Genomic DNA, 68,381 nt, shown 5'->3' on the forward strand with positions numbered 1-68,381 from the left:
TTTCCCAATCTTCCAGGGTTTGGTGAGACCACACATTTGCACAGGAAGAAGTCGAAGAGCCTGGGTTGGGATTTCAATTTTCTCCTCCAAAGCCAGCCAGACTTGGCAATCCTGTTTCCAACCTTGTGTTCCTTGGCACTCAATCTGGGAGGGGCCTAACCTGAGCCCTAGGCCGGAGGCTAAGGATTCCTACCTCTCTCCATCACCCCCCCCCCCACCTGCCAGCCAGCTGAGAATGTGGAGGCCAGGAGGGGCAGGTTCCCTCCCAGGGACCCCTTACCCATGGAAGAGCCTGGGCAAGACTGATAGAGAGGACACTGTGGCAGGCCACCCTTACCCCACCCCCAAAAGATCCACATACTGATACTTAGCGGGTGTGTGTAGCCGGAAGTTTTCCTATCCCTTCCTGCCCCTCTGGACAGGTTTCTCTCCTGCCCCCTCCAGTCCCTACAGCCACTTATAAAATAGTCATTTGTAGGCTCAATATTAATTATAATTCCTTGGCCGATGGCTCAGGCTATTACTGGCTAGCTCTTCCATTTAAATCAACCCATGTATAATAATCTATGTATTGCCGCGTCGCTTCATGGTATTATCTGTTCTCCTGTCATTTGCTGACTTCTCTGCTGGCCCCACCCTTCTTCACCTGTATTGGATTTCACCTGGATTCTTCGCCTCTGCTTGGATATCCCACCTAGCTATATTATGCCCTGCCATCGGCCAAGTATCTTTATTCATCAGCCAATAAAAGCAATATATTTGCAGTGGACAGAAGGGCATCGCAAATCAGCGGTGTTCCTCCCTAGACTGGAGAGGTGTGTGCTGTTACAGTTGCAGCTCACCAGATGTTGATCAGGGCGGAACAACAAGCCTCCTGACCCCAAGCCCTGAGGTACAGGAGGCATACTCCCCTGACCCTGTGCCTCTCGGAAGGATGTCACATGGTCAAGAGAGCTCTGAACATTGTCAGAGTCCTAGGTGAGCACCACAAATCACAGCTGGGCAGTGGGGGTGGCGGTGGTGACGCACACCTTTAATCCCAGCTCTTGGGAGGCAGAGGCGGGCAGATCTCTTGAGTTTGAAGCCAGCCTGGTCTATAGGGTGAGTTCCAGAACAGCCTGGGCTGCATAGATAAACCCAGTCTTGAAAAAACAGAGAAAAAAAGAGACTGAAATCTTTGGCTCTTAGCAGTCAACATCAGGGAGCAGGCAGACCAGGGCAAGCATAAGAGAACAGAAGAGGCGAAAGGGAGGTGGTAACCAGAGCTGCTGAGGGAAAGGGCCTGGGAGGGAGGTTTGGAGGCCCTCTGATGTGGGAATCTTCTGTTTTGTGCCAATTTCATTGGTTAAATAAAGAAACTGCCTTGGCCCTTTAATAGGACAGAAAATTAGGTAGGCAGAGTAAACAGAACAGAATGCTGGGAGAAAGAAGCCGAGTCAGGCAGTCGCCATGACTCTCCTCTCCGAGATGGATGCCCTTAGACTCGTCCCGGTAAGCCACACTCAAGTGGCAATACGGATATTAGAAATAGGCTAGATCAATATGTAAGAGCTAGCCAACAAGAGGTTATAACTATTGGGCCAGGCAGTGTTTAAATGAATACAATTTGTGTGTTGTTATTTCAGGTAAAGCTAGCCATGCGGATCCGTGTGGGAACGCAGCCCACCGCTCCACTTACTACAGCTTTCCCGCAGGGAGGGGCTGCCTTTTTGTCCTAGGAGAAACAGGAGTTTTAGAACTTGACCACTGTGCTCTGGCAGTAATAATCCAGGAGTGAGCCTGGAGTCTTACTGGGTACCACACTGGGTTGGTGGCCTCAGTTATTCCCCATCTTCCCTCTAGATTGGCAGCAACTGAGGGAGGACTCAGCAGAAGACTGTATTGGGGGGTCACCCTGGCTTTACTGGGCAGATGAAAAGGATGGGAATTGCTGAGAGATAACGCCATGCCCTATGCCCTGGCCAGAGGTTCCCCAGTTCTGCTCCAGTCCAGAAGTACAACCCTGTCACTAATCTCAATACTCTCTCTGATTGGATAGGCCTGACTTGGCATCAGCCACTGGGCCCATCACTGATGCCCAGGGGCCTGAACAGCACCCCCATTAGGTAACACTTAGGTTATTCCTTGCCCTGTGTCTACATGGATGACCATCCCTCAGCCCTATACCGAGGTTCTTCCTGGCAGACAGTGGGAATCAGTGGTTGAAGGGGATTTTATGGCAAACTTGGACCATGCCATGACCAACAAGGTGGCAGGGACTGGAGCTCTTCAAATATGGGTGCCCCCCCCAAATCTAGGACCTCAGGCAAATGCTGCTCTCTAAGCAGGGAAACCTTAGCACAGCGAGGAAGTGAACTGAACCTTGGCTAGAAGTGGACATTAAGCAGAGCTGGCAGCTGCGGTAGAGGAACCCCTGGGAGAAGGGGACACCAAAGCAGGAGGCAGTGACAAATGCATGGCTGGGCTCAAATCCCAACTTTGCTTCCTGGGAGCTGCTCACCATCAGTGAAACAGTGATGACGCAAGTCGGTAAGACAGAGGTTCTCAGCCTGTGGGTGGTGACCCATTGGGAGTCAAACGGCCCTTTCACAGGGATCACGTAAGACCATCCAAAAGCACCAATATTTGCATTACAGTTCATAACAGTAGTAAAATTACATTATGAAGTAGCAATGCAAATAATTCTACAATAGGGGTCACCACAACACGAACTGTATAAAAGGGTCGGAGTGTTAGGAAGGTTGAGAACCTCTGCTGTAAGATATCGAGTGGTCATCCTGACACTATATGGGAAGCAGATACAGACTTCTGCTTTGGTTTAGTTTTGAGAAGGGATCACTCCAAGCTGGCCCCCAGTTCTCAATCCTCCTGCCTCTGCCTCCCCTGTGCTGGGATTACAGGCATGCACCACCATGTCCTGCTCACACACAGAGTTTTTTTTAAATTTTTTTTAATATTTATGTATTACATGTACAGTGTTCTGCCTGCATGTATACCAGAAGAGGGCACCAGATCTCATTGTAGATGGTTGTGAACCACCATGTGATTGCTGGGAATTGAACTGAGGACCTCTGGAGGAACAGCCAGTGCTCTTAACCTCTGAGCCAGCTCTCCAGCCTCACACACAATATTTTAAGGCAAACCCAAGAGCTGGGAGACTGTGGTCAGGGCATAGTTTTGGTTTTGTCCTTAACAGTGTCTGTTCGTGGCAAACAGAATGTGGGAAGGCTGGTGGCCGGAAGTGAGAGCCAATAGTCATTATATCCGTGCAGACTTGGGGCTCCAAGGTTCCCAAGTATGACAGGGCAAATGTGGAAAGTGTGTAGCCTGAAATGTCTGATGGGTACTCAGAGACAGTGGGTCTTCCAGCAGGGCAGTTTGGTCTTACACGTGGAAGAACACATCCCTGGAGGTAAGGACAGTGACTGCCTTTAATGTCACAGACATTTGTGATTCCTGACAGGAGGAAGCCACTTTTTTCTCTTAGGACCGGTCTGTCCGTTCCCTGGGGCAGCTACAACTACACACATACACACATGCATATACATACATATATGCTCGCACACATACATACACAGTTACACGCACAAACACACTCACACACACATACACATATACACACATACACACTTACATACATACACATACACACTCACACATACACAGATACACACACATACACACTTACATACATACACACACACACACTTAAAAACAACAGCTTTTGTGGCTGGAGAGATAGTCCAACAGTTAAGAGTATTTGTTGCTGTTCCAGAGGACCCAGGTTCGATCCTCAGCACCCACATGGAGGCTCACAACCATCTATAGCTCCAGTTCCAGAGCATTCAGCTCCCTCTTCTGGTCTCTATGACACCAGGGCTACTAATGGTTTTTTTGTTTTGTTTTTTGAGACAGGGTTTCTCTTTGGTTTTGGAGCCTGTCCTGGAACTAGCTCTTGTAGACCAGGCTGGTCTCGAACTCACAGAGATCCGCCTGCCTCTGCCTCCCGAGTGCTGGGATTAAAGGCGTGCACCACCACCGCCCGGCTCAGGGCTACTAATGGTACACAGACACAGATGCAAAGTATTCATGCATGTAAGTTAAAAGATTAAAAATAGCCCTGCCTTATAAGGAGAGACCTTCGTTAGCTTCAGCTCCTGATGGCTTCAGGTATCCTTTGGCAGAGGCTCCCTTCAGTCCCAACCTCTGTGGCTGCACAGATGTCCATTGGTACAGTCACTTCCTTCTACCCTAAGGTGTCTGTGGCTCATGCAGGAACACTGGGTGGCCCAGCAGAGCTTGCATCAATGAAGTCCTTTGGGGCACGTTGGGTGACAGACATTCACAGGCCTCAGAGAGTCACTGGATGGGTATGTTGTGAGGGTCACTGTTCACCTGACCACAAGGGATCTTGAGCAGGGTTAGAATATGTAGTGGGGAAATCTCTCAATGTGGCCCGTGCTACTGTGTGTGTGTGTGTGTGTGTATGTGTGTGTATGTTTGTATGTGTGCGCATGCGTGCATGCGTGTGGAAGGTGGATAGTAGAAAGATGCACACTGGTGGCTCTGGACCCTTCTTGGAGGCTGACTGATAGAAAGTGGACATTGGCCGGGCATAGTGATGCAGGCCTGTATCTTAACCTTTGGGAGTTGGTTATTTAAGTGTTTGAGGCTAGCCTTGGTTATATAAGACCCTTTCTCAGAAAAACAAACCAGAAACAGCCAGTGAGATTGCTCAGCAGATAAGGGTGCTTGTTTTCCAAGCCTGACAAGCTGAATTTGATCCCTAGGACCCTACGTGGTGGGGGGAGGAGGAAGCAGACTCCCACACGCCATTTTCTGACCAGCACTGTGGCACATGCATACATTACTCCTACACACAAAATGAACAAGTGTTTCAGAGACAAGGTTTCTCCTAGAAGTTCTGACCATCCTGAAACTCACTCTGTAGACCAGGCTGGCCTCAAACTCAAAGATCTGCCTGTCTCTGCCTCCCAAGTACTGGAATTAAAGGTGTGTGCTGCCACCACCCAATTTTTTTGTTTTGTTTTTTTGACCTGTGGTTTCTCTGTATAACAGTCCTGGCTAGCTGTCCTGTAACTTGCTTGGTAGACCAGGCTGGCCTCGAGCTCACAGAGATCTGCCCGCCTCTGCCTCTGCTTTCTGAGTGCTGGGATTAAACGTGTGTGCACCACCAACAACCATCTTGCTTTTTTTCTTTCTTTTTTGTTTTTGGTTTTTGGAGACAGGGTTTCTCTGTAGCTTTGGAGCCTGTCCTAGAACTAGCTCTTGTAGACCAGGCTGGCCTTGAACTCACAGAGATCTGGCCTGCCTCTGCCTCCCAAGTGTTGGGATTAAAGGCGTGAGTCACCACCGCCCAGCTCCATCTTGCTTTTTTAAAAGAAAGGATAAAAAGAGAAAGTAACAGTCACTTATGGGGATCTATGGTATTGTAGCCTTGGGTGGCAGCAGCTGCCACTCTGTTCCGAGCTCTTGCCACATCATCTGGCCAGTGGTGACCACGGATTCATGCTTTTTGCTCCGGCTGCCTCATCAGTCCCCTGGGTGGGTAGACCCCTGGCCTACACAGGAATCCTGTAACACGTGCTAACATACACACGTGCTAACATACACACGTGCTAACATACACACGTGCTAACACACACACGTGCTAACACACACACGTGCTAACATACACACGTGCCACAGATGACTCACAGGGGTGAGTTCTGAGAAAAATCAAATGCATGCCATTAGCATGGGAGCAAGCATCTGTACCCACCGAACTGAACCACCTCAGTGGCCCCATAACTGCTCAAGACACTGAGAAGTCCTATTTACTGGCCCAAGACAGCTCCTCTCCTATTTCAGGGTCCCACAGTGGCCCAGTTTCCTGTCAGAGAACACTGGCCAGAGCACTGACAGTGCCCGCCAGCACGGGTGACAGTCGGTCCTGAGCCTCAGCTGTGGTACTCAGGCAGTTTGAGTCTCCATCCAATGTGTGTAGGAATGGTTGTGCCTCATCAGGATAGTTCACCAGGCATTTCAAAACTGGCCAGTCCACACTTGCCAGTGGATTCAGCTTCCGTGGAACACCGACTGCCAAGAGCAGTCGAGAACCCTCTTCTGCAAGCTCCCACTGTGTCAGGACAACACAGAAGTCACATGTCTGCTCGCCAGGGGTAAGCTTCGGCAGTGGTTTGGATTGCTTTGTATAGCAACCGGAGGGGGAGCAATTTCAGCCATCAAGGCAAATATCAGGTGATGAAGGCGCTATATGCCCAGAGCAGGACGTCAGACATGTATTGTCATCACTGTGACATACAGAATAAACGCCTCATGCACACACCCCACCAAAACTCTACCAAAACCTTTAATATTTGAAAGACTTCACAACAGGTACACACACACACACTTCTGGAGATGCATAGAGGGCTATCCCATCAGGATCTTGTCCTCAGAAGTGGGTGCCTCCCATCCACACAGTGAGCTGCATGGGAGGCATTGCATCTCGGGAACCAAACAGGAAAACCCCAAAGGCAAGCAAGCAAACGGAAGAAAACCTTGCCGAGGGAAAAGGCCACAGGAGGAAGGCGGCTGTGGTTCTAGGAAAACCTCTTCTTTCATTGTATTATGATTCATTTGTAAAGAGGAAGTGGGTTCTGAGAAAAATACTTGAAATACTCTCTCAGGGGGAGAAGGCAGGTCTTCACCAGGAGGTCAACTTTCTGGGCAGCCATCTTGCCTCTGGTTCTGGTCTGGGTTTCCAGGGACTGCAGCTCCTTAGGTGTTAGGGCCGAGTGTTTGCTACCAAGGAAAGAGTCGCCTGTTAAAAATACAACACTGGGCTGGCGGGGAACTTGAGGTCCCTGTAAGGTCGCCTGTGGCCTCTAGGGTGAGTGCCCTCAGGCCTTGCCTCCTGCCTCTGGATAGATTAGGAACAAGCAGGGTTCCCAAAGACCAACCCCCGCCCCAAGACAGTATCTCATTATGTGGTCCTGGCTGGCAGGGAACTTACTATGTAGACCAGGCTGGCCTGGAAACACTGAAATCTACCTGCTTCTGCTGGGACTGAAAAACCAAGGCATGAGCCAGGCGGTGGTGGTGCATACCTTTATCCCAGCACTTGGGAGGCAGAGGCAGGTGGATTTCTGTGAGTTCAAGGACAGCCTGGTCTACAGAGTGAGTTCCAAGACAGACAGGGCTGTTACACAGAGAAACCATTATCTTGAAAAACCAAAAGGAAAAGAAAAAAAAAAAAGCATGTGTCCCACTTCCCATTACGCCCCAGCTGAGACCTTTGATCTTTGATCCAGCCTAGCATATCCCCTTTTTGGTGTGCAGAGGGAGCCGAGAAGCTGCCAAAAGTGGATGTGAGCCTGACGCCCACAGAGCAAGGGTAAAGATCAGTAAGACCCTTCAAGTGTGCACACGTACTGTTCCCGGGAGGCCTGACACGACAAACCCAGCTTACACAAGTGCTAAGTCCGTGCTCCAGGGGCTCCTAAAGTATGTGAGCCTCATCCTGGAGTCCCCCAAATATGACACTTAGCGTCACCTTTCTGTGTGCCCAGGCCCTGGGGCAGTTAAGGAGCATCTCCATTTTGGGGGGCAGACCAAGGCATGTCAGAAGGCATGTCCTCTGCTTTCTCCCATCCTTATGTGCAGACATTCCATGAACTGCCTGTGAACTTGGCAAGCTAATTCCTACTTCAGTGGCCAAGAGTCTTTTACCTCACTGCGAAGCCACCCTGTTTCCTCCAGGAGTCAAGTGACCCTAGGTATTAGGTGCAGGTGCGCCCAGCACTCAACTTCCTTTGGGGGCTCTAAATCAGAAAGGAAGTACCTCAAATCAGAAAAGAGGTGGGGCTGGGGCCCAGAGGAGAGAAACTGTCCCTCCATGCTACAAGTCTGGCAGGACCCCTCGGTGGGGCAGCTCAAGAAGGACAGGTACCTCTCAGACAGCCGCGTGTACTAGGATTGGCTGGACCATACATGATTCCTTCTAAAGCATGCTTGTTGTTAGGAAATAGAAGACCTGGTAGGCCTGATAGGCCCACAGCTAACAGGAGTAGAGCCTAGCATCTTTTGCCAATTGTTCAGCCCATTCTCTGTCCCTCTCCTGCCTATCCCACAGAACCAATCAGAAAAGGATGCCAGGCAGGAGACCATACCTTACTTAGAAACATCCAAAAAGAATGTCTGGGAAAGTATGTCTCCTCAGCCCCACTTCAACCCAAGTCCTGAAAGCATCCAGGTGGGGGAACCGGGTGGTACCTGACTGGCATAGTGACTGGGAGCCAGGAGAATGCTGGGATGGAGGAGGTGGGTGGGAAGTTTCCAGAAACTCACTATAGGGCAGGAAAAGACACGACTTCGCAGTCTCAGAAGACACAGTTCAAGCTGGCTCGATCTGCACGCATCTGCGAGCAAGTGGGTGTCTATGTGTGGGTGTGTGAATGTGTTCGGGGGTTGCGTCAGTCTTTAAGAATGACTGTGTGGTATGAGCACGAGTGTGTGCTGGGCAGGAGCTTCAGGAGGCTGGACTTTCTCCTGAGGATGAGGAAAGTCTTGTCCAGTCCTGAGGTATTGGGTGAACATAGGGAGAGTCCCTCAGTGTGCAGGGGCACCCTGAGCTCCAGTGTGTCCAGGGTTGTGGTGGATAACAGGTTGCTAGGTGGAGCATGGGACCATTTAGGCCTGGCTCTATCAGAATGCATGGTTTCCTCTATCTGAATCTTTGGCCCTCCCTCCTCCCTGAGAGATACCTCTTCAACCCTGGGATGTTGCTCCACACCCGCACAGCATTCTGGAGGACTCTGCTGCGGACATCCTGGAGGGTCACAGCCTCCACCTGTGGGAGAAGAGGGGACTGTGGGTCAGCGGGACACAGATGCAATCTCTTCCCCGTGGAGCACACGTCAATAGATCATCCAGGCGGGTCATGCTTCCTCTGCGGTGCCGCTCACAGAATGCCCATTTTTTCTTACACAACTACGAAGAACTAAAGCCTGAAGATCACTTGGATCAACTCTAGAAAAACACTTCACTGAAATGGGTTATGTTCTAGAATAAGGCAAGGTTCCAAAACACTGACTTCTGAAAAGACAGAAAATCTCTGGGCAGTGGTGGTAGACACACCTTTAATCCCAGCACACGGGATGCAGAGGCAGGCAGATCTCTGAGTTTGAGGCCAGCTTGGTCTAAGACAATATCATCATAGATGGGCTTTCATAAATCTCTCTCTCTCTCTCTCTCTCTCTCTCTCTCTCTCTCTCTCTCTCTCTCTCTCTCTCTCTCGGGGTTGGAGCAGGCAAGACAGAGTTTCACTATGTAGCCTTGGCTGCCCTGGCACTTACTGTGTAGACCAGCCAGGCCTCCAGTTCACAGAGATCCTCCTCTTTTGCTAGGATTAAAAGCAAAAGCATGTGCCACTGTACCCAGCTTATATTTTGTTGTTGCTTTTTAAAACTTTCCCACACAATACAATTTCATAGAATTCTTTTCACCATGTAAAATTTTTCTATGAACCAGATTCAACACAGAAACAAAAACCTGAGAAGGAGCCCACAAAAGAGAAAACCACAGACCAAACACCTTTTGCACTTGTCAACTCAAAAGAGTCTACATATAACACTTTCTGCATGCTTTAGCCGCGTGCTGACACACCGCAGCCAAGTGGGTTTTCCTAGGGATGCTAGGCTAGTTCATCCCAGCAGTGCTGACCACATACTCCACCCATTACCAGATGTAGGTGGTTGGGGGGAATAATCCAACCATCTCATAAATCTTAATAAAGAGCCCTTGAGGCTGGGCATGGTAGTGCACACCTTTAATCCCAGCACTTGGCAAGCAGAGTCTCTCATTCCTGATTGACTTTTCTGTATCCAGGAAAACTGCATGGTGCTTATGAGTCCCCACCCCCTCTTCTCCCATACTAGGTCCAGCTCCCCAGCCCTCTGTTGTGTCTCCTTCTGGGAGGTAGGCACAAGTTTCTTCTTTTCTTGCTGTCTCTTATCTCCTATATCCAAGACTGTCAGTCACTCCCCACCCTCCACAGCTATCCCTGACCCACTGGCCCAAATCGGCCCTGGAGAGAACTGACCGCTGGGCCCCAGGTGGTGGTCACACTGATGGTGCGGGTAAAAGGGGAGAACATGGACATGAACATATGAGTGCATGGAGTGGCCATGTATGTCTTGTGGAATGTGTGTTCTGTGTGAGGGGATATGCTCGTCTGTGCAAGCTGAAAGGTGAGGGGGGGGGCATGAATCTGGGTGCCTGTGACTTGCAGGCACAGGAGTGGTGTAGCAGGAGGGGGTTGCCTTTCAAGGCTGTCCCTGTAGGGGCCAGTGTCCTAAAAATCTGCAATCTGTCTCAGATGCCCAATGTCCTTGTGGCCCAGCACACGCCAGGGTAGTAGAGGCTGCAGGAGTGAGGGTCCCAGAACTGAGTACAGGCTAAGCTCCTACCCCCCAGATATACCCACCTGGAAGAAGCGGGTTGCTGTGGCCTGGTCATCCTCTGTCAGCAGTAGATTGTCCACAAAGAGCCAGAAGAAAGGCTGCTGACTCCCTGAGGGTGGTTGAGCATACTGCAGGATCCGGTGGAATTGGAACATGTACCAGCCTGCCATGAACCGGGGGAAGGCCGGGTTCAGATGACAAAGGCCGGGTAGAGGATAACACATTTGCAAACGCTGGGCACCTCTGCTCTCCCATGGTGGAGATGGGAACGCAAACGCCCGTTTAGTCTAGAGCTCACCCGACAGCACACAGAGCCTGTGCAGGTTCCTCTGCCAGTTCCAGCCCAGGGAAGCTGGTTTGAATTAAAATGTGCAGTGTGAGATTTCTGCCCTGTCTGAAGGCTGAGGTGGCATGAGGGAATACAGAGACAGAAGAAAGGACAGGGTAGAGGTGACAGGGTTGAAGACAAGATTCTCTGGTGACTGGAGCCGAAACAGTTCATTTCTTGAAACTCACCAGGGCAGCGGTTACAAGAGTAGCCTAGGGGCTGTGTCGAGCCATACACGAGGTCAAAGGGGCCCCATCTCTCCACCTAGGGAACATATACACGGTTATTATGGGACGAGGATGGCAAAGCTAAGTGCTTCCACACTGGCGACCAGCATTAGGGCTTTTGCATCCCATGTATCTTTCCAATGTTGTACCTTGGGGGTGACCCAAGAAGACCTCCTAGCTAAGCCTTGGGACCCACTTAAGCAGAGATCCCAGACACCAATGGCTCTCAGGAGAAGCCCAAACAGTGGTAGCCCGAGAACATTCCATATCTGAGATTCTTCCTCAGAAAACATGCTTTTAAAACGGGGGGTCAGTCCTGGAGGGAGGACACTGCTCAGCCTGAGGGATTATTCCACATCCTTCTGGGAAATTGTGGATTATGCTGTGAGCCAGCAGCTGGTCACAGATGGCAGGGTGGACATTGTCTGGTGGCCATAAACAATTCCCACTTAGTACCAGACAGGGTCACTTGCTGGCCAATTGAGGAGAGAATGAAACAGTCAGCCCCAGTCCTGCCCCAAATGCAAGGAATCCTCTAGAGAACCCCTGCTTCGCCGATGGCCTCTCTAGCCCTGGATATGTTTTGTCTTGTTTTTGTTTTGTTTTTTGAGACAGGGTTTCTTTGTGTAGTCCTGACTGTCCTGGAACTTGATCTGTAAATCAGGCTAGCCTCCAACTCAGCCCCAGCCTCTGTGCCTCCCTAGTGCTAAGATTAAAGGCATGCACCACCACTGCCTGGCTCAAACCTGAACCTGAACGTTATTCTAAGAAAAAGTTCTTCTACCTGGCAATGGTGACTCACCCCTTCAATCCCAGCCCTTGGGAGGCAAAGAAAGGTGGATCTCACTGAGTTGGAAGCCAGCCTAGTCTATCAAGCAAGTTCCAGGACAGCCAGGGCTACACAGAGAAACTCTGTCTCAGAAAACAAAAATGAAAACTAAAAAGAAAAAAAGAAGGAAGGAAGGAAGGAAGGAAGGAAGGAAGGAAGGAAGGAAGGAAGGAAGGAAGGAAGGAAGAGTTGAGAAAAGTTATTTAGAGGCTGGAGAGATGGCTCAGAGGTTAAGAGCACTGGCTGCTCTTCCAGAGGTCCGGAGTTCAAGTCTCACAACCATCTGTAATGAGATCTGGTGCCTCCTTCTGGCCTGCAGACATACATGCAGACAGAACACTGTACATAATAAATAAATCTAAAAAAAAAAAAGAAAAGAAAAAGAAAAGAAAAGAAGGAAAGAAAGGAAGGAAGAAGAGGAAGGGAGGGAGGGATGGAAAGAGAGAGGGAGGCATTCCTAAGATGTCTAAGCATGATTTTCCCAATCTAGAATAGGCCCCCACTTTCTTGGATCTCCCCATTTCTCTCAGTAGTGGGCTGACTCCTAAATTAGGCCCCAACTTCTTGACTCTTGCTTTCTCTATGTCCCATCTTTTCTACCTGATTTCAGATGTGCACCTGAGATCCTTCAGGGGCAATGACTGGTTGGGATCTGGCTAAAGAAAGTGGTCAGGGTTCCGTGGTAAAGACTAGTACCCGGACTGTCTATTTAAGAGGCCCAAATGCAACTTGCCCCGCCCCCATGCTCCCAGGAGGAGCCCAAGAGGGCTCCCATTACAAGGACAAGGCAGCACCAGCTTTGTGTTTGGAAGAGGTTTTCAACTGCTGGCTGCTCAGCTCAAGACTTGCAACAATGAGAGTGTCGTGGGGTTGAGCCTCTCCACCCATGCATATCCGCCAGCATAGGCAGCAGAAGCCAGCCATGTAGACTTCAAGATGTCTGGCTGCTTGCCCTGACCAGGGTTGAGGGATGCATTCCACTCCCGCCTCCCTCTGTGAGGCATTAACAGTGTTGACTCCACTGGGGCAGGGCCACAGCCAGACCCAGGACCCCATGCTGGCCTGAAGACCTCTGGCAGTTCCTTGCACCCTGCCTGTTCCTTCCTGCCCCTCCAGGGTTCCTTCCCTCCCTCCCCTTCCCCCCAGGCCCTGGCATCTGTCCCCTGGCACACCTGGCCTTGGCAGCCCTGCCCCCCAACACCTCAACTTACATCTCTTCTCACAACATTGGTGACGTCTTCCAAGTACTTCAGTCTTCCCTCTTCTGAACCAGAACCACTTTCCAGAAAGCCCAAACTCTCGAGCTCTAGGAGAGGACAGACAAGATGGACACAGAGAACCGAGGTGACATGGGCTCTGTCCCCGCAGAGTGGGGACGGATCCGTGACAGTGCGGTCTTTCCTAGCACAGAGCAGCAGCTTGATCTTTTCTGACATCGGAGCCCAAGGACAAACTTCCTGAGGGTTACTTTGTTGCAAAACTGCATTTCTGAGCCATGCTCTCACTCGCTGGCTTAGGCCACCAGTGGGGCTGTGGCTTCCGTAGAGGTGCCATGTTTGAACCAGAGTGGTGACATACAGAGCAGGTGAATTTCCTTCCGATTCCAAGAATGAGAGTTTGGGCAAGTTGAGCTGGGTGTCCTAAAGGTATAGTGATACAATTGTAACTACCGCATGGGTGCTTGTGATACACCGTGGGGGTCACTGGCTGTGCTCCTGGTGGTATCAGCAGTGGGATATGCTTTAGCCAGAGAACAGAGCGCCTTCAGGGCTCTGTGCTCGGTGGGCACATGGGGATCAGGACAGTCTAAGGGGCAGGACTCCAGAAGACATAACTTGGGAGATTCAAGTATAGAAAGAGGGTTCAGGAAGATGAGGCAGCTGGGGGAGCCTAAATGGGGGAGCACAGCTGTTGGAACCCAGTCTTCTCACCAGCAGTAGCTCCCCTCTACCCTGGCGGGCTTGTCCCTTTCCCATCCCTGCCTCCTCTTGGGGAGCTGGGACCTTCGCTCTTGCTTGGGTGCACAGTTGGGGGATTTCTCTGGTTGTCAGATCCTTTCCTAGGATACTCAGCTCCCTCAGTTCCAGAAGTCTGAGGAAGAAGTTCAACTGGTATTTTTATTTTCTCTTTCTTTCTTTCTTTCTTTTTTTGTTTTGTTTTTCAAGACAGGGTTTTTCTGTGTAGCCTTAGCTGTCCTGGAACTAGCTGGCCTCAAACTCACAGAGATTGCCTGTCTCTCTATCTCGGGAATGCTGGATTAAAGGCATGCGCCACCGCTGCCCAACTCAACTGGCATTCTATTCTTTTTTTTTCTTAATGTTTATTTGTTATGTATACAATATTCTGTCTGTGTGTATGCCTGCAGGCCAGAAGAGGGCACCAGACCCCATTACAGATGGTTGTGAGCCACCATGTGGTTGCTGGGAATTGAACTCAGGACCTTTGGAAGAGGAGGCAATGCTCTTAACCTCTGAGCCATCTCTTCAGCCCCTGGCATTCTTTTTTTTTTCTTTTTTTTTTTTAAAGATTTATTTATTTATTATATATACAACATTCTGCCTCCATGTATGCCCACATGCCAGAAGAGGGCGCCAGATCTCAGTACAGATGGTTGTGAGCCACCATGTGGTTGCTGGGAATTGAACTCAGGACCTCTGGAACAGCAGCCAGTGTTCTTAACCGCTGAGCCATCTCTCCAGCCCCCAGCCCCTGGCATTCTATTCTCAATCCCCGCTCCACACCTCAGATGCCAAGGACACCAGAACACTCTGAGTTCCTCCTGTCCCCTCTTCTGTAGTCACCTGATGTGACGACACTCACCTTTATCAATCTTCCCAAAAAGATTAAGCACCCTCACGGGCTGTCTCTTCCAGGCAGACACAATCTTGTACATCTTCACAGGATTTGACTGGAAAGGAAATAGAAAAACGGAAAGAGAGAAAAAGGCAAGAGGATCTGTACTAGTTGTTCAGAGAGAGCTGGCTGAGTTATGGTTAAGTGGCTCCTACAGCTGGAGGGACAGCACTCAACTGAGAGCCCCCTGGGACACACTTGCCAAGGCCTGGCTGGCCCTGTAGTGACCATGGTTGTCCCTCCCTCCCGAGGAGGCCAACTCTACCCACTCCCCAGGTCTAGGTCTCTTGCCTGGACCCCCACAAATCTCAAGGGAAGCAGAGTAAGGTTTCTCTGAAGTTAGAGGATAATGGATCCTAGCAGAGGGTAGCTCTGTAGGTCTCAGGCTCTAAGTACTCCAGGAGAGCAAAATCATTCCTATAGCCCAGCAGCCTGAAAGCCAGGTGACACCAGGGCTCCTACTGGCTATATGCTGCCTCCGCCTTCATCACTAGGTTTTTTTCTTACATGTCTCAACCCCCCAAAACGCCTTCTCTTATAAGGACACCCCCACTTCATGCAGGGGCTACCTCATTCCAAACTGCTCTCATCTCAAGCTCAGCTAAAGGACACCACAAAGACCCCACTTCCAAATTAGGTTGCGTTTTCAGGTCCCTGGTTTATGACCTTGACAGATGTTTTGGGGAGAGGAGACACACACCATCCAGGCATCTTTACCTTGGACTGTTTTGACCCCTCTGGGCTTCACCCTTGAGACGGCAGCCTTGGCTGCACACAGGATACCATGTTGGCTAAGCATTCAAGCTGATGTGATGGGCTTATATATGTCTGTGGAGGGGGCTCGTCCTACTTGTGACTGAAAGTCATCCCTAGGCTTATAAGAAACAAAATGATGATCTAGGATACAGCTCAGTAAAGAACTTGTGAAACCTGGGACCCAATGAGAAATTCCAGCACTCATTGAGTTCAAGGTGATCCTCAGCTCCATAGTGAGTCTAAGGCCAGCCTGGGCTATCTGAGACCCTCACGACGAAACACCAGTGGCATCTGCTCTCCAGCAGGACAGCAAAGGGGCATTACGGCCAGAGCCTTATCCTGTGATGGAGTATGTATGTATATCTGCCGCAGCAGATACAGTACTGGTTGTCCTTACCCCCTCTAGATCATAGAAGGCCTTCAGCTGGTGACGCCACTTCCTTCGCCTCTGCAGCAGTCCGCTCCGAGTGAAAGGCAGGCACAGGAAGCAAACCCAGCAGGCCATGGCACTGATTCGCTCTGAGGTCCCAGGACCCACCAGGATATCCACACACTCAAAGCAGTAGCATCTAGAGTCAAACCGAAAACCATGGTGAGCCACATCATACTGCCATCAGGGGACCACAAGGCAGACCAGAGGGAACCATCTGTTTCTCTCTGGGCTCTTCAGAGGAGGGGCTGGCTTTGCTCTCGGTGCTGGGGGGATGGGGCTGGCTGCAGGCTGGGAAGGGGATTCAACAATAAGAGAAGTGCCGTGGGAGTACCCAAAATGGCGGCCCTCACTCCCTTAAGCCTTCCCACAACTTGGAAACCTCGACATGCATCTTCAAAGTTCTGGGAAAAAACATATACAGGAGCAGCAGGGAAGGGGAGACTTGAAGTCAGGGATGTAAAAAGGAAGATGTCCAGGACAGGTTAGGGACCGGCATGGATGGAGCTCAGGATGGGGATTTAACTGAAGGTAAAAAGTACTGCCTATGCCCTGAACAATTCTGCTCAGGACTCGTGACCCACAGACCCTGGGCAGAGTACAAGTGTCCATCCTTCTATTTCCTAAGGACAGAGGGGGTGGCCATGTGGTGGCTGTGCTCCTGAAGAGAGACATCACAGATGCACCATTTTCAGCTCCTGTTTCTCACATTGGGAGGGGTTCTTCGGGGATGAGAATGGGGAGTTGGGCCCTGCCGCACCTGGTACAGTCGGGGCTCTCACAGATAAACAGGGTTTTCCCGAAGCAGCATATGGAGCAGTAACTCTGGTGCCCATCCATATCGTAAAGGAAGATGGTCTCCAGGAATATGTCCTGAGCAAGGGGCAAAGGTTATTGTGCAATCTCCTCCAACAGTGCCAACGAAGTCCCACCGCCTCCCTGCTTACCTTACATGGGGCACACATCCCCCCCTCAAATAAGGGGTGCTGCGTATACACCTGGAGACTTCCACAACAGAGGCAGATGTCTAGAGACAATGGAGAAGGAAAATCGGGGAGAAGATGTAACAAAATGAGAGAGACCAGGGAAGACCCAAGAACACACGTCAGGGTAATAGATCAAAAGACATCCCAAATGAAGGGCAGACATCTCCAGACCCCAGATGACTTCTGTAGACGTGACATGTTGATACTAAAACTCCCATGAAAACCCAAGCATTCACATCTTGGCCAATCCAGAGAAATAGATCATTGACTGAGGAGCTTGGAGTCCCTAGCAGATACACATTTTAAAAAAAGACCTATTTCTTTCAATATATACGCATACTCTTCCTGCATGTACACCACCTTTGTACCAGGAGAGGGCATCAGTTCCCACTATAGATGGTTGTCAACCACCATGGAGGTGCTGGGAACTCAAGAACTCTAGAAGAGCAGCCAGTGGCTCTTAGCCACTGAGCCCCAGATGCAAATTTTAATTTTCCTTTTCCCTCCTCTTTCAGACAGGGTCACACACATCTCAAGCTGGCTTCAACTTCACTATGACCTTGAACGTCTGGTTCTCCTACCTGAATGTTGGGCTACTGGGTGTGGCGACACACCCACCCAGTTTATAGGGTTCTGAGGGAACCCAGGGCTTCCTCCAAGATGAGTGACACGCTACTGAAACTCAGCATAATCTCAAATTAGACTGTAGTGTCGAGCGATAGACACACACACATTTTTGTTGCGGGGAGGGCTCGAGACAGGGTTTCTCTGTGTAGCCCTGGCTATCCAGGAACTTGCTCTGTAGATCAGGCCAGCTTCAACCTCAGAGATCCTCCTGCCTCTGCCTCCAGAGTGCTGGGATTAACGGTGTGGGCCACCATGCCCAGCCCAGATACACAAAAATCTTCAACCGCGTGCCTTAAACAAATCTGGTAAGGGGGATGGAGAGAGAACATCCCGTGGGCACCAGGATTGTTCCCCACCTTCTGGGATGGCTGAGTGAGGCTGAAGCAAGCCTTTCTGGCAGGGCTGACACTCTGTTTTGCTGGATCACAGGCAAGCGTGCAAACTCACCTTCGATGTTCCGTTGGTTCACAGTGACTTCATACCTGATGATCTCTGAAAGAGAAAAATAAGTAGCCTCTTTCCTCTGGCTCCTCATTGGAACATGCTTGGTAAACTTCTCTTCTGAGGTGTCTGGGACACAAGGAATCCCTTCACTGACACCCACCAAACGCTTGCCCTTGTCTGGGCTTAGGGCATCCTGAATGATACAGGAACATTCCATGCATTGCCTGACTTGGAGGTCCTCATCCATGAGATAAGTTTATTACTTGGGTGGGGACTTACCTCTGCCTGGCGGGGGTGAGGTTAAGGACAGCAGCTCCCGGGAATCTTCCAGTACGACCTCCACACTGTGCTCATCGTCACTGAGGCTACGGGCTGGAGACAGAAGACATCATCACTGGGAGCCCTCACAGGGACACAAGATGTATGCAGGGAAACAGCTACCTGTAGTCAATGCAGGGGTCAGGGGACCCACTCCACTGCCCAGCCAAGTCATAGTGACATCCACCCACCCATCTGGGAATTAGGGACAAGAAAAACTGCAACATCAGCTTCAAAGTACTTGATAGGAGAGGCTGGGCCCTGTGAGATATCCTTCACCCTTCCACTCCCAGCCACCATGTGTTTTCTGGTAGGCCATTTCCCAGCACCCATATGGCCCTGCCTCCCTCTGTACCTGCTAAACCCCTCTAGGACCCACCTTCTCTGACAGTCCAGACCCTCTGCTAAGGACCAGGAAGGAAGGGAAAGAGAGGAGGGGGAGAGGGAAAGGAAGAAAGAGGCCTGAGGAACTTACTGGATTTCAGCCATTGCTCTTCCAGGTGATTGGCAGAGTCTGGGCTAGAGCTGTCCAGAGTCTCCAGGTCCCATGTTTCACCTGTCTTGGAGCAAGAATTTTTCCGGGAACCCATGGGTGTTGTTTGCTAGAAGGATCTGGGTCCAAGGATGGCGGGTGGCTTGAGATCTCGGGAGGTGTCAGCAGGGTCTTCAGAACGCTGCAATATGATGAGATACGGTGGAGGGGGGGGGTGTATGGTACACCGGTGGGTCCCTTGGGGCCTAGTGGGGAATTGTGGGGAGGAAAAGACGGGAAAGGGACCTTAAGGCAAACAGGGATAAGAGCAGAGTGCTGGAAGGAGCCTATTAAAGGCCGAGGACGGTGGGGTTGAGGGTGTGGGGGCAGGCACTCAGGGGGCGGGGCTTAAGGAGCCCTGCAAGTGGGGGTGGGGGATTCAGGGAAGGGGTGGGGGTGGGGTGGGTGGGGGTGGGGCTTAAGGGGTTTAGGGAACCTTGTGAGTGGGAGGGGGTTCATGGTAGGAATGGGGGCGGGGGGCATGTTCGGAGGAGGGGTTATAGAATAGTGTAGGAGGGCAGCTCAGGGCTGAAAGAGGTGGGGTGGGGGAAGGGAGGTTCTAGGTTTCACACACACATTGAGGTTAGGGAGCTGGGAGATAGGGTTACTGATTGTATGGGGGAGATGGGTGGGGCAAAGAAGATTTGGTGGGAGTAGGGACGACCAAGGGTTTCTGAGTGGGGGAGGGGGAGGAAGAGAGCCTTGGGTTGAGACAAGCTCAGTGTCAGAGTAGGACCTAGAGGACCATGCGGGGTGATGTTGTGACTGTCCCTGTGGGTGATGTGAGGACCTGCCAACCTCTGGCAGGGTGCTTCATGAATTATCCTCTCTACCTGGCCTAAAGGGTGAATTCATTCATGGACCCCAGTCCCTTCCAGGATACCATAGGGGCTATAATGGAGAGAAAACTTGTGGGGAGACGGTTCCTGACTCCAGGCTTCCATGGGCAAGGCTAGTGACTTATATAAGGTTCAGGATGAGGTCACTTGCCCGAGAGACACCTAACTGTTCTCCTCAGCCCAGTGATCCAGGCCAGCGCCACTGTGGCCAGTCCCGTGTCACGGGGAATTGATGAGAAAGTGGGTAGATTAGTGAGGCAGTGGTGGCACATGTCTTTAATCCCAGCACTCGGGAGGCAGAGGCAGGCGGATCTCTGTGAGTTTGAGGCCAGCCTAGTCTACAGGGCAAGTTCCAGAACAGGCTCCAAAACTATACAGAGAAATCCTGTCTCAAAAAAAAAAAAAAAGGAAGGAAGGAAGGAAGAAAGAAAGAAAAGGCAGATTACAGGAGGCAGCCTGGGCCCTTGTCTACATTTCAGTGCTAAGGAATAGGGGCCCTGAAACACCACATTTGCCCAGCTTGCTAAATGACACCTCGGCCCCCACAACCTGCCGCCTAAGCTCCCTGCACACTGATGAACACTGTATGAGACAGGAGAAGCATCTGTTTTGATATTTGGCACAAGCTACACATTTCTACAGATCAGTCTTCAGGAGAGGAGCCAGCGCAGTCACCATACTACAGCTGCAGACTCTGGAATAAACCTGTTACAATCTGCCCTGGCCCTTCCTGATCTACTTTTTCTCTTTTTATCTCTTTTTTGTTAGGGTCTCCTGCATCTCAGGCTGGTCAGGAATTCACTACTAATCAGGTCGAGCTAGATTTCTCCTCTTCCTTCCCCCACCTCCACAGTGCTGAGATTACCGTTTGGCCTCAGCACCCAGGGGTGTGGCGCTGCGGATTGAACCAGGCCTTTGTGCTGTGTGTAAGCAGCGAGTCCCCACCAACTGAGCTGCATAGACAGACTTGTGTTTCACTGTTTTTAACATTTGGGTTTTTTGTTTGTTTTGTTTTTGAGACAATAGGAGGCTGGCCTCGCACTCTGAGATCTGCCTGCCTCTGATTCTGCTGGGATTTGGATTTTCTGTTTCTGTTTTTATTTTTTTGAGACAGGGTTTCTCTGTGTAACAGTCCTAGCTTTCCTGGAAATTGTTCTGTTACCAGGCTGGCCTCGAACTCACAGAGATCTGCCTGCCTCTGCCTCCCAAGTGCTGGGATTAAAGGTGTGTGCCACTACCGCTGGGAATTTGGGTGTTTTTTTTTAAAGACCCTGCAAAGAGGTTGGCCAGCTCCCTTCATTGCTTTTTTCTTACTGAGTTGAAGGTTCTTTTTGTTAAAGATACTAAGATATTCTCATGTAAATGTTAGAAATATTTTATTCATCTTATTAATGCTTTTTTTTTTTTATTTTTTGAGTCCGGTCTCATTTTGTAGACCAGGTTGTCCTGGACTTCACAGAGATCTGCCTGCCTTTGCTTCCCAAATTGGAATTTGCTGGAATTAAAGGTATGCGCCGCCACACCCAGCCTTGTTTGTTTTTAAGACTGGGTCTCCTTTTGTAGCCCAGGATGTCCTGTAATTTACTGTGTAGGCTAGGCTGACCTCAAGCTCAAAGCAATCTTCCTGCCTCTGCCTGCTGGGTAGTGATGGCAAGTACAGGCAGAAACCATCCCTCCCAATATCATTAGTGCATTTTAGTGTTTTGTGATAGTTTATGTAAAAACAGCTTGTATTAAGACAGACCTATTGCTCTTTTTAAAGTTATTATATTTATTTGTGTGTATTCATTCACATGCTTGGCATGGTGTTTATACAAGTCAAGTTCTGACAAAGAAAAACAAACCAACAAACAAAGGGCCAGCAAGATGGCTCAGTGGGGAGAGGTGCTTGCCGCTGAGCCTAAGGACCTGGGTTTGGAGTTCAGTCCTCCACATGGTGGGAGGAAGGAACCAATTCACAGTCTTGTCCTCAGACCTCCAAACACACACACACACACACACACACACACACACACACACACACGTGTGCGTGAGCGCGCGTGCGTGCTCAATTTTTTTTTTAAATTCTGTGTTTAGGCTAGAGACATGGCTCAGTGGTTAAAAGCACTTACTGTTCCTGCAGAGGCCCAGAGTTCCGTGTTAATTGGATTGCAACTCTTTTATAATTCTAGGTTAAAAAATATCTGAGTCTAGCCAGGCACTGGTGGCGCACGCCTTTAATCCTAGCACTCGGGAGGCAGTGGCAGGCGGATCTCTGTGCAATTTGAGGCCAGGACAGCAAGGACTATTACACAAAATAGAAAACAAAAATCCTAAATTTAGATGCTAAATCCAGACAGCGGCTTACCTTTCGGCTTACCTTTCCTTTCCTTTCTTCTTTTGTGAAAATACAAATTGGGGCCCAGGAGTCAAGGCCAGTCTGGTTCACACAGTGGGATTCCATTGGAAACAAGAATGGGGATCAGCCAGCTGTAGTGGAATCCAGCTGTGGTAGTACAGGCCCTTACAGCACTCAGGAGGCAGAGGCAGGAGGATCTCTGTGAGTTTGAGGCCAGCCTGGTCCACAGAAAGAGTTCCAGAACAGGCCCCCAAACTGCACAGAGAAACCTTGTATCCTCCCCCCCCTCCCCCGCTCTCATGCGTGCAAAAAAAAAAAAATGCTGCAAGAGCCCAGCTGGGGGCTCAGCTGGGGTCATCCTGGTCCAGCAGGCAGCCAGCACTGCACAAACCAGGTTCATGCCTGTCGTCCTTGGCTACTTAGTGATTTCCAGGCCAACCTAGGCTATATGAGGACCCCCCCCCCAAAAAAAAAACAACAGTCAAATAACAGCAACAAAAAACAAACAAGAAATCCCCCAGTTGTGAGAAGTACAGAGTTCTTTTATCTTTTTTCTGGCTATTTGATATTTTTGTTGGTATTGGGAATGTTTTCTATGACATCACCAATTTTAACCTAAAATTAACACACGGCCGTAGGTGGGATTCAAAGAATGGTGGGCGTACAAACCTGGCTAGCCTACTGTCACAGCCCCTGCCTCCCCCCTCCCCCGCCCCAGCAGGTCTCCACCCCAATCTGCGTCCCCAGCACCTGGCTCCAACCCACCTCTGCTGAGGACCGTTTGGTACTTTCCATCCGTTTGATTATAACTGTCAGAGTCCCTTCTAGCCCTGACCCAGGCCACCTTCTCCTTTGCTCTCTGCACCTCATGGGGGGGGGGCGGCGGGGGGGGGGGAGTAGCTGTCCTGGGCAGCCCCCAAGCTCTAGGCAACCCCTTCGGGGTAAACACATGAAGGTCACGGATGCAGGCCACGTGCTGGGGCCTCTGAAGACCCGAGGCATCGTCCTTCCCAAGCACTAGGCCCCCGTGTGGATGCGGCTCACCCTGGTCACCTCTTCTAAGTTTAGCACTTCCAGACCACCTGCAGGTGTGGACTGTCACGAAAACCCCCACATGTGACGGAAAGTCCAAAATTCTACAGGAGTCTTTCTGTTGATGTCCCACAAGAGGCTGGGGGACGCCTGGCTGCAGCAGTCAGTGCTCAACCAGTGGTGGTGGGGTTCTGGGACAGCTTCAGGCTTTTTATAAAAATGTAAAGTGCAGACTTCGGTCTATGATGTGGTTTTTAGTTCTTCTTTGTCCATTGCGTTTGGCAGAGGAATCCCCATCTGAGAAGCCCCCACAGAGGGAGACACCCCTAGCTAGGGAGAAACCCCCAGGCTGCAGGCCTGACATTAGGAGGATGGTTAATCCTGCAAAGAAAGCAAGGGACTGGCGGAGCCATGTGAGGGTTAACACCTGGTCCTGTACGCGCACTGCCTCTGGCATCACGGGTGCTTAACGGGCATATTCTGGAGCTTGCAGACTCAGAAGCTCCATCGGTGCCCTTGGTCCTCTTGAGATCCTGGCAAGGTGTGAGCGGGGTGCACGGGACTGGGGTCTGTGTCTACTCCACCTTTGTGCTCTTGAGAGCCTGGCAAGGTATGAACAAAGTGCACTCCACCATGTCAGTGAGGTCAGTGAGGAGGCTCTCTGTTCTGGACAGCAGAAGTCACGTTCAGTGCTGTGCTGACAGGCACTGGGGGTTGATGTTTCTGGAGTAAATACATACCTACAGGAGACAGCAGGAGAGGCCAGCTAGCAGCAGCCTCCTTCAGGGCTGAGGGACAGGTGGTGCCTCTCAGGGATGCAAACCTATCTTGGCATCACCCAAGGCTTCCTTCGCAGTACCTGTGGGAGGCACAGTGCTGGTGTCATTGGCTCCAGAGCCACTTCCAAAGGTGCTAAGGCTATGGCTTGGAGCCTGGTGATGGACAGTGAGAGGGCCCTGCTTTAGGACATTCTCTGCACAGCCTTAGGACATTCCCCACCTCTGCCTATTTTGTTTGCTTTCTTTCTTTTTTTTTTTTTTTTCGAGACAGGGTTTCTCTGTAGCTTTGGAGCCTGGAGCCTGTCCTGGAACTAGCTCTTGTAGACCAGGCTGGCCTCAGACTCACAGAGATCCACTAGCCTCTGCCTCCCGAGTGCTGGGATTAAAGGCGTGCACCACCACCCAGCAACATTGTCCACCTCTCCCTATCTTGATATACATACACACCCTGGCTTTGAGGTGACTTCACAATGAATCTCTGTTCCCACAGGACTTGGGTTTCATGCTGACTGTCTCACCCACTCTCAGCACTGATACCACACACACATACACACACACACACACACTTGTTAGAGGCCAATCTCAGCACATGCAGAACTCCCAGAGGGGCCTGAGGTAGGAGGTAAGAGGACCCAACAGAGACCAGGGCCAGAACTAGCCACACATGGTTTTCTGTCCAGACCTCCCTGGTGGTCACCATGTGAGGATGCTGGGTGACACTGCTCACTGAATCAGTCACCTCTGCAGCTCTGTTCTCTTCCCACTGTACCACATAGCCCCAGCCCAGGCCTGTGCCGCATCCCAGGGCTGTGCTAACTAGTCATAGCATTTGCTCACAGTGGCCAGGACCCCAGCACAAATCTGGCCATATCAGTTTGCTCCAAAAGCTTGCCAGCTGTAGGTTCTCACCTTGCCGGGGCTACCATTTCCACCCATATCCACCTCTACATCCCTTCCCATCTGTCTCCTGGACACCTCTCTGATTGGCTGGGAGCTCCTGCCCTTCAGGTTACACTACCATGTAGTCTCTGTCATGAGTCCTGATAATGTTACTTGGATTGGACTCTGAGGGGGAACAAGACAGGAACTTGCATGGTCCAGGGGCATTTGTTGAGGGTTCTCTGCCCTCTTGTCCCTTGCTCTACCTGGTTCAATGTGCCGGCCACCTCTGAGCTCAGAGACATGCCATGTGTTGTTTCCACCCACATGGCACATGGGATGGGTATCTCCTCTGTCCTGCTGGAATCTTTCATTCCATTCCTCCAACCCTGGGTCTGGAACAGCTAGGGGTTCCCAGCCTGGTCCACTGTCCAGCCCTTTGCAGAGGTTTCTTATTGTGGCTACTCTCAGCTGTGCCAGCACATCCAGGCAGCCAGGGTGTGGCTAGAAGCACTGTTTGGCCTTGTGTCCAGGGTCACCTCCCTCCCCCAGTTATCCTATGTGTATGAGTGTCTTGCTTGCAATGCCAGTAGAAGCCAAAAGAGGGCGTTGGAACTTCTGGAACTGGAGTTACTAACAGAGTGTGAGCCATCATGTGCATACTGAGAACCAAACTCATAAGTGCAACAAGTGCTCTTAAGCACTGAGCCATCTCTCCAGGCCCCTTCTTTTTTAATTCATTGCATTTGTGTGTGTGCGTGCGTGCGTGCGTGTGTGTGTGTGTGTGTGTGTGTGTGCGTGCTTGCACATGTTCATGTGTATGGAGCTAGAAGAGGTAAGCATAGGCTGTCTTCCTCAATTACTCTCCATATAAGTTTTTGAGGCAAGTTCTGTTGTGGAACCTGGAGCTTATCCACTCAGCTAAGTTATCTGGGCAGTGAGCGCTAGTTACAGAGGCTCCTGTTTCTGCCTCCCCAGCAATGGAATAACTCAGGTCCTCAAGTTTGCCAGGTAGACAAATTGTCCACTGAGCAATCTTCCCAGCCCGTTCTGTTTTTTACCCATAAACAGGATCCTTTGTAGGGAGACTGTAGGGGAAACCTTGTTTCCTCTCCCCAAATCTTGAGCTCTTCCCCTAGCCCAGACAGGTACCCTAGATTCCATAGGAAATGAATACCAGTTCTGTAGGGACTCCTGAACCCAGCGGTAGGACAGTCTCTGTCCCCAGCCTGCAGAAACCGGGCCCTGATTGGCTCCAAGGGTGAACAGCAGCCTCTGCTCTTTTCTGGTTGAAAGTATTACAGAGCGGTGAAGCAAGCCAAGCGTGGCCTTTCCCCAGCTGGGGAGTAGGTATATATACTCACAGGTGCCTCCTGAAATAGTACCAGGACACCCAAGGTACGCGAGAGCGCACATGCCAGAAGGGGGCGCTGACACGCTGTCTGCGTCGAAACGATGGCGGGCGGAGATGGGATATTGCGCCGCCTGCTGAGACTGCACCGCACCGAGATCGCGGTGGCGGTAGACAACGCGTTTCCGCTGCTGCACGCTCTGGCTGACCACGACGTGGTTCCAGAGGACAAGTTCCAGGTGGGCTCCTGCACCCCCGCCCCCGCCGCGCTTCTCTGTCTCCCGACTCCCCTTCCCTAGATCCTTCTCAACCTCTGCCAACATCCATGCTATACCCCCTCACCCCCCCACACCAGCCTCAGCCCCCCTCACAAGACCTGTCCTGGACAAGCTTCAGGTGAGACCCCTAACCTCACATCCTGTGCACCCCGACTCCCCAGAATCCAGGGATTAGCAGGAATAGGCAGGCCTCCCTTCCAAAGGAGGTGGCAGGGATTGGAGGTAGGGTGTGATTGGGTAGCCTGATGCTGTCACTTCAGGAGACACTCCGGCTGAAGGAGAAGGAAGGCTGCCCACAGGCCTTCCATGCCCTGCTATCCTGGCTCCTGACCCAGGATAGTGGGACCATCCTGGACTTCTGGAAGGTTCTCTTTAAGGACTACAATCTGGAACGGTACAGCCGCCTGCATACCATCCTGGATGGCTTTCCAAAAGGTGGGCCTGTGCTGACGATGGTGCCTGCCATCTAAGCCTATGGGGTAGCATGGAGACTACGGGTGTACGTTTTACGTGCTTTCAGGGAGTCGCTAGAACTGGTACAGATCCTAAGAGGCAAAGGGCAAAGGCCTGACTCACCTTCCTCAAGAGTGTCCTGTCCTAGAGCCCGCCCTGAGGAAAAGGTTCTAAGACAGGACCCTTGTTCCTGCTGCAGATGTGGACCTGAATCAGCCCCGGAAGGGGAGGAAGCCCCTTGCTGGTCCCAAGGTCTCTGTACTGCCACCCAGGCCCCCCACCAAGAGAAAGGCGTTAGAGGAACCTCGGGCAACCCCACCAGCAACCCTGACCCCAAAGAGCTCCTCCAGCCCAGGTACTCAGGGAGAGGAGCTAGCCAGGGTTGCAGGGCCCTCTCTTCTGTCCCACTGATGCTGCCCAGGGCCAGCCTGCTAGAGCCGCAGTCACCTCTGAGCACTGGAGGAGGCTCATTGCTAGAGCCGCAGTCACCTCTGAGCACTGGAGGAGGCTCACAGTCTCGCAGCTTCTTCCTGTTCTGCAGACTGAGTTCCTGGGTAGTGAGGCAGGCAGGTGGTTTTGATTTCGTTTCCTCTGAAAAAGGAAACAGCCTCTACGGCTGAAGGGAGTTAGGGAACCCTTGATCTGACCCTCCCAGGTGCTCTCCCCCATCTCACTTGAGACCCTGGACCCACCAGCACCACCCCAGCCCAGAAAAAGAGGATACCTCCAGGCTGTATCCACCTCCCCTTCACAGGCTCCCACCCAAAGACCAAGCCCCCTAAGAAGCCAGAGGGCAACTTGGAGTCACAGCGCCTCCCGCTGGGCAACGGTGAGTAAGGCCAAGAGAGAGAGGGGCTGAGTGTGGAGGTTGGCCAAGATCTGATCCCATATTGGCCTCAGCTGGCTGGCCAAGCCAGAAAAAAATGGGGACTCCTTGGGTGCACACCACTCCTTGGGTCAACCCATACACATTGTCCTCAGTGTCTCCCCCCAAATCTCTGTCCATTTTATTGTTCCCAACCTTCTGGCCAGTCCAGAAACAGCCATGACAAAACTATTCCTATTCCACAGCTGGGCCCAACCTTGCTATACCATCAACCCCACACAGATCCCAGGGATCCCATAGACCCGTGCTTCCTGGTCCTCACCCCCCAAGTTGGCCTAGGAACCCTGTGCCCTGGCACAACGCAGGTCCACATTGTGAGACACTTACTAATCTACCATTGCACTCAACTCTGCAAACACTGCGGTCCCGCACGCCCTGCTTATGCATGCAGGTGTGCATCCCCGTGTGTCGTACCTTCCCCAGGAATTCAGGCCATGTCGGCTTCCGTCCAAAGAGCTGTGACTGTGTCCTCTGGGGATGTCCCAGGAACCCGAGGGGCCGTGGAAGGAATCCTCATCCAGCAGGTGTTTGAGGCAGGTAAACGCATGGGGAGCTGTCATTCCGTCAATAGCTTTGGGGTACCGGCCTTAGGGCATGGCTTCTTGTCTGTAGTTATGATCTCTTAAAAGGAGAGAGACAGCAGTCACAGGCTAAGGCTGGTACCCCAAAGTTATTGGCGGAATGAACTCCCACAACAGGGAGCTGGCTGCCAGGGAGGCCCAGGTGCTCAGGAGGTGGCTGTAGAGCAACAGCAGCTGGCCGAGGGTGAGGACAAGGCAGCCAGTGTTCCCCCGTGCTGGCTTTGGAGTACAGGCCACGCTGCTGAAGTCCCCTACACCAGGAGGCCTTCTGTCAGGCACATTCAGGCACAGAACGCCCACCTCCTCATTGGTGGGTGCTGCTGAATCATAGTTATCCTCAGACAGTTCCTCCACATGCTCGCATTGCCCACTGAGGACAGCCGGTCACGTCCTTGCCTCAGACACGTATTCCAGTCCCCTTAGTATCTATCCAGACTCTTTCCACAATTGCCTACCTATGGGTAGGCTAGCAGGTCACCTTATACGGCCACGCATGTCATCTGGACAGGACAGAGCTGGGGACAGAGTCACTCACCATTGCAGTTACTGCTCCACAGCATCTCCTCTGTCCCGGACACCGGACTTGGATGCTATGGACAGCCAGGATGGCCTGGGAGCTGATGCCGGCCTTGGTCTGTCCCCATCAGACCAGCCCCAAGAATCTTGTCTGACTATCCTGGGGCTATTATAACAAAAATTCCCAGGCTTATAACAACAGATTCCAAAGCCAAGGTGTGGGTGGCCAGGGACCCATCCCACTGGGGGCTTTGGAGGGTCCCTTCCCTGTCTTTAGCTCCTATGCTGTTGTGATACTCGTTCTGAGCTGTGGCTATGCCTCTCCAGTCTGAGTGTGTGTCTCTCTGCTTTCATCTTTCCTTGTTAGAACATTGGATTTAGGGTCTAGTATGACATCATCTTAACCTATTGTATCTCCAAAGCTGCTGTTTCAAATAGGGCCCTATTCTGAGCTTGTGAGTGCACACTATTATCTTAGTAGATTCCAGCAGCAAATCCCTCGCTGGGCCCAGAACCCAGGCCTCAGACTTGGCTGTGGTTAGGAGGTGGGGAGGAATGGCGGGCTTCAGGTTCTGCCAGACCCCTGGTGTGAGCTTAGGCCGTTTGCCACTCCTCCCAGGAGGCTCCAAGAAGTGCATCCAAGTTGGGGGCGAGTTTTACACTCCAAGCAAGTTTGAAGACCCCAGTGGCAACGCAAAGAACAAGACCCGTGGTGGTGGCAGCCTAAAGCCGGTGGTCCGAGCCAAGGGAACCCAGGCCACTATCCCTGTAAACATTACCCAATATGTCCATCTTTGGGGAGCTAGACCTTGGATAGCCTCCTGTCCCCCATAAAATAGCCAGGAGTTCTTCCTGGGGGTTGGGAGTTGCTTCCCAGAGGCATCTAGTCCTGGTGACCACATGCATCTTCCCTTGCCCTGGCTACCTCACTATCACCCTGTATCTCCCATAGGGTAGAGATGAGCAGAGAATAGGCCAGCAGTATGGGGTTCCTGCCCTTCCGGCCCTTCCCAGTGAGCCCCAGGTTCACCAGGTAAGCCCCAAGAACAGGGGAGCCTGACTTCCCCACCGGTGTTCAACTAGATCTTCCGTCCTATGTCCTGGGCATTTGGCTGCCTGGAACACAGAGGCTTGAGTTCCTACCCACGAGGGTTCCTCCTTCCCTCCTCTCTCCTCCCCTTCCCTCCCCCTCTGCTCTTTCTTGGAAGTGTTCTTTCTGAGGATACACACTGGGAAACTGCAAGTTAGTCAGAGCAAGTGAGCTCAGATCACACATTCAGCCGGGCGGTAGTGAGGCACACCTGTAATCCCAGCTCTCAGGAGGCAGAGGCAGGTGGATCTCTGAGTCTGAGGCCAGCCTGGTCAACAAAATGAGTTCCAGGACAGCCAGGACTAACTATACAGAGAAACCCTGTCTCGTATACAAAGCAAACAAACAAACAAAAACAAAAACTAGATATATTTTTAAAAATACATCATTTACTCTACGATTTCTATTTGTTTATTTGGTTTTCAAGACAGGATTTCTCTGTAGCTTTGGAGCCTGTCCTGGAACTAGCTCTTGTAGACCAGGCTGGCCTCGAATTCACAGAGATGCGCCTGCCTCTGCCTCCCGAGTGCTGGGATTAAAGGCATGCGCCACCACCCGGCCATACATTCACTCTAGACAACACAAAGCATCTTAGCTGGGGTTGGGGTAGAGAATGCTGCTAAAGCCAGAGCAGGAGGGCTCCCTGGGGGCATCAGCCTCACTCTCTCCCCCTGCCTGGCTGTGCCCACCATCATCATGTATAGGTCCCATCTCCTCAGAGCCAGGCACTCTGCTGGTCCTGGACATCAGAAGTTGAAGAGTCCAGTTTGGCCCTGCTCCACAAAAGTACCTTGGTTGTTGGGCCTGTGGAAGTATTTCTTTCCATGACTGTGATGGTCACTGGGCAGGACCAGCATAGCCTGACATCTGGGAGCTTCTTGAGGAGGTGGTATCCAGACTCACAATTTCCTCTTTCCTGACAAAAGCATAAGGTGGGGGATAGGGAAGTGACAGGAGGTACCCAGGGCTGACAGGAAACCCCACAGGCGCATCCACCTGCTGTCCTGAGATCCACCTAGGGACTGCCTGGTACCCAGCACTCCTTGCTGAGAGGAACGCGCCCTAGGTTTGTTCAAGAACTAGTACTGTAAGGACGATGGGCAGCACAGAGGTCAAGCAGGGGCCAGCAAGCGAGCAGGGAGGGAATCAGGGGGGGTCTCTGAGGCGGGCACCGTGCTCCCTTTTGGGTCTGTGTGGCCCCTCTTGTCTGGCCAGAAGAACGAGGACGAGTGCGCCGTGTGCCATGATGGAGGTGAGCTCATCTGCTGTGATGGCTGTCCCCGGGCCTTCCACCTGGCTTGCCTGTGCCCACCTCTGCAGGAGATCCCCAGGTGAGCAGAGCGCCCCATTGAGGCTTGCTGCTTGTGCACTGGCCACCCTGATCCATCGCTGGCCTTACCTGCTGACCTTGAAGAAGCCTAGCAGCCCCAGCCCCACAGATGGATAGTCAGGGTCCTGCAGTAAGAGCCGTGCTGCAGGGCAGGCTTATGGGGCATGGTAGGATTTTTCTCCCATGCCACCTTCCTCCCCTTCCTGCGTCATGGCTCACTCAGGCCAAGAGGCCTAAAGGCAACCATAGCACGATGCCCCCAAAGCAAAGGTGCCAGTATTACACTTTTTACCCTAGGTTCTTAGTCCAAATTCCCTTGGGCACAGGCCTTTTCCCAAGGCCCCCCTAAATCTCCCAAGTAAAATTGGGGAAACACAGAAGCCACAAAGCCACACTCTCCACCCCATCACTGACTGCACAGGCCTTTGTTCTGGGGAGTGCAGTAGTCTGTGGGGGTCTAGCCTTGGCTCTGCACTTGTTTCTCCTTAACTCTCTGGTCCCCTTCCACCAGAGCCCTTCCCCTCCTGTCCTTGCTGCCCCTCCCCTATCCCTGAGGGACCATGGATGCTCTGAGGATGAAAACAGTGTAGCCAAGGGACAGCCTACAACTGTAGGCCTACAGGCACGGCCCTGAGAGTTGCTGAGCATGCGGAATTCTTAAGGATTAAGAGAAACAGTCTAGGGACACTGACTCAGGCCAGGACCACTCTCCGGGGGTCAATAACCCACATCCTACTGAACTTCCCTTGTGGTAACTGACTTACCATTTCTGGGTTTGGTTTCCCATCTGTGAATGAACATGGTGACATGGGGGTCCTCGAGCCGTCCCCACCATGCAGTTCTGGGGGGGAAGGAGTCTATGTTCTCTGCCTTGTCCTGCATGCCTGTGACTGGTGGCCTTGTGCACAGTGGCCTCTGGAGGTGCTCCTGCTGCCTCCAGGGCAGAGTCCAGAAGAGCCTGTCCCAGCCTGAGGAGACCAGGCCCCTGGAGCCACCTGCAGAGACCCCGGTATGCCTATAATGGGTCATCCCCTCTACAGTTCTACCTCCTGGCTTTTCCTGTGAGTTCTGCGTGCCCTGGCTGCTGTGCCCTGCTCTATTCCAGCCTGAGCAACCTTTCTGGTGAATCCCCTGCTGGGTTGAGGGCCCTGGGGAGTTTGTCCTCACACTGGCCCCATTCCTCCTGCTCTGTGGGCCTGACACAGGGTACCACCCTCACCACTCCTAAAATTCTCCAAAAGCCTGGGTAGCTTTCTGTTGTATTACACCCCACATCCTGTTAGAAACCCAGTTTGCTCTGCCAGGCTGAGGCCACTGTCGCCCAGGTCTAACATGATGGAAGCGTTTGCTGAGAGCCATGGAGCTACGCACCCAACCCTTCTTTTCTTTTTCTTTTTTAGATTTATTTTATTTGCATTGCGGTTATGCATGCATGTATGTCTGTGTGAGGGTATACAGACAATGTGAGCTGCAATGTGGATGCTGGGAATTGAACCTAGGTCCCTCTCTTAACCCCTGAGCTAGATCTCCAGCCCACCCCCAAGCCTTTCTAACCTCAAACCCACCACAACAGCCCAGTCCTGACTCCCAGGTGGTGCTGAGTGGTGTCCTGTGGCCCCTGAGTGCTGACCCTTGAATTCCAGATCCTCCTGGGACTGAGGCCAGCTTCAGAGGGGACCAGGGGCCTGTCCAGGGAGCACCCGGCCAGCTCAGATGCTGCCATCACATACGTGAACCTGCTGGCCCCACCTTCTGCAGCCCCCCTGCCTCTGCTGGAGCCTTCAACACTACGCCCTCTGCTGAGTGCTGGGACTGAGGGGCAACAGGTGAATGAGGGGAGCTCTGGGGCTTGGGTGCCGTCTTCTGGGAGCTCTGGAACCACAGGGCTGGCGGATCCCTAGGGGTTAGGAATTAGAAGGCATTCCAGGGGTCAGGGGAGGACTCTGCCAGAAGAAATGTGTTTGACAAAGGGAAGGGGGCAATACCAGGAGCCACAGGGGCTGTGAGGAGATCTCCTAGAGGGACTCCTGCATAGCTCTCAGCCTTGCCACTCAACTCTGATGTTCCAGAAATCCAGCTGGGTCTTCTAGATGGCGCAGCAGGTTAAATGGCTTGCTGCCAAGCCTGAGGATCTGAGTTGGAACCCCAGGACACACATGGTGGAAGGAGAGACACGCTCTGATCTCCACGTGCACACCCACAAATAGTGAATTAACTAGTAGAGAAGGAAGGGAGGGAGGGAGGCAGGGAGGGAAGGAGAGAGGGAGGGAGGGAGGGAGGGAGGGAGGGAGGGAGGAAGGAAGGAAGGAAGGAAGGAAGGAAGGAAGGAAGGAAGGAAGGAAGGAAGGAAGGAAATGCCTAGCTTGGTTATCTGGACAATACATCTCCACCCGCACCCCCACCCCAACAAATACACTTGTGTAGTGTCCTTCCTACTGCGTGTACTACAGTACTATGCCTGTAGTATGGCGCCTGTACTACGAGACAGTTTGTGAGTCTCTGGCAAGGGCCTGGAGATTTACACACACAAACACACAGAGACAGACAGAAACATGGGTCATCCTTGAAACAAGGATGCCCCCTTTATTGTGTTCAGGGGCAGCTCTGGCCACGCCCCAGCTCTCGGGATCTTTCTGCTGCAAGCCACCGGAAACCACTCCCCTGCCATCAGGGTCTCGTGCTCAGAGCAGAGGAAAACAAGTTGTTTACAGGAAATGCAGGGTCTGGTGGTCCGCAGTCTCGGATACACTTGGTGAGGCAGGATGTCAAAGGCTGACCCCCCCCTTGTCAGTCCCAGAATCCCCAAAGCCCTGCCTACTTCCAGCAGTCACATTCCCTACAACAAGCTCCTCTGGAGTTGGATGGACAGCTGGTGGGAGCAGGGCTGGATGGATGACCCTGGCGTGGATGTCGCTTTCTGCTAGGGTCACCTCTGCCTTCTCAGAACGCCAAGGCATAAGAACTTACAGTCCAGCTCACACGAGGTTTCCGGGTTGACCCAGGTTGGTGGGGCATTTGATGAGCATGACATAGACCTTGAGTTGTGGTCCACGTTGCTCTACCACACTCTCGGCAGGGTCCTGCACCAGGTGCACGGTGCGGTGTGTGCGGGGACGGTGCAGACACGCTGCGGTGCGCGCACTGTGCAGCCGCCTTCCACTGGCGCTGCCACTTCCCGATGGCTGCAGCCCGACCAGGGTGAGTGAGGTGGCGTGGGCGGGAGAGTAGCCAACATCCCACTCACCCCAAAGATTCTCGGGCCCAAACAAACTTTCCCCACTCCTCTAGGACGAACCCTCGCTGCAAATCCTGCTCTTCAGACTCAATGACTCCCACGCAAGGAGAGGCAGCGCCCACTTCTGCACGCCCAGCCCCTGGACTTGCCAAGGTCAGTGTGTGGCCAGTTGCGGTGGGATCCTATGGCGTGGGGGAGAATTCAAAGCCAAACCCACTAACCTTGTGTCCCATTGCTTTTTTGTTATTTGTTTTGTTTTTATCTTTTTGAAGCAGGGTATCACTACAGATCTCTGGCTGTCTTGGAACTCACTATACAGACCAGGCTGGCCTCTCTGTCTCTCTCTGTCTCTCTCTCTGTCTCTCTCTCTGTCTCTCTCTCTGTCTCTCTCTCTCTCTGTCTCTCTCTCTCTCTCTCAGACTAGTGCTGGGATCAATCAAAGGTGTGCATCACCACACCCAGCTCTCCATTACTTTCAGACAGGGTTTCTCTGTGTAGCAGCTCTGACTGTCCTAGAACTCACTCTAGCCCAGGTTGATTGTGAATTTACAGAGATCCACCTGTCTCTGCCTCCCGAGTGCTGGAATTAAAGGCATGCACCACCGTCATCCTGCCAAACCCCATTACTTTTATAAAACGTGTTTCTCCGGACAATATTTTGATAAGTTGAATCTATTTAAAAGGGAAAGACTGGGTGTGGTGGGACAGAACTTTAACCCCAAGCACCCAGGAGTAAGTTCGAGTCCAGCCCCTGGCATACATAGTGAGTTCCAGGTCAGCCAGGACTTCACAGTGAAACCTTTTTTTTTTTTTTTTTTTTTTTTTTTTTTTTTGGTTTGTTCAAGACAGAGTTTCTCTGTGAAGCTTGGTGCTTGTCCTGGAACTAACTAGCTCTTGTAAACCAGGCTGGCCTTGAACTGACGAGGTCCGCCTGCCTCTGCCTCCAGAGTTTTTTAATTTAATCCAGTGCTGGTATTAAATGCATGTGTTACCACCACCCAGCTGTGAAACCCTTTCTAAACAAAACTCAACAAAGCTAAGTAAATAAAAAAAACAAGCAAGTGGAGGTCCAAGAGCATTGGCTCTTATGATACCAAACTCTTATGATTCATAACAGTAGCAAAGTTACAGTTATGAAGTAGCGAGGAAAGTAATTTTATGGTTGGGGTCACCACAAATGAGGAACTGTGTTAAACGGTCGCAGCATTAGGAAGGTCGAGAACCACTGCTCTAGAGTCTAGACACGAGCAGAGAAGATGGACGAGTGAAGGTCACTTCCAGAACCAGGAAGAGGATTGGGCAGTTGGGCCATTCCACTGGCTTCACTGTGAGGGCCTGATAGGAGCTGTGTCACCAAGGCCAGGGGCACAGGTCTAAGTACAGCTCATGTGACCTGTGAGAATTGGGCACAGGCAAAGGGAGACACTGGCTGGGTCTTGGTCACTGAGTCTCTCTTGGGGGACCTTGGCTGAAAAGAAACAGTCCCCCTCTTTTTCCCTGAAGGCCACAGGCAGTATATAGGACAGGTCGATTGCCCCCACCCTGTCTGCACCTCCAGCCTAAGGATCTCAGGGTCACTTTGTTCTGTGGTGGGGTACAGGATGCTGCTTCTGCAAGCTGGAGTCCTGTTTCCAGACCTCCAGCTGCTGCTAGGTTGAGCTGACTGTTAACTCTTTGGTTCTAGGCGGGAGACGACTCTGCTGGTCATGAGCCTGTTCTGCAAAGGGACGATCTGGAGTCCCTCCTGAATGAGGTAATGTGTCACCTGGCCTGGGCTGAGCCCCACCCCACAGCTGCTCTTCCCAGAACAGCACTTCACTACTTCCGTGCAGGAGCCCCAGGGTGCAGAGCCCTGTGGGAGATAAGCTGTCTTCCTCCTACCTGTAGCCTCCCTCCTCCTTCAAGAGCCCTGCACCTGAGAGTCCTCCTATTGTCCGCAGGCCCTCAGAATCAGGAGGGCCTAAGCCCTTGACTCCTGAGGGAGAGCAGCTGTGATCTTTCAGGGACCTCTCCCAACTCGGGTTTTTGCACCATAAGATGGACAGGTCAGGCCAGGTGTGGTGGCCCAGGTCTTTGATTCCCAGCTCTTGGGAGGCAGACGTGGGAAGATTGTGAGGCAGATGCTTATCTGGGCTACATGATGAAATCCTGTCTCAAAGACCTGAGGGGCTGGAGAAATGGCTCCTTGGTTGAGAGTGTGTGTTAATCCTGCAGAGGACCAAGTCTGGTTCCCAGCAGCCATGTCAGACGGCTCATAGCTGTTTATAATCCAGGGGATCTGATGCCTCTGGCCTCCTTAGGCACCTGTGCATGCACACATGCACACATTTAGAAACAGAAGGAATTAATTTCTTCTAAAAAACTGAAAGGAGAGGGTGAAGTTACTCGGATAACTGAGAAGCCAGAACTTTTCAGGACTTCCTCTACTGTAAGGGCACAAGCTCCCTTGTCATTCCCACATCCCAGGGGCATCCACTTGCCCTCCTCAGTGTCCACTGGCACTTTGGGAGGCTCAACTGGCCATGAGGCTGGGGTATGTCCTATGCAGTGGGCCGTGCATAGGCAGATCCGTGGAAGCGCAAGAGAGAGATGGGTGACCCGGCATGGTTGGCATTTGAAAAAATGAGGACCTCCCAGCCATGACTTCCTAGTCCTGATAGGATGCCCGACTCCTGAGCAGAGAGGAAGGACCTAGCAAAGAAAGCCACAAGGGACAGCCGGATGGCCAAGCCCAGGGATTACATCTTGCTCTAGAAAGCACTAGATGAAGACCTCCCTTTACTGGCATGTCCTGTGGGACCTGCGGTCTCAGTCCCCCACCTTGAATTAGAGGGTCAGAGTGGGTGACACCCTCATGTCAGGATGGTCACAATTCCATTGGTGTGGCAGAGTGGGCACCAGCTCCGAGGAGGTCCAGCCGTCTGGACTTCTATGCCACTCTCTTCCAGCACTCCTTCGACGGCATCCTGCAGTGGGCCATCCAAAGCATGTCTCGCCCGCTGGCCGAGACACCGCCCTTCTCCTCCTGACCTCAGGTGGCCCGGGAGGATGGACAGCATAGTACCGGCCCCCATCCCACATCACCAGATGAGGCAGAGTGGCCTTACGCCTGCAGCCACTCTGTTCTGAGAGGACATGCTCCGTCAGCCCCGTGGCAGGATTGGTTAGGACCAAGGGCTGGCGGGTTCCAGCTGTCACTACTCAGCTTGCAGATGGTCCTGGTCCTTGTGGGGAGACAAGACTGCCCTGTCCTGAAATTAAAGTCACTTCTATGGGCTTTGAGGTGCTCTGTGTTGGGTGTTTGTTTTGGGGTATCCATACTCCTGGGGTTTGGCACCATGCCAGGGTGGAAGGAGTTGACAGTCTAGATTGTCAGCCCCTTACCAAGTGTGCGACTAAGCCCAGTCTTCAGCTTCTCCTGCCCTCATCTCCAGACAGAGCCCTCAGATGCCCCCATGGGAACACTATGGCATACTGAAATGTCCTGAATGACAGATGGTGGCTGCAGACCTCATCAGGCATGGAATTCAGACCTAGGCCGGTGTCCTTAAGCTAAGACCCACGGCCGTGTGTTCCTATGTGTGTCCTGAAATAGTCCCTAGGGAACAATAGCTAGAGGGGATGACCAAGACGCTTAGCCCTGGGCACTGTGGTGAGTGTAGCTCAGCATTCCTGAAGGCTACAGGTGAGCATGAAGGAACCCCTAGGACAGCCAGCATCTGACCGTTGTCCACACCATTGTTACCGAGCAGCTGTCTGTACCATATAGGGTCAGAGGCAAGGAATAGCACGGGGCGTACGGGGTCTCAGTTCCATGGATGCACTTGAACTTCTCACTCTGTAGACCAGGCTGTCCTCAAACCCACAGAGACCCGCCTGCCTTTGCCTCCCAAGTGCTGGGTTTAAAAGTGTGTGTCACCACATCCGGGCTGCACTTGAACTCAGTGTGGCCACTGAGTGTCTTGACTTCTCCGTGTGGAAGGTGAGTGTCGTAAGGAAGGGTTGAGACATGTTAGTTCAGAGCTACATATTGGAAAACTTGCACACATGGAGCAGGGCTCTGCCTGAGGGTGTGTGTGTGTGTGTGTGTGTATGTGTGTGTGTGTGTGTATGTGTATGTGTATGTATGTATGTGTGTATGTGTGTGCCTGTGTGCTTGTATGTGAACACTTGTCCCTGTTTACCATGGCGGGGGAGGGGGTCCCCCAGAAGGTGGTAAGGCAGCACACAGCTGCTGTCCTTGTAAGATGTTCCGGTGGGGGAGGTCACAGACAAAATGTAGAGCTAAAGCCCTAGAGTGGGGGGTGGGGGTAGGGGCCGGGATTTGCCAAGAAGCTGCCCAGGGAATCCCAGATACCACCGTGATCATGACATGGTTCCATAGAGTTCTCTTTGGATGACCCCCTCCCAAAAGTAGAGGGAGGGACCAACTCCAGCCCTTCCCAGCCGTGAACTGGCTCTCCTCATAGGGCAGCACTGGTACTCTGTGTCTCAGCTTGGGAACCCTGGAGGACCATCAAGAGCCCAGCATCACCAGAATGCCTCTCTGGACAGGTCCACCCGCTTTTACAGAGATGGTGGACCTCCATGAGATCGAGACCTTTCCCGTTTTCTTTAGCTCGCTCCTACCTGGGACCTGAGCTCGGGTCCTGACCCCATGAGTCACCCATAGACAGGCTCTTTGAGGAAACAAATGCTTCTGTTTTGACTTATGTGAGGAGGGAAGTGCAGCAGGACAGTCTCCGGCCACCCCCTCTGTCCTCTTGGACTTCCTGCATGTCACCAGCCCTCCAATACCCACGCTATGCCTGCTCCACTTTGTCACTGAGTCTGACTTTTTGGTGTGTTGTTTAGAGACAGTGTTTCTCCGTGTTGCCCTGGCTGTCCTGGTACTCACTCTGAAGACCAGGCTGGCTTCAAACTCACAGAGATCCACTTGTCTCTGCCTCCTGAGTGCTGGGATTAAAGGTGTGTACCACCATGCCTGGCTTTTAGCGGCTATTTCAAAAGTAATGAAGCATGTCTTTCTGCCTTTAGGTGGGGCAGATTCCAGTCCCTGGAGCCTTCACCCCACGTTCTTTGGCTCATCTCATGGGCAGCCCGTGGGTTTGTCGAGGCATCTCTTGTTCTTGTCTGTCTGTGGGTGTTTTGTCTCATTCATCCTGAACCCAAAGGAGGACTGCCCAGGATTGTCCCAAACTTAACTGAGAGAGCAGCAGACGGGTTTGTGAGAGAAGCAGCTGGTGCTGAGAGCTGCTCCAAGATGTAGAGCAGTTAAGTCTTCTTTCCCCTGAGGGTAATGGGACTGATGAGCAAGCTGATCAGGGCTTACATGACACACGTGCGCTCTGCTGCCCCTGGGGTGGCTGGAAGGAGACCTAGGTATAGGCAGATGGCTACTCCCCATGGCTTAGTGATATCTCCTTCCTGCTCTCCTGTGTGTGTGTGTGTGTGTATCTGGATCTCCGTTTGTTGTCGATATTGCTGGAGATAGGGTCTTACTATGTAGCCCAGATTAGCAGGTAGCTCTCCATTCTCTTGCCTTGGCCTCAGAAATGCTGAGATTACCGGCAGCGCCATGGGGCCTAGTCTCCTATTTTACTAAAGACTGAGCCCCCGTTATCATTGCCATGGCTTTCACCACGATGGCCTGCCGCCAACCCCTTCAAGATGGATTCTTAGACAGACACACAGAGCCGACAGAAGGAGGCCTGAGGACATAGGCGAGTGAATGAGTACTTAGCCACTGACCTCAAACCTAAGAGTTTTTTATCGTTCCTGGACACGCAAAGTCCATTCTAGATGTTCAGCCCAGACAAGCATGGGTGAAGAAGATAAAATGAGGGCCAAAGTTAACACAAAGATTGCTAGATATAGAGGAAAACTAAAGCAATAATATGGCCATGTTCTGATTCACGAATGTCCTTAGTGCAGTTGCTGTAGGGACAGGCAAATGTTCTAATGGGGGGCGGAGCCAATTAGATGGGAGGAGCTCTATCTCCGAGGGCACCAGGCTGCCATTCCAAGACTCCCAACAGACTGAAGTAGTGCAGCCCGCTGGTCTTGGGAGCAGCAAATCAAGTTCTACATCCCTGGGACCCTCCAGTTTCAGAAGGAGGCCATCTTTAAGAAGAACAGTTGGCAGACTTCAGACAGACAGACAGACAGAATTTACAGAAAGCAGCCCTGAGCCCCAGGCTAGCTCCTAGGTTGAGCCTGATGGGAATGCTGGCCTGCTGCCACATGCCAGTCACACACAGACTGTCAAGTGAAGGGCGATAGACTGGAACCATTGAGAGCCTTCTTGTCCATGACCTCGATGCCACCTGGTGGCCACCCAGAGAAACAGCTACCTCTGCTGGGCTAGGGACGCTAGCCTGGGAGTCCTGAGTCTTGCTCTTACTATCTGTGCCTTCATTTTATACATACTGTGTTTTGCATGGGTTGGGTCATAAATGGAGCTCAGCCCAGGAGAGACTGAACTTCGTCATCTGTTAGCCTTCACTGCTTAATCTCTTACTGCCCTCCGAGACAGGCTGCAGGTGTAGCCAGACTTCCACAAGAATCTGAGGCTTCCAGCGGCCACTTGTTAGCTGGACTGACATGGGTTCAACCGTGTGCTCATGGGACCAATCTAGAGTCATATTTCTTTTTAAAAAATAATTTATTTGACTTTATTTTATGTGCATTGGTATAAAGATGTTAGATATCTTGGAACTGGAGTTACAGACAGTTGTGAGCTGTCATGTGGGTGCAGAGAATTGAACAACCCAACCACTGAGCTATCTCTCTAGCCTGAATCAGATTTTTTTTTCTTTTTGGTTTTTTGGGACAGGGTTTATTGTGTAACTTTGGAGCTTGTCCTAGAACTCGCTCTGTAAATCAGACTGGCCTCGAACTCAGAGATCCACCTGCCTCTGGCTCCCGAGTGCTGGGATTAAAGGCATGCAGCACCACTGCCAGCCTGAGTCAGATTTCTTTTTAAAATGTTTTTAGATGCATTGATTTTATTTTATGTGTAGGAGTGTTTTGCCTGCGTGTGTGTATATGTGTCTGCATAGCACATGCACGTTTGGTACCCACAGAGGTCAGAAGAGGGCATCAGATCCACAGAACTGAAGTTACAGATGGTTGGGAGCACAGATGTGGGTGCTGGGGACATAGCCTGAGTCCTGTGCCAGAGCAGCAGGTGCTCGTAACTACTGAGCCCGCTCCATTTCTTCACTGGTGGCTGACAAAGTGTTCTTAGTCACATAGCTCCTGCTGTCTATAGACTCACTTTCTGTCCTTTTGTCAGTACGTCAGGGTAGGATTTTTTTTTTCCTCATGCAAAGCTCTGGACTAGGAGTTAACTGAGCTGTTAAGTCAATGTGCTTTGTACAGTCAGTGTAAAGTAGGGTAGCCTGTCATGTTCTGAGAGCTGAGGTGGCAGAGGGACTTAAGACATTAAAAAACAACTAGTTAATGTATCGTGTAAGATTGCTGTTAATGACAATGTGTGCAGATTTTTTGTTTATATGTTAAGCTGTAAAGCGTTTAACAGGCTTTCGTCTATGGGGCTGGAGAGATGGCTTAGCAGTTGAGAAAACTGGGTGCTCTTCCAGAGGACTCAGGTTCAATTCCCAGCACCCACACAGGAGCTCGCAACTGTCTGTAACCCCAACATCCAAGACCCTCACTCAGACATACATGCAGGCAAAATACCAATGCACAGAAAAAAAATTAAAGTTTTAGATTGCCTCTTTTTAAAAATATTTATTTGTTATGTATGCAATATTCTGTGTGAATGCCTGTAGGCCAGAAGAGGGCACCAGACCCCATTACAGATGGTTGTGAGCCACCATGTGGTTGCTGGGAATTGAACTCAGGACCTTTGGAAGAGCAGGCAATGCTCTTAACCTCTGAGCCATCTCTCCAGTCCTGAAAATAATTTTTTTTTAAAAAAAGCTTTCATCTCTAAATTGGGTAAAGATGTAGGCCTATAATTTAACACTTGGGAGGTAGAAGCAGAAGGATCCGTGGTCAGTTTTGGCTACTGGAGACAGTGTATCAGAAATAAGCAACAAAATAACAAAGACTTGGTTTTCTTTTGCCTCTGTATGTAACAATGTCGAGATTAGGACTTTCACACATTCCTTTAGGGCACAGATTTTCCCAAAAGCCAGTCAGGCTCTGGTTCTGGATTTTTGCCTCAACCCTGGCTTCTGTCCCTCTTCCACTAAGTCTAGTTTATTTTTTAGAGAGAAGGTTTCCCTGTGTAGCCCTGGGTGTCCTGGAACTTGCTTTGTAGACCAGGCTGGCCTCAAACTCAAGTAGATTCACCTGCCTCAGCCTCCCAAGTGCTAGGACTAAAGGCATATACCATCACTGCCCAACTAGTTTTTAGCAAGAATCCTGCTTTAGCAAGAATCAGTTTGAAGGGTCCTCATCCTGGAGTCTGATAATCTCTCTCTGTGTCTCTGTCTTTGTCTCTTTCTCTGAGCGTGTGTGTGTGTGTGATGGGGCACCAAGCCCTACGCTAAGCTGGCCCAGTGTTAGCCTCTCCAGAACTGGGAAGTAAAAGCTCTGAGCAATTCTTGTCCCCCCTGAGGTTCCGGGACCCCAAGTACTGATGAGGGTCACGGGGAAACAGATGAAAGAAATCTAGAGGATGTTGAGCCAACCTGGCCTTGGTGAAGCTAGCGCTTCTGGAAGTCATGACCTCACAGGCTGCACCGTGGGGCTTGGGCCTGGCACAGAATTGTCTCTGGGTGAAAAGCGCTGCGGGCCAGCGCCTCTCCCTTGTGACCGCGGTGCTCAGATCCTGTCTTAGGCTGTTTGGAAGGAGTCTCAGCTTCTGTGAATTGTCAGCGATGTGAGGACCCCTAAAATAATGGGCACTTTAGGGAGAGCTGGGTCCAGGACTCCTGTACTCAGACACCTGATTCCCACCTGTTGCTTTCCTACACATGTCCAAGTTTCCCAAGCTCTGAGCCCAGGGTGGCAGAGTTGCCGCTTCCCCGAGTGTGGGTAATTCAGCCCAGCTGAGAGCCACCCTTGACCTCACTACCAAAGAAGCAACTGTAGGGCAAAGTCAGGAACTAAGCGCCTTATCTTTGCCTGGGGTGGGGGTGGGGTAGGGTGGGGAAAGGACAGCGTTCAAGGTCGACTCACTCTGCGGGGCTGCAGCACTAGCAGTGAGGGCACAGCACCACCAGGGGGCGCAGGTTGCAGCATTATCCAGATACTAAAAACAAAAGAAGCATGAGTTGGTAGGGAAAATAGACAGGAACTGAAATACGTTGGTGATTTTTAGTATTTTATTTATTGATATGTTATGTATTTCCCCTGTGTTCTGGATGGTTTTTTTTGTTAACTTGCCATAAGCTAGAGTCATTTGAGGAAGTGGGAACCTCACTTGAGAAAATGCTCCTGCCAGATCTACCTGTGGACAAGTCTGCGGGGAGGGGGGGGCATTTTCTTGACTAATGATTGCTGTAGAAGGGCCCAGCACACTGCGGGTGGTGTCACCCCTGGGCAGGTGGTCCCAGGTTGTAGCAAGCTGGTAAGCAGCACTCCTCATGGCCTCTGCCTCCAGGTTTCTGCTTGAGTTCCTGCCCTGGCTTTTTCAATGAGCCTGCAAGATGAAACAAACCCTTTTCTTCCCAGTTGGCTTTTAGTCATGGTGTTTTATCATAGGCATAGAAACCCTAACTAAGGCATGAAAAACTAAACTCATAAAAATGTATGTGTAAACTGGGAGGTGGTGGCATATGCCACGCCCTTAATCCAGCACTCAGGAGGCAGAGGTAGGGTGATTTCTGAATTTGAGGCCAACCTGGTCTCCAAAGCCAAAGCAAGTTCCAAGATAAGTAGGGATATCCAGAGAAACCGTGACTTCAAACAAACAAACAAAAAATGGTTTTAAAATAAAAAAATTACTATTTTATGTGCATGAGTGTTTTGCCTGCATGTCTGTCTCTCTGTGGACTGCATTCATGCCTGGTGCTCTTGGAATTCAGAAGTGTCTAATCCCCTGGAACTGGAGTTCCAGGTGGTTGGGAGCCACCATGTGGGTGCTGGGAACTGACCCCGAGTTCTCTTAACTGCAGTGCTCTTAACTGCAGAACCATGTTCCAACTCTAAAATCATGATTATGATTATCAACATCATCATTATTATTATTATTTTGGTTTTTTGAGAGTTTCCTGGTAGCTATGAAGCCAGTCCAAGCTGAACTCACAGAGATTTGCCTGCCTCTGCCTCCCTAGTGCTGGGATTAAAGGTGTGAGCCACCACTACCCAGTTAAAACCACAATTTTAAAGAAAGACTAACAGGCCTGTGGCCAGTGTTTTCTTAGATGCATCTGGGCCAGCCAGTGCCTACCAGCCTGAGCCTGAGCCTGGAACCCCATGTGTGCTGGACATCCTCAACACATCTCTGCTCGGTGAATGCCCTGAGCATCCCCTCTGTGAGGAGGTGGCAGTCAGTCCTCACTCTCCTGTTCTCATCACTACCTAGAGACTCATTCTTCTCCAGAGGGGCTGGAGATGGTGCCTGGAAGGCAGTGGAGAGAGCAGCCCTATTTGAGTGACAGGCCTCCAGGGCCCTGCTGTCCCTTGTGGGGTCCTTATGCATCCCTGACCCCTGGAGAATCCTCCTACATGTCTTACATATTAGTTAGCTTCTCTTTATCCCTACTGCCACTTCCCTGGAACAACCATCTCTGCTCATGTGCCACCTCTCAGCCTCCAGCCCACTTCTGCCCCTAGCTCCTCTGCTTAGCCCCCACCCACCCCTCCTCTTCTCCTTGCCCCCAGAGATGCTTCTCCAAGGGCACAAGTCATCTTTACCACTGGTTCTGATAACCATGCTTGGAATTTCCGAGGGCAAAATGGAAGACCAGGTGAGAACCAAACCAAACTTAGCCAGTCTCAAAGGTTGCCCACAATGCAGGACAAGGTCAAAGTCTCCCTGATGTCGCTGGTGGCAGGCACAGCTTCTGTCATGTGCAGACAGAGCCTTCCTCAGTCCCCATGCCTGCCTGCCTCTGAACAGAGCCTGGAGCCCACTAGGCTCTGCACTGATATTGCAGAGCCCGGGTTTCAGGTGACTCTTAACCATATCTTGAGCCAGAAGTGTGGAGACAGGTTCAGGTGGGAATGCAGGTCAGGGTCACTGTGGACAATGTGTGGTGATAGATGGGGATCTGGAATGTTCCTGCAGTCAAGCAGATGGCCAAAATGGGCAAGAGCAGATCAGAAGGTCTCTCCACACGTTCACAAGCTAGCCTGCCCTATCCAGACTCCCACGGAGCGTGGTGTAGTCCCTGAGTCCCCTGTGAATGGGCCTGGTCCTCCCTGATCCAGCCAGTCTCTAGGGAACCAGATCAGGTGCTGTCCAAGGCCTAATCCTAGCCCTGAGAAACTGAGGCAGGAGGGTACAAATAAAGACCATCTTGGAGTTCAAGGATAGCCTGGGCTATCTAGCTCCTCCTCCTCAAATAAGAAGATCATTCATAGAGTAACAGAGTTCTCCAGTCAGCAAAGCCATGATGGCCGACAGGGAGACCATTATGCAAGGTTAGAACATCTTGTGAGAAACATTCTCTGGAAGTAGAGCAATGGGGAGTTAGGAAATAGGAGAGAATGGAAATGTCCAACCTCAACCAAGGAAATCCAAGGCAGAAATACTAGGCATCCAGAAAGGTGCAGAAATGAGCAGTTACCAGTCAAGTGCTGTGGACTATTCCTTTACACTGTGTGAATATATTCCGCTGTGACTGGCCAATAGATGAACAGGATACAGTTAGGCAGGAAAGTCAGACTGAGATGAGGAAGGGTGGAGTCAGAGGAGATGCCTGCCAGACACAGAGGGAGCAGGAGATCAACATGCCATGTTGATAACGGTACCAACACAAGACAGAGTGTAAATAAATAATATGGGTTCACTTAAAATGTAAGAGCTAGGGGCTGAAGAGATGGTTCAGTGGTTGGAAGTGCTGGCTGCTCTTCGAGAGGATCCAGGTTCAAGTCCCAGCACCCACATGGCAGCTCATAACTGTCTATAATTCCTGTTCCAGGGGATCTGACACCCTCACACAGACATACTTCAATGTGGCAGAATACTAATGTGCATAAAATACAAACAAAAACTATTGTAAAGAATGTAAGAGCGGGGCTGGAGAGATGGCTCAGCGGTTAAGAGCACTGATTGTTCTTCCAAAGGTCCTGAGTTCAGTTCCCAGCAACCACATGGTGGCTCACAACCACCTGTAATAAGATCTGGTGCCAACTTCTGGCCTGCAGGGACACATGCAGGCAGAACATTGTATACATAATAAATAAATATTTTAAAAAAAGAATGTAAGAGCTAGTTAGTAATAAGCCTGAGCAGTCGACCGAACATTTATTTATTTATTTATTTATTTATTTATTTATTATTTTGTTTCATTTTTTTGTTTTTTCAAAACAGGGTTTCTCTGTAGCTTTGGAGCCTGTACTGGAACTAGTTCTTGTACACCAGACTGGCCTTGAACTCACAGAGATCCACCTGCCTCTGCCTCCCAAGTGCTGGGATTAAAGGCATGCACCCCCACTGCCTGGCCACATTTATAAATAATATTAAGTCTCAGCATCTTTATTTGGGAGTTGCTGGCGGGACAGAAACTTCCACCTACAATCTACAGTCAAGAAGTCAAGGAACCTGGAAGGCCTGTATACTCAGTGAAAGTACAGGAAGCAGATCCACTCTGTCAGCTGCTTCCAGTGTGACTTACAACATCTGGGGGAAGATATTCTACAGCTTTTAGAAAGAAACTTTTGTGTCATTTGCCAGCGGTACAGAGTTAGAATGACTGCTTGATTCCTTTCCAGCAAGGCTGAGAGCAAGATGTTTTTGAATAAGCCATCCCAACCTTGTGGGCAAATGCCGTTAGCCCTCAAGTCTGCATGGGATGTTTCTATGAAGCATCCAGGTAGACAGTTTAGGGTCTCAGGAGAACGCCTTACCTCAGAACACTGCTGAGGGTGCACCAAACTCCAAATTAGGGCAGGAAGGAGAGAGGGGTCAATAGAAAAAATGGATAAGCTTCTGACCAAGTCTAACTAGAAGTTTCGCCCTTACTGCCGAGCATTCATGGTACTGGAAGGCACTCTGCACGCTACTCGAGGAGAAAGGTAAGCACCAACCCAGCCTGAACCCTGCAATCTGCATCAACCTGTCTGACTCGAGACCAGGTCAACTTGAGAAAATAATCTGTCCCTGACTTGCCCTGAGTAGAACTGTCTGAGGAAATTCCTCTTCCTTGGCCCTTGTTCTGCCGAGAAGTGAGGACAGGGATGTTATTCAGAGCAAGGCTTTGATGTCTGACAGTTGGATGGTCCTTCCAGTGTGAGAAGGGAACTCATTCATTCCCTGACTACAAGCCCACTCAACTCTAGGGTTTCCAAACACCAACCAGAAGCCTGGGCCACTTCAGCCCCGCCCTCATCGTGACCACGCCCTACCTTCACCCCTGGCCCCTCCCTCCACGCAGCCTGCTTTTAGTCCTTTGACCTTGGCCTGTGTCCTAGGATCCAAGCAGCCCTGGCACGCGCCTGCCCAAGAAGGGTCAGCTGGTGGTTTTGAAACTGGGCCACACACTCTGGGCTCTCCCAGAGGCGGGGTTTATCCCTTTTCTCTTGTGAGTTTAGTAACTAGCTCCTAACGGTTGGAAAGTTGGCTGATTGCTAATTCCCAGGAGGCCGCCCACCGCCTTCTGGAGAGCAGAGGTGACGTAATCTCTCTAGTCCCCTGAACTTTGGGCTGCAGGTTTTACTGATTCCCAAGTCCATGAAATGGAACACAACATGCCATAAATAAAACCCGCAGATTCCGGCCGTCATGTGGGTAGCTGGGGCTCCTCTGACTTGCTTCACAAGGCGGAACCTGACAGCAGCCCCCCCCCCCCCACCCAGCATGGAGAAGGGGGCAAGTCCTGCAGCTCAGGCCTACACCAGATGGCAAGTCTAAGTTTAAGTTTTGAGGCCCCATCCGGCCATTCACTTTCTGTCATCAATGCCTAAGGGCTCCAATTACACCATCCCCAGCCAGCCCTTGTCATTTACAGAGTGATAAGAACCTCCAGTGACTGTCCTAATGAGTGTGAAGAGGAATCTCACTGTGTTTTTAAGAATACAAGTGGGAGCCAGGAGATCCACGACTTTGCAGAGGCAGGTGGATCTCAAGGCTACATAGAGAGACCCTGTCTCAAAGACAAACAAACCAAAAACCCAGGAGGGCACACATGAATATACACATAGGTGCTAAGATTACAAGAAAGTAATGCCCAAAAATGTTGGTCTAGGGGCTACTTGTGAGTACTCTTTAACCTGCATATTGAATACATACATATGTATATGTGTGTATATATATATATATCACTACTACTCCTAGGTATGGTGGTGTAGAAAGTTTATTATCCATATGTGGGTAAGTAGAAGCAGGCACAGGGAGAGTCCAGAGTGGACATAACATGACCAGATGGAGCTGGGCCATGTGAGGAGAGGGGGAGGAGCAAGGGGGGGTAGAAAGGGGAACCAGGAGCAGAAGCCCAGAGGTCAAAGTTCCAGGAAGGGGCAGGTAGCCAAAATGACTGGTTTATATAGGGAAGAGCCTTTGGGGGAAGGGCAGCCAAGACCCTTGGCTGGAGAGTGGGGACCAAGGGATGCTGGGAGAACCTGGTGACCAGGCCGGTTTTGATATGTAAAACAGGCACCTCAGCCTTTTGTCCGGGGTTTGAAACTTAATTTATATATCTTTTATGCTCCATTTCCAGTTTCTAGTCCATTGTAAGAAACATTAAATATTAGTATTTTCTACCAAATACTGTAAAACTCAGGATTACAACATGACTATTACTCGAAAGTTTTACTTGTATTTTTTTTTTTTTTTTTTGTTTTTTTTTGTTTTTTTTTTTTTTTTTTTGATTTTTCGAGACAGGGTTTCTCTGTGGTTTTGGAGCCTGTCCTGGAACTAGCTCTTGTAGACCAGGCTGGTCTCGAACTCACAGAGATCCGCCTGCCTCTGCCTCCCAAGTGCTGGGATTAAAGGCGTGCGCCACCACCGCCCGGCTACTCGAAAGTTTTAATTCCTTCACCCCAGTAAAACATTTTCCCCTCCAGAGACCCTGCTATGTTGTCTGCTTCTGCCTCTCCAGTGCTGCTGGGATTAAAGGCATGGGCCACCACAGCTCTGCTACAAAAATAAATCTTAAAATAACAACAACAACAAAAACATAACAAAAGCAGGCAAAAAGCATAAACCATCAGTATCAGATGGTAGCTCTTTCATAAATACCTCACACACCCGGGTGCCCTCATCCCCACAGGTCACCCCTATCCATGGCACCGCAGATACAGGGCTCCGGACTGTGGGTACCTTTCCTTAGAGTCCCGGATCAGGCCAGTTTCCCACCAGCTTTGAATCCCTCTAACCATTTTGGGGGGACTGGTTCCCTACTCTCTGTCCCACGCATAGGCCACTCCCCCAAACCAGAAGCTCTCTACGGGCTGTAAGGATTGGGGTGGTGGACGAGTTAGCAAATCCCGCTGAAGTAATGATGAGCCGATATCGCGTGGTTCCCCCTAAATCCCGCAGTTACATCCAGCAGTTGTGGTGGAACGGAACGGAGGGTGACTCCAAGCTTTTTTTTTTTCCAGCTCGAAGGAGGCTGTGGCTAGCCTTACTCGGAGTCAAAGAGCTGCTGAGGAATGTTCGCCTGAGCCACACCCGCACCTCCGGGCATGCCCAGGATCCCGGCCAAGTGGGATTTAAAATGCCCGTGAGACTTGGCTACAGGTTTCCTTTAACTGCACCTTGAACAGCTGTAAAACCAGCTTCTCGTACTATGAACTCCACGTGCTCAGAAACTTCAGTCAGGCACGGGTGGCGGATTCCCTGGGTGGGGACGTTGGTCGTAGCTGCTGGGTGGCTGGGGAGTCTGACTGCGTGCCTGGGAACCCCTGGTTCCTGAACTGCTGCTACGCAGGCAGGCATTTGTGAACTGGAGTGCGCTACGCCCTTCTAAGTGCTGTGGCGCTTCACTCTCTCCGGCAGCCAACCAGAGGGGCGACCAGGTACCCGAGCCTGTCAGTCGAACGTTGCACTGGGGGCGGAGCCGGGGCGGGGCGGGACAGGACGAACTGGGCGCACTGGCGGCGGCACTGGGCGGGGACAGGCGACAGCGGCTAGAAACGTAGAACGGCGGGAGAGGAGCTCGGGCTCCCGGTCTCCTCTGCCACCATGGCCACCGTGGACCTGGAGAAGTTGCGGATGTCGGGGGCTGGCAAGGCCATCGGAGTGCTGACCAGTGGTGGCGATGCGCAAGGTGATGGGGCGCGAAGGCATGTTTATGGGTGGATCCGGGGTTTCTGCCTGTCCTCGGGCCCCTCCAGCTCGTCCGCCGTCCCTCGCCCTGGGACCTGGAGATACGAGGCCAGCCATCCTCCCTCGGGGGCACCGCAGCTCCAGGTCCGGGTCCCCAGACTCCACCCCCAAGTCGCTAGCGTACGTGCGGCAGGCCACGGGCCCTGGCATGCCCCGCCCTCGCGCTAAGTCCGCCCGGCTTGGGGGTGTGTCTGCGCAGCACGCAGTCCTAAGGCACCCTGCTGCTCCTTTCTGGGCCACACGAGTCAGGACCTCACCGAGGTGTTTCTGGCCGAATCCCACAGCTCAGAAGTTTGAAAGGACCAGGGACCCTATACCCTTCTCCGCGCAGCCTCTGATTCCCACTCTGTCTGCACTGGGATGGGGTGAGGGTAGGGCAGGCTTGCCCACGTGCCTTCGCCTGGGCTGTTTCCTGTCCCTTGGCTGGAGGCCTAGGTGGAGAACATAGTAGTACATCAAGCGGGAGTTGGGGGTGGGGGGACGTTCAGAGTATTTCTTAGCGAAGATCTGTTCTCACTCCTGTAACAGGGCAAGCGCCCCATTGTTATTTGCTCAGGGTCCACACAGCCTCTGCCTGACTTGGGAGGAACGGCTTCCTCTCAGGCCCTCTTTTGGTGGCCTGATTCCGTGCTGATTGCTGAAGTCTCTGATTCCAGTTGGGCACAGCTGTAGAGCAATGCCATTCAGTTGACGGGAGGGGCGGGGAGGGGAGAGACGGGAGAGAGACTGAGGAAGACACGTGGGTTTTGAGGGGCTTAGCTTCCCTGATGCCGGCAGCTGGAACACCTATTAAAAGCGTGGTTGCAAGCCCAGGAAGGCAGAAAAGGTAGTGCGGACTCTCAGCCTGTTGGAAATCTCAGATTCCTGTGGAGTCCCTGGGCCTGCCGGAGGTTGCCAGGCCGCCAGCATACCCTCCTTCTGTGGCAGTAGAGTATAATAGCTCAGTGCTGGCACTGAGAGTGGGCTGGGGACCTGAGGAAGAATCATTCATGGTAGGGACTCCAAGAGAGGTCCTGACTGGGCCCGTCACCCGTTAGACAGGCGCTTCAGCGAGGCCAGGAGAACCTGAATCCCATTTGCAGGGCTCCTGGCTCTGGCAGGCATAGGCTGTCCACCTTAGGCGCCTGTCTGAGCAAGGGAGTTCTCAGTGTCTGAGAGATGGTGATATTGCATGGTCTCTGTGGGTGTGGAGTTCCTGCTGCCTTCCTTCTGAGGAAGCTGCCAGGCCATGGCCACCAGGGTGACAGACATGCCGTTTGTTTTGGAGACTGGTGGAGGGGCTAGACTCAGGAGTCCCTGGTCAGGTGAGGGTAGGCAGAACCTGTTGACATTTTCCCTCGGGCTCCAGGGCAAGTTCCTCACAGGCTTTCCCAGAATCCTCTCTGAGTAGGGCCAGAATCAGTGGGCAAGGAGCAGCAGCTGGTGTCATGGCAGAGTGGCACCGTCTGTTGCCTAAATGCTGGAAGCTGCCTGTGAGTGTGTTCCCCAGGCTAGTCAGCTGCTGGGCTCCTCTTGCCTTCTGTGTGCCCTCAGTGGCATTGACTGATGAGAGCTGGAGAATGGACACCCAGATGCTCTCACAGAGCCCCATCTGCATGCACTGAACATGTGAACACTGGTTCTCCTCACTGGTGGAGGCAACCTGGGCCCAGACCCGGAGTCCTGGCCTGGCCAGAGACAATCAGCTCCTTTGGCCTGACCCAGGCAATGCCGCTGGCCTATGAAAAGTTTTCTCTTTTCCTCCCAGCCAGGTAGGAAGACCTATGGTTTTCAGGCCCCAGTCTTTCTCTTCCTGTTGGCCTAGAGTCGTGCTAGGGAGCTGAGGAAGGCTGTTTTGTCCATCAATGTCTATTTGAACAGAGTAATTTGTTTAAATGTAACGACAGGTAGAAGAACAAAACAAAATCTATCAACCAAAAGACAGCACCAACAAACCAGCCTGGCTGACCTCAGTCACATCCCAGCGTAGGCACTTCAGTTCTCTGGCCATCTCTTCCAGCTCCTTTCTTGGACCTGAACAACTTGGACTGTGGTCAGCGTAGGCTCTGATTTCCTGTTTGTGCTGCAAGCCGCCTGCATTGCTGGGTCTGGGATCGGAAGCAGGCCTGTTAGCTGATGAAGAACACCCTGGTAGGCCCAAGATCATCTCTTGGTGCCTGTAAAATACCTTGCTTTGCCAGAGGTTACGTCTCTGAGGTTCATTTTCGTAGCAAATGTAGAACCAGGCTTTGGCTCTGCACAGGGCACTCTGAGTGCCAGCTGATAGACAATTGCCTCCCTCTGCTGATGGCCCTTTGATTGGGTCTGGTCTTTGCCCAGTTTATTTTGAGAAGGAAAAGGCAAATTAAAAGGCAGCTAAAAAGACCTTTTAGCTGGGTGTGGTACCTTAAGCCCATAATTGCAGTAATTGGGAGACTGTGGCAGGAGGATTGCTATGAGTTCTAGACTACCTATAAAATGAATTGTGGGGACAGTGGAACACAGAGGGTGGGGCTCAGACCTCTGCACAGTCTAGCATATAGAGCAGTGGTATGGGCACCCAAGATGCCACCTCTGGCCATACCCTGCCACCTGGGCCTCAGTTCATAGCACAAAGGATGCACCAAGCTTAGGGGTCTTCCTGTCCTCCAACCCCAGACTTCTAGGCTGTCAGCATAGTTATTGGCACACTACAGAGTGGTTCAATAGTAACAGGAGCTGTCTGGTCTGTAGTGGGTGGTGGGACACGCCTTTAATGCCAGCACTTGGGAGGCAGAGGCAAGAGGAAGGAGCGCTCTGAGTTCCAAGACAGCCAGGGCTATACAGAGAAACGCTGTCTCCAATAAAAGGAAAGAAAGAAAGAAGAAAGGAATTAGTAACAGGAACCCTTTGCCAAAGCAACTTCCTTATGGGTTCTCAGGAACATCTACTCTCCCAGGTCCCATTGCAAGGGTCCTGTTTCAACAAGAAGGGCAGTGCTTGGTTTGGCACCTGTATTGTTTCTAGGACTCAATGTAGGTTTTATTTTAGTGTTTTGAAGTCATTTACAAGGAAGGGGTACACTGCACCTGATATGGTAACATAGCCCTGTGCTGTCCCCCTACCCAGCTGCCTGATGAGATGGCCTTGTCAGCTGACACTGGCCTTTGCAGGAGCCAGAGGTGACTAGGGGTTGGACTCTGGGTCCCTTTCCTCTGACATCTCCAAACTCTATCCCAACCCACTGGGCCTGCTGGCCTGGACTAAGGGGAGGGAGGAGGCGTGGAGGTGTGTACGCAGAGACTGCTTGTTTGTTTCCCAGCCACTCTGACCCGAATAATCACACAAAAACTGTATTAATTACAACACTGTTCAGTCTATTAGCTCAGGCTTCTTATTAACTAACTCTTACATTTAGATTAACCCATTTCTATTAATCTGTGTATCGGCACAAGGCTGTGGTTTACTGGTAAGGGTCCGGCTACAGTGGTGGCTGCTGCAGACTTACTAACTCGATCTCCCTTGCTGCTCCCACTCAGGTGAGAGCAGGGGGAGCCAGCAGCCCATGCCCAGCCTCTGCTTTGGGCACCTCTGACTTTCTAGGCCTTGGTGCTCAGCTCTCCGGGTGCGTGGAATGTTCCCGGCTCCCTCCGACTTCAGCCTCAGCAATAATACTTCCATCTGCTATGGGAGGAGAGGCATTTGCTACTTCTGGACCAATGCCCTTTCCTGCTGTGGGTCCTGGGCAAGTGTGAAGCAGAGCAGAACCAGCATTTCCAGTCTGAGGTTGGAGGACAGGGGAGGCAACCTCTCAGCCTGGGACATCCAGCCACCCTTTGTGCTCGGCGCTGAGACCCAAAGGGCAGGGTATGGCCAGAGCGGGCAGCGTGGCCTTGGGTGCCCATGTCACCTTCCCTCCCATAGACTACACTAGTCTATGGCAGAGGTCTGGAGCCGTTCTCTGTGTTCCGCTGTTCTCATGGTTCCTAGGCCCCATGGTTAGCACCAATTCTGTGGGCCTGCAAGAATGGGGGCTCTGCTGGCTGAGTCCAGGGCTTCCTGTTGCCATGGATAGAGAGAGCAGCAGAAGCCGTAGACTAGGAGTAAAAGGAAGCCAGGCCCACCCAAGGGCGGCTGCCATTCTCCTCCACAGCTTTCTAAGTGTTCCGGGGAGTAGTTGAATGCCAGACTCTAATTTCCTGGCTCCGAGCCCACTGGGATGGGGGTGCCCTGGGAGTGTTCAGTTCTCTCTACCTGGACTGATGACGTGTTCCAATTCCCTTACAGGTATGAATGCTGCTGTCAGGGCTGTGACTCGCATGGGCATATATGTGGGGGCCAAAGTCTTCCTCATCTACGAGGTAAGGCCGTGTGTGGTGGGGGTGTGGTGGGGGGTGAGGTGGGAGGAGCCTATGCTGAGGTAACCTGTGTGCACCTACATGAAACACATTTTTCTGTGGTACCGGACAGTGTGTTCTGTTCTGGTCACCTTGGAAGCTTTCAGATGTCTGGACCTGGACTAATGGGATGTGTGTTGTCTGGGGGAAGGGAGTTGAGCCAAGGCATCTGCAGAATGAGACATATTACAGGGTTGGTGCCCACCGATACTTGTCCCATAGCCACTGCTGGGCATTGTTCAATGATGGAGGCCTCGGTTATGGAAGGAAGGTCGCCAGGAGACCAGCCAGGACAACAAGATCAATGCGGGAGGGTCCAGGCCCTACCTATGCTGTGCAGTAGCACAATCCATCTCCCCAGGTTTTTTCAGCATAGAGCCTTAGGGGCAGAACCCCGTCCCTTCCCTGGGCTACACTGTCTATCCTGGTCCGTTCTTTCATTGTCGCCTATAGAAGGCAAGGTCAGGGTGAGGGGCTCCCTGACGTTGCTTCCGGTGGACACTGCAGTCTGTGAGCCATTTTCTCTTTTCCTCTTCCCACCCTCTCCCTGAGTGTCTTGTCTTCCTTCTCCCTCCCTCAGCCTCCGGAATCCCCTTTATTATCTTGTGGGTTACATTGTTTTTCTTTTTATATACAATGTATCCAACCCTTGCTGTTGCTCTGCCCCTTCATAGGGCCTCTGCCTCTCCCTCTCCCTCTGGCTTCTGGGTGTGTCCTTGTGCCTTTGCCCTGGCCCCAAGTTATGGCAGGGCCATACCTAGTCTTCTGCTCTACAGATGTGGGGGAGGGAGAGATAGTGGGGGCTCCCCCTAGTACAGAAGATACTGCTCCCTCTCTGAGTGCAGGCTTCAGGCTTGGATGGGTGGGGGGGGCACCCTGCAAATACTGCGGTGGAATCTCAGAGATCTGAGGCACCGGAGCCTGGCAGCTGTGGCTGGTGACCTGAGGATACAGGGGCACCCAATGGGGAGAACTGGGTCCAAGCCATATGTGAAGTCCCTTTTCTCAGGATCCTGGCCTCTTCAGTGAAGTGGGAATACAGAAGGCCAGGTGTGTGTGGTATGTGCCTTTAATCCCAGCGCTCGAGCTGCAGAGCAGGAGGATCTCTGTGAGTTAAGGGATTAGCCTGATATATGTAGCCAAATAAATACATAAATATGAGTTCTCTCTCGTGTCCTTATGGGTGGAGGTCTTCTAATGACTGTGTAAGTAAGTGGGGGCTGCTTTGTTCTCTTGGACCTTTCGGCTTGGGGTCCCCGAGAGGGGTCTGGACTTTACGGTGGTCAGCAGCAGCAGAGAGGGAAGGACAGAGATGCTCCCCCTCTCCATCACTGCAGGGCCCTGCAGTGCCCTTCCTCTTCAGAGACCTCTACACAGACTGCACCAAGAATCCCTACTTCCAAGTAGAGAGGGATTTCAGAGAGAGCCAGTGTGAAGCCGATGGGGTTAAAAAGAGACATTTTAAACAGAACCAAGAACCCCTAAGAGTGTGGGGGAGTATCCGTGAGGGATCCTCAAGGGATCTATTTATTTATTTATTTATTTTTGAGGCAGGGACAGGGTTTCTCTGTAGCTTTGGAGCCTGCCCTGGAACTCACTCTGTAGACCAGGCTAGCCTTGAACTCACAGATACCTGTTTACCTCTGCCTCCCAAGTGCTGGAGTTAAAAGGCATGTGCCACCACCGCTCACCAGAAACATAGATTTAAGTTCCCCCAAATTCCATGTTGCGATACGGGAGTGGTTTCATGAAGTGTCACAGTTTTACAGAACAAAGAAAGGCATAAATCAAGGCCAGTTTAAAATACATTGGTGGTGGTGGTGGGGGGTGTCAGAGAGGCGGTAACAGGATATGGGGGAGCTTTTCTATAGGGCTCAGGTGCTGTCTGATGGGCCAGTGGAAGCTGGTGGTCTGCTGAGCTAATGGATTCCCAGAGGTTGTTATCTGTTAGACGCAGGATGTTAGTTCTGATACTGGGATGGGCAAGGCCGTGATGGGCCTCTGGGCCGGCAACAGTCCACCGTCCCCACGTCCCTGCTGCTCTAACCAATCGGCCTCCCACACATACAGCTTCTTTTCGGGAATTCTTGTTGACACTTAGCAGGTGTTTTGTTTTACCAGTGGTGTCTGATGTCTTGGGGCTTGCACATTAATTAATGGTCCCACTTTTTTCCTTTCACGGCTGGAGGTCTTAGGGGCCCAAAGGAGGTGCAGTTGGCCTGGCTTGAGCTAGGAAAAGCTACTTACTCCTCAGGCTGGGGTGCCTTGTCCTCCTGTGGCTCCTGGTTGGATTCCAGGGGTGGAGGCAGAGCTGCTTTTGTGGCTTCTGGGGCCTGAGCTGACCCTTCACTGTGATGTTTCCTATGCACCCTCTGGGGCCTTACCACTTAGCTAGGGAGGAGCACAGGCCAGAGCTGAGCTGGACGGTCCAGGCCAAGCATGGCATGCCCACTTCTCCCTGGTGCTGGAAGGCCAGGAGTGTCCCCTGAGGAGTTTGAACTACATGGTAGAGGCCGTCCGTCTTGTCTTACTGTCTTGCTGCGACGAGACACCATAAGCACAGCAACTCTTTTTTTTTTTAAAGATTTATTTATTAATTATGTATACAGTGTTCTGCCTGTGTGCATACCTGCACCCCAGAAGAGGGCACCAGATCTCATTGTAGATGGTTGTGAGCCACCATGTGGTTGCTGGGAATTGAACTCAGGACCTCTGGAAGAATAGTCAGTGTTCTTAACCGCTGAGCCATCTCTCCAGCCCAAGCACGGCAACTCTTATAAAAGAAAGTATTTAATTGGGGTGGCAACTTACAGTTTCAGAGGTTCAGTCCATTATCATTGTGCTGGGGAATCATGGTGGCGTGTAGGCAGACATGGTGCTGGAGGAGTATCTGAGAATCCTTCATCTTGTAAGAAACAGGAAGCTGACTGACAGGAACAAAAGACCTCAAAGCCAGCCCCCACAGTGACACACTTCTTCCAACAAAGCCATGCCTCCTAATAGTGCCTCTCCCTTTGGAGGCCATTTTCTTTCAAACTTACCCATGTCCATCATGTATAAAACCCACAGACAGCATTTGTGGTAGAGGCACTCGGCACCTTGCTGTCTGATGAACAGCAGCGGAGGTCAGTAAAGAAGCCAAGTGGAATTCCCACGAGGGTCCGGTTCATAACCTCCAGCATGAAAAATAAGTGCAGTCTAGAACTGTGGGGTGTGCTGCCCTGCGCTGCTATGCTCTGGGGTGAAGATTGGCCACAAGTACCTGGGGACACATAGGACACTCACTGTCTTCTGTGGCTGCCCCCACATCCGTGGGACTTGTGAATTCTCCCTTGGGTATGGGCCTTTCCACCAAAAATGCATGTCCCCCTGGGGAGTAGTGTGTGTGTATGTCCCTGGCAGCCTGATTTTGGCCTTAGAAGTTAGGTGTTATGTATGTCCATGGGTAGGGGAGGGCGTCACACTATGTTGTCGCGTAGCAGGAAGCTCTCATAGTCCCCTCAGACCACAGCCGGGTCATTTTCACCACTCACACTGGACAGATCTCTTCTGAAGGACGTCGGGCTTCCCTAGGGGCTTCTGTGTCCTGGCCTTGTCTCTCCTATTTGGATGCAATGATATGAGCTTTGCTTGGGGGCAGTCCTCAGGTGTCTGCTTGTACCATGAGCATGCACTGAGTGTTTTCCTCTGTAGTAATGGATTCCTGGGCATGTCGAGCATGCCTGGAGTCTGGCATCGGCTGCTGGGCCTGTGAGCAGCAGGGTTTGTGGCTGGGCTCCAGAGCCAGCTCACTGCGGTCAGCACAGTGCTGCTGGCTACAGTGGGGCTGTAATCTCATCCGTCCGTCTTTGCTTTCAGGGCTACGAGGGCCTTGTGGAAGGAGGTGAGAACATCAAGCCAGCCAACTGGCTCAGTGTTTCCAACATCATCCAGCTGGTGAGGCTTGAAGTCAGATGGCTCCTTCCCACCCCGGCAGTGTGTGAGCGTGTGTGGGTGTGCACACGCATAGAGACACTCAGATACAGAGATCTCATGGGTGCACAGACACATAGACATGTCAAATGACAGACAGACAGACAGACAGACAGACAGACACACACACACACACACACACACACACACACAAGAGGCAGTAGTCCAGACCAGGGAGGCTGTGGGTGGAGACAGGGATGGTTCTGTACTGGTGTGTGGTGTGTGTCATGTGATGTGTGTTCTTTCTAGTTCTAAGACTTGTGGATATTCCCCAGACCCAAATTTTTGGACCTAGGGAGAAAGGCCAGAGAGGAGGGGGAACCACACAAGGTTCTAGAGACTTTTCACTCTAATTCTGTGGGGTCCACCTTGTCCAGCAGTGGCATCTCTCTGATGCCTCCTGAGACCTTCTGCCACCCCACCTAAAGGCCCCTTCCGCTTCCATGCAGGGTGGCACCATTATTGGCAGTGCCCGTTGCAAGGCCTTCACCACGAGGGAAGGACGCCTGGCAGCAGCCTACAATCTACTCCAACATGGCATCACCAATCTGTGTGTCATTGGTGGGGACGGCAGCCTCACGGGTGCCAACATCTTCCGCAACGAGTGGGGCAGCCTCCTGGAGGAGCTGGTGAAGGAAGGTAGGTCGTGTACAGCTGGCTCTTACCTGGCTCTGGAGGTAGCTGGAGGTCATCTCTTCCAGGACAGCTTCTGATGTGGGGTGGTCACCCTGGTGGCCAGGTCAGCATGAACCCACCGCTCCTGGCCTCAAAGAACCCTCGAGATCACAGGTGGTGTCCCGTGTTCTAGTATAGCATGTTCCTGGTCATGTGACGGCCGTGCTCGTAACTGATTTCTAAGAGAGTCTGGTGTGGGACAGAGAGGTGTAGCTTTAGCTCGGGTGACGTTTGGCTCAAGGCCCAAGGTTGCCGCTTGGAAGGTGACATCTCAGCCATTCTGTGTCTCCTGGAACACAGGGGTCCCCCGTGGTTCCCCGGAGGCTTCCTACTGGGTGATGAGGCATTTGGGGCCCTGCTGGGCTATACCCCTTCTTATAGATGGTGGATGAGGGAGGAAAAGGTGTGGTGGCTGAAGCAGCTGGTCAGGTCGCAGCCCTCACCAAGCCTGTGGTTCTCTGGCGCAGGTAAGATCTCAGAGTCCACGGCTCAGAAGTATGCACACTTGAGCATCGCCGGGCTGGTGGGCTCCATCGATAATGACTTCTGCGGGACCGACATGACCATCGGCACGGACTCAGCCCTACACCGCATTATGGAGGTCATTGACGCCATCACCACCACTGCCCAGAGGTAAGTGGGGATCCATGCTAACAAGGCTCGCTGGGGCGGGGGCTCTGTCCCATCGTGGTAGTGAAGTTGGCCTCATGGGGGCTGCCATAGTAGGGGCAGTGGAGCCGGTAGCCAATGGGCTCCATAGTGGTATCTTTAACTCTTGGCTTTTAGGCCGGTGTCTTCTGCTGAAGGAGATGCTGGGGTGAGCCCCCACCCTTCTAGGTGTCAGTGCGACATTGGCAGTGCACCCTACTTGTCAGAGGCTACTGTACTCCAGGGTGGTGGTGCCCCTGAAGGGGATGCTTGGGCTCAAACCAGGGGTCACCAGGTTTGGATCAGGACCAGGCTCTCAGGATGGTTGAGAACTGTCTTGAATATTGATGGGTGTTTTCTAGCCCAGGGAGCAGGTAGCCCTGGGCATGAGGAGGTGGGCACGGTCCTCAGTCAGAACTCCGTCCTCTTGGTATAGTCTGGTGGATTAAGATGTGTGGCCTACGAGACCTGGCACTGTTATCCACACTCATTTTGTCTCCGCAGCCACCAGAGGACCTTTGTGTTGGAGGTGATGGGGCGTCACTGCGGGTAAGGAGACTGGCTTTAGTCGGCGGGGAGTGCTGGGGCACCTGGGGGCTGCTGAGGACAGTGGGGTGCGGACACATAGTGTCTGGAATGCACCAGTTGGTCACTTAGTGTTAAGAGTATGAGGGAACCCTGGTGGGCACCAGGGAGGATAGAGACAGGGAGGGGGCCCTGAGCAGGCTTGGTCCCTCTGCTCCTCCAGATACCTGGCACTGGTGTCTGCCCTGGCCTCAGGGGCTGATTGGCTGTTCATCCCTGAAGCACCTCCTGAGGATGGCTGGGAGAACTTCATGTGTGAGAGGCTGGGCGAGGTGAGTGGCCAACAGGGATTTCTACTTCAGCCACTTGAGAGTCTAAGAGGCAGGTGTCCCTGGGACCCCGTTCATTCGATCGCTGGTTTAGCAGCACCTGCCAGCACCCTTTGGGGGATCTGGGAGGGTCGTGGCACTGACCTCTGGATGTGCTTGTGGGAAGGTCATAGCACTGATGGCTGGATGGGCCTGGGGAAGGGCCACACTGCTGACTTCTGCATGTGTGATGTGAGGTTCACAGTGCTGACTGCTGGACACACCAGCGGTCCTACCCATTGTGGGCAGAGCCAGTGGGCAGAGATGTTCAGACCACTGTCTGGGCATCTCTGTGGCCAGTGCAGGGAGCATGGCAGATTTGTTTCTTGGAGTGCTGGCAATAGATCTCAGCCTCTGAGAGGTGGCCTCATAAATCAGGCCTCAGCAATGACTCTGTAAGAAATGTAACCCTGTAAAGGCCCAAAGGGTAGGTGAGGGGCCTGGGGGCTTTTCTACCAGGTCTGTGCTCCCCTGAGGGTGGTAAGTTCTGATTCAGGAAGTAAGTGTCTAGAAGTGTCGGTGGGTGGTGTCTGCTGGGTCCTAACTTGGGGACCCTAGAAGCAAGAGAAATGGGGTGCCTGGTAGGAGAGGTCCCAGAGAGCTGGGGAAGTTGGCTGGTCCCTTGGTCTGGAGCAGGCAAAGGCAGTCTGGTACATGGCTCTTGAGATGAAGCTGAGGTGACTCTGGCATAAGCAGGTATATACTCTGTTCTGCAGAGGATCCACACAGACAGGGTGGGGCCCACTTATCTGTCTGCCCAGTGACTGTGTGTGTGTGTGTGTACACATGCCTGTTTTGGAGAGGCAGACCACCAGGACAGAGCCAGTACTTCCTCCCTGTGGCTATGCATCCTATCCAGACAGTAGAGCTTCCTGGGGGGGTCATGACCTGTTTCTAGAACCTTCCCAAGAGAAGCTACTGGTAGGATGGAGGTGGAACAAAGTGGGCAAGGCCTAGATAAAGGCAGCAGTGCCAGGCAGGGCCTGAGCACCTGGGGTCTGCGTACCTGGCCCTCACCTGCCTGGATCAGGTGATGGACTTGAGCCTCAGGTTTTTGGATCTTTTCCCCTGAAGATGTAGGCGTTTCCTGCCTTGTCCATTGCTCACGCTGAAGGGAGGGGAGGAGCCTGGCTATTAGACTCTGCCTGCAGCCTTGGCCTGGAGGTCAGGCTCCATGCCAGTGTCACCTCCTCCTCCCTATAGCTCTCTAATGCCCTCTATTATAACCGGGTCTCTCACAAGCTGCTTCTAGCTTCCTGACGCAGGAGCAACATGCGTTCTCTGCCAGCCTGTACCATACCAATTCTAGGTCAGCCTCGGCTGTGCCATGAGACTGTCTCATGAGCTGCTTCCACTCTGCCCTTACTGAGGCTCTGGGTGTCAGTGCAGCCTGCAGGCTGGTGCATCATGAAGGTTCGTCTGTCGGATCACTGAAGGGAGAAGCAGAGGAGCAAGCGTGCTCTGTTATGGTTAGATTAGCTTGTGACACTGACTCACCTAGGCTCTTGTTGGGCCTCCTGGGTCCCCTGTGCTAAGTGTAGCCCTCCCATTAGTTCCGGTGTAGAGAGTGGATCAAAACTTTTGATTGGCATTGGAAGGTTTCCCCATTGAAGAATGCAGAAACAGCCTGAGAAGGGACCTGAGGGTCTCTAATTAGCTACCTGCAGGAACGGTTATTTCTGGTCTGCCCCCTGCAGACACCCTAGCCAGTACCTGCTTATCCCCTGTCCCCACTACCTAGCCTATTGCTTGCTGCCTTCCAACGAGGACCGTGTGGTCCTCGTTGGCTGGCCTCGGCTCTGCCATGCACTCCAGATCTCTTTCCCTCTTTCTTGTCCTTGCTCAAGTGGGTTGCAGATAGTGTCCTAGACCCCAGTGAGGCTTGCTGTCCCCATGGCCACATGCTGTGAGTGGTCCATGGCTGGAGAGTGAGCCCAGTGTCTCTGATAGACGCGGAGCCGCGGATCGCGACTAAACATCATTATCATCGCAGAGGGAGCCATCGACCGGCACGGAAAACCCATCACATCCAGCTACGTGAAGGATGTGAGTACAGCAGCCTCCCGGAGCACGACATGTCCTCTCCAGTCCCCTGGCTCCAGCTGTGTCTCCTGCAGAGGCCCTGCTGGTCCTGGGTTGGCCCCTCCCTGGGCTGAAACTGACACTGGGAGCTGCTTCCTCCTCTTGACATTGTCAGTTGTAGGGTGGCTGGCTGGGGTCTCCAGGGAAGCTGAGGACTCAGGTCTGGTGCAAGTCATGGTCCCTCTGTACTGTGAGCCCCAACCCTTTGGGTCCTGACTGCATTCAGTCTGTCTCTGGCTGGGCCCCTCAATACCCCAGTATTGGGTCTTAGTTCTGTGAGCTCTCCAAGTGATGGGTCCCCACCCTCCACTCCAGACTCAGCACTCAACAGTGTGGATTTGCCCGATGTGTTGCACACCTGTAATCCCATGAGGCAGAAGGAATGTGAGTTCTGTGCCAGCCTGGCATTCATACAAATTCTAGGCTAGCCCTGGCTTTGTAATGAACTTTTATCTCAAAACAAAGCTAAGCAAAACTAAACAGAACTAACACCTGGGACTGAAGAGCCTGCCTCTAGCCTCTGGTGGTGGTGGGCACCCCTCGCCAAAACACAGCCCCCCCCCCCGCCTTGGTGTTCCTACCTTTGCCCCCGCCCACTCTGCCAGTGATTGTGTCCCCATATGTTCTGATTCTGTGTCAGGACTAACCTATTTGCTATTCTGTCTGTACCCAGGCCCCCTGAACCACAGGGGTTCAGTGGATGCTGAGTAGAGAGGCCAGAGAGTACGTTCAGTGTTGAATAGCCAGGGCCGTAGGCCATGAAACATAACCAGTCCTGGATGCACAGATGTTCCTCCGTATGTTGCACACATGGACCCTCCATGCACACACACATGGTTACGTGGTCTTCACATACACGTTTGCACTCACATGAGCTCCAGGCTTGGATGCTGTAGCATCTTTCTTAGACTGGTTCTAGGGACCCTCAGGACTGTTTGTAAACCTAAGGCTACACGAGTGGACCATGGAGACTGGGCCCATGGACAAAGCTGGGCAGCAACTGCTGTAGAAGCCTGCAGACCCTCTGCTCTTTTTTGTTTTTTTTTGAGACAGGGTTTCTCTGTGTAGCCCTGGCTGTCCTGGAGCTCACTAAGTAGATCAGACTGGCCTTGAACTCAGAGATCCACCTGCCTCTGTCTCCTGAGTCCTGGGATTAAAGGTGTGTGCCATCACTGCCCGACTGATCTTCTGCTCTTTTGACACATAGCTGGTGGTTCAGAGGCTGGGCTTTGACACCCGAGTGACCGTGCTGGGCCACGTGCAGCGAGGAGGGACACCCTCAGCCTTTGACAGAGTTCTGGTATGTTTACGAGCTTGTGCAGGGCGATATTTGTATGTGTGTGTGTGCGCGCGCTCATGGACTGAGCTGGCTGTCTCTTGGCTGCTCCAGATTCCTTCTGAGACTGCTGCTGAATGAACATCATATCAGAGCCAAAAGGAAACAGGTTCTTGGCCATGAAGGCCGATGCATGTCCAAGACTGTGCATGTGAGGGCTAGTAGTCTATGAAGAGTGGTGCCAGACAGGACTGTGTAGATGTGAGGCCAGCTGGTGCTGGCTTGACCCCTGTGTACACCACATCCAGTTTGCTGAGCCAAGAACCCCAGTATGCCATCTCCCTTGGCTGTATGGAAGAACTGGACAGTGACCCATGGAAAGGGGCCTCTCCTGCACCCTACATGAAACTTGAGTCTCTAAAGAGGCCAGGGGAGTCCAAGACCTGGGCACAAGGCCAATACCACCCCACCAAGATCTAAAATGCTGGTGAGAGTGCGAGGTGCCTAGGCAGAGGCAAAGGCCAAAGGAACATTTATTTATTATGTATACAGTACTCTGCCTGCATGTATCCCTGCAGGCCAGGAGAGGGCACCAAATCTCATTACAGATGGTTGTGAGCCACCATGTGATTGCTGGGAATTGAACTCAGGACTTTGGAAGAGCAGGCAGAGCTCTTAACCACTGAGCCATCTCTCCAGCCCCCAGAGTGCTAGCATTCTTATGCCAGTTCTGAGTCCAAATGTCTACTGGATAATGCCAGGGGACACCTGCTCAAGGAGCAGATCTTTCATGAGTCCTTCATTCCTGTCTGTCTGTCTGTCTGACTGTTCTCTGTGCTGTACCAGAACCTGAAGCTGTCCCCCTGTAGCGCAGTTCTTTGGCATTTTGGGTGTCTCGGCCTATCAGCCCGCGTTAATCACCGCTATATATCAGGAGAGTGTGACGTGAGGCTCCAAGTGAAGAACATTGTGGAGGAGTCCTGGAGCCCTGGCTGTCCTTCCCTGCCACTTTCAGCCCAAGTGCCCTTGAGCAAGCCCTCCTACCGGGCCCACGAGCCAGGCTGTGGGGACTCTGATGGGGCCTGACTGGCCATTGTGACTGTAGCTCATGCCAAGGCACCCTCATGTGAGAGCCTGGACCAGCGTGGTGGAGGCTGAGAAAGCTGGGGTGTGAGCATCCACAGAGGGCTGTGCCGGTTTGCAGAGCGGATGGACGACTGGGTGCACTTGCGTGTGTGGGGTGAGCTGTAGCTAGCCTGAACCATGCTGTCCCCTCTCGTGTGCAGAGCAGCAAGATGGGCATGGAGGCTGTGATGGCCCTGCTGGAGGCCACACCCGACACACCAGCCTGTGTGGTCAGCCTCTCCGGGAACCAGTCGGTGCGGCTACCTCTCATGGAGTGTGTGCAAGTGGTGAGTGCTGCCGTCCCTTCAGGGCCTCCGTCCGAGTCCTCTGCTTCTGTGTATATTAGAGGGTGGGACACAGGGGTCGCAGTGGGGGAGGAAGGGGTTTCTGGACTTCAGAAAGCGAGGAGAAGCTGGTCAGAGGGAAGTCTGGAAGTGGACAAGTGTACGCAGGGAGCAGGGACAGCGAGACCTCAGCTTCTTGGGCGGTGGCATTGGGTAAGTAATTAGGTATTTGGGATTATGGTGGAAAGGAGAAGGATGGAATACTGGGTACAGCTCTGGCAGGTTGGGGGGTGGTCATTAGGGTAGCCAGAGCAGGGACCCTAGGGTAGAGCACACATAAAAGCAGAGGGACTGTGAGGCCAAGCTGGGAGATGCTGACTTGGGCTCTGTGGTTGGGGGCAGGTAGACAGGGTACACTAGGAATGCTGGAGGCAGCGGGGAGGCTTGGTCCTGATCCTCTTAGGAAATCTACCATGCCTGGCCCTGCTTTAGGCCATGCTAGGTACTGGTTATATGTCTTGGGGGGTGGGGAATCCTCCCATTCCTAGGGCTCTCCAGGCTCTGAGGGGTTTGAGGCACAGTGAAGCACGTGACTGGTTTGTCCCTAGTAGAGGAGGACTCATGTCTGGGGCCAGGTGGGCCTCTTGGGCTTCCTGAAAACTGGGCTTAGGACATGAAGGTTTTGGCTAAGAGTCCCTTCTCGAGCCTGGCAGTCTGGGTGTGTGTGTGTGTGTGCGGTCTGGCCTCCGTGACCACCCAGCTCCCTTTTCTCTTTAAGACAAAGGAAGTGCAAAAGGCCATGGATGAGAAGAGGTTCGACGAGGCCATCCAGCTCCGTGGCAGGTAAGGGTAGCTAGCCTTTAGGGCAGTGGGGAGGTGGGGGTGAGCCTGGACCTGCATTTGCTGACAGTGCGTTGCACGCACTGGGTCCTGCTCCCCTCGGGACTCTGCACTAGTACCCACTGTTGGAGGAGCTTAGGAGAGGGTAGTGCCTGTGATGGCGGTGCCAACTGTAGTGTGGGGCTGCTGTGCCAGGGTGTAGGTGTTGGGGGGGGTAGTACTGCAGGATAGACAGAGGTCACAGACAGCTTTGGATGTGCTCTACTGGAGGACAGGGAGGGCCAGCAGGTATGCAGACTCTAGTTCTTGGTGGCATGGGGTGCCACCTCCTACAGGCACCTGGCCCCACAGGCCCGACTAATATATTCTGGCCGAATGCCCAGGCCAGGGCCTTTGTCAGACGCACATGAGTGCCCGTGCCCTGCTCTGACTGTTGAGCTGTTGGTCCCATGCCTCCCTGAGTTCATGGCTGTGTGCGGCTGCAGGGATGATGTGGGGCTGTGGGCTTCATCGTCTCCTTCCTTTCTAGGAGCTTCGAGAACAACTGGAAAATTTACAAGCTCCTTGCTCACCAGAAGATCTCTAAGGAGAAGGTAAGGAAGAGGGTGGAGCCCATCTTCCGCTTCCTCCTGCCCCACTGCTACCCTGCCTCATGGGGAGTCGAGTTCCGAGTCTGGGGCTGGGGTGTGGCTGGCTAGGGTTCCATCTGTCGTTTCTGTTTTTCCCTCAAGTCCAATTTCTCCCTGGCCATCCTGAACGTGGGAGCGCCCGCTGCTGGCATGAATGCAGCTGTGCGTTCAGCTGTGCGCACCGGCATCTCCGAGGGACACACGGTGTATGTCGTGCATGATGGTTTCGAAGGCCTGGCCAAGGGTCAGGTAGGTGTCCTGGTGATGCAGGTGATGGCTGGGGCCCTGGACTCAGCCACTCACATTCAGAGATCTGAAGGGTGTTGTTGGATGTGTAAGTACAACAGTCCTTCCTGTTCAGGGACGTGAAGAAAGCTGATAGTCCCTGGAGAGGGGCTGGCTGCCCCCGGAGTGGGAACTATGGCACTCTGTCCTCTTAGTCAGCCCTGAGACCCAGACCCCTGCTTTGAGAGATGCCAGCACTGACAGAGTGTGTCCCCTACCTGAGGGGTCACACTGGGCCACCTTCCTGAAGCCATGTTTTTCCTGGCAGGTGGAAGAAGTGAGCTGGCACGATGTGGCAGGCTGGCTGGGGCGCGGTGGCTCAGTGCTGGGGACCAAGAGGTGAGTAGCTGCTTCCTGGATGGTGTGCAGCCTTGCTGATGGGGCAGGTAGAGACTGGTCCTGAAGTTGGGAGTTGGCCCCTTGGGGCTATAGCCCTAGGTGAGCCAGGCAGAGGGTGCTGCCCAGTTTCTCATGCCTGCCCTGCAGTGTGGGGACCCGGTAGGAAGGCAGCTGGAGCGTATGTGTC

General features: G+C 52.2%; 3 protein-coding genes across 4 annotated transcripts in view; 2 read left to right on the forward strand and 1 right to left on the reverse strand.

Moving 5' to 3' along the window:
• Positions 1 to 6,402: 6,402 nt before the first annotated feature.
• On the reverse strand, positions 6,403 to 18,854 carry Dnmt3l (DNA methyltransferase 3 like). 2 transcript variants are annotated; one of them, XM_075978806.1, is made up of 12 exons: positions 18,740 to 18,854; positions 18,226 to 18,318; positions 17,950 to 17,994; positions 16,837 to 16,916; positions 16,650 to 16,762; positions 15,857 to 16,028; positions 14,671 to 14,758; positions 13,062 to 13,156; positions 10,983 to 11,058; positions 10,490 to 10,629; positions 8,769 to 8,854; positions 6,403 to 6,807 (listed from the first exon to the last, which is right to left on the reverse strand). In XM_075978806.1, exons 1-12 carry the CDS (start codon positions 18,852 to 18,854, stop codon positions 6,639 to 6,641), a joined length of 1,272 nt encoding a protein of 423 aa, XP_075834921.1. In that variant the 3' UTR covers positions 6,403 to 6,638. The 2 variants fall into 2 exon arrangements, with proteins under 2 accessions (XP_075834921.1, XP_075834922.1); XM_075978807.1 differs by having other exon boundaries at positions 18,226 to 18,305; positions 18,736 to 18,854.
• A 7,264-nt stretch (positions 18,855 to 26,118) lies between these two features.
• Aire (autoimmune regulator) lies at positions 26,119 to 37,613 on the forward strand. Its single transcript, XM_075978809.1, has 14 exons — positions 26,119 to 26,253; positions 26,553 to 26,727; positions 26,945 to 27,100; positions 27,500 to 27,574; positions 28,055 to 28,168; positions 29,348 to 29,496; positions 29,681 to 29,761; positions 31,034 to 31,149; positions 32,058 to 32,157; positions 32,792 to 32,974; positions 34,225 to 34,346; positions 34,437 to 34,536; positions 36,068 to 36,136; positions 37,332 to 37,613. Exons 1-14 carry the CDS (start codon positions 26,119 to 26,121, stop codon positions 37,410 to 37,412), a joined length of 1,656 nt encoding a protein of 551 aa, XP_075834924.1. The 3' UTR covers positions 37,413 to 37,613.
• Positions 37,614 to 50,551: 12,938 nt separating this feature from the next.
• The window catches only part of Pfkl (phosphofructokinase, liver type), a 21,865-nt gene continuing 4,035 nt past the window's right edge, over positions 50,552 to 68,381 (forward strand). The window contains exons 1-14 of the mRNA XM_075979820.1: positions 50,552 to 50,732; positions 55,037 to 55,110; positions 59,005 to 59,082; positions 59,568 to 59,757; positions 60,261 to 60,426; positions 60,946 to 60,990; positions 61,190 to 61,298; positions 63,285 to 63,380; positions 64,624 to 64,716; positions 65,979 to 66,104; positions 66,880 to 66,944; positions 67,471 to 67,534; positions 67,673 to 67,819; positions 68,124 to 68,194. Coding sequence (XP_075835935.1) covers positions 50,648 to 50,732; positions 55,037 to 55,110; positions 59,005 to 59,082; positions 59,568 to 59,757; positions 60,261 to 60,426; positions 60,946 to 60,990; positions 61,190 to 61,298; positions 63,285 to 63,380; positions 64,624 to 64,716; positions 65,979 to 66,104; positions 66,880 to 66,944; positions 67,471 to 67,534; positions 67,673 to 67,819; positions 68,124 to 68,194 — 1,409 coding nt within the window. The 5' untranslated portion in view covers positions 50,552 to 50,647. The remainder of the gene's footprint in view (positions 50,733 to 55,036; positions 55,111 to 59,004; positions 59,083 to 59,567; positions 59,758 to 60,260; positions 60,427 to 60,945; positions 60,991 to 61,189; positions 61,299 to 63,284; positions 63,381 to 64,623; positions 64,717 to 65,978; positions 66,105 to 66,879; positions 66,945 to 67,470; positions 67,535 to 67,672; positions 67,820 to 68,123; positions 68,195 to 68,381) is intronic.

This window comes from Microtus pennsylvanicus, chromosome 7, assembly GCF_037038515.1.
Source record: "Microtus pennsylvanicus isolate mMicPen1 chromosome 7, mMicPen1.hap1, whole genome shotgun sequence".
NCBI classification, from domain to species: domain Eukaryota; kingdom Metazoa; phylum Chordata; class Mammalia; order Rodentia; family Cricetidae; genus Microtus; species Microtus pennsylvanicus.

Bases quoted from the DNA above. Each gene is read 5' to 3' on its own strand.
- Aire (XM_075978809.1), top strand. From the start codon at position 26,119: ATGGCGGGCGGAGATGGGATATTGCGCCGCCTGCTGAGACTGCACCGC. The intron at 28,169-29,347 runs GTAAACGCATGG...CACTCCTCCCAG, and splicing joins CCAGCAGGTGTTTGAGGCAG to GAGGCTCCAAGAAGTGCATC. The intron at 31,150-32,057 runs GTGAGCAGAGCG...CCTTGTGCACAG, and splicing joins CCTCTGCAGGAGATCCCCAG to TGGCCTCTGGAGGTGCTCCT.
- Dnmt3l (XM_075978806.1), bottom strand. From the start codon at position 18,854: ATGGGTTCCCGGAAAAATTCTTGCTCCAAGACAGGTGAAACATGGGAC. The intron at 18,319-18,739 runs GTAAGTTCCTCA...TTCTGTCTCCAG, and splicing joins AGAGCAATGGCTGAAATCCA to CCCGTAGCCTCAGTGACGAT. The intron at 16,763-16,836 runs GTAAGCAGGGAG...CCCCTTGCTCAG, and splicing joins GGATGTGTGCCCCATGTAAG to GACATATTCCTGGAGACCAT.